At 39.1% G+C, this 72,089-nt stretch overlaps 2 protein-coding genes across 2 annotated transcripts; both read right to left on the bottom strand.

The window, feature by feature from the left end:
* Positions 1 to 499: 499 nt before the first annotated feature.
* On the bottom strand, positions 500 to 22,219 carry si:dkey-91i10.3 (cytochrome P450). The gene is made up of 9 exons (XM_041807690.1): positions 21,886 to 22,219; positions 19,794 to 19,984; positions 18,611 to 18,810; positions 12,349 to 12,546; positions 10,343 to 10,506; positions 10,055 to 10,221; positions 7,953 to 8,034; positions 6,559 to 6,765; positions 500 to 1,538 (listed from the first exon to the last, which is right to left on the bottom strand). Exons 1-9 carry the CDS (start codon positions 22,120 to 22,122, stop codon positions 1,380 to 1,382), a joined length of 1,605 nt encoding a protein of 534 aa, XP_041663624.1. The 5' UTR covers positions 22,123 to 22,219; the 3' UTR covers positions 500 to 1,379.
* Positions 22,220 to 26,109: 3,890 nt separating this feature from the next.
* Positions 26,110 to 29,951, bottom strand: eaf2 (ELL associated factor 2). The gene is made up of 6 exons (XM_041807722.1): positions 29,763 to 29,951; positions 29,264 to 29,358; positions 27,832 to 27,968; positions 27,313 to 27,488; positions 26,911 to 27,144; positions 26,110 to 26,472 (listed from the first exon to the last, which is right to left on the bottom strand). Exons 1-6 carry the CDS (start codon positions 29,863 to 29,865, stop codon positions 26,429 to 26,431), a joined length of 789 nt encoding a protein of 262 aa, XP_041663656.1. The 5' UTR covers positions 29,866 to 29,951; the 3' UTR covers positions 26,110 to 26,428.
* Between the last annotated feature and the right edge of the window lie 42,138 nt (positions 29,952 to 72,089).

Below are 72,089 nucleotides of genomic sequence, written 5' to 3' on the forward strand. Positions count from 1 at the left end.
TGTCCGCTCACTTTCTAACCTAAAGGGTTCAGATGGGAGCTTTGCAAGATGGATTTGCCAGTGAGAAATGGGCAAATCCATCTACTTTGCATGGTTAGTTAAATGCAAAATGAGGGAGAAAGGGGCTGTTTTTAAAATGTGGAATCACACACATGGACAAAGTAGTTGGCACCCTTCCATTAAAGAGAGAAAAACCCACAATGGTCACTGAAATAATTTGAAACTGACTTAAAGAAAATTAGATGTCTTTTTCTGAAAATTAACTTATGACAATCAGACACTACTTTTGAATTGTGATTCAACATAATCATAAAAAAGCCTAATAAAACTGGCCTAGATAAAAATGATAGTACTCCTTGAAAAGAAAATAATTTGACCACCATATTTTGCTTTTTCATTTCTGTTTTGCACTAAATCGTAGGACAATAAAACCAAAGGCATCACACATTTTTTGCAGTTCAGGCAAACACATATTTGATATATTTCTGCTTTTATTTGACAGAAGAAATATCAGAAGAAATATGTGATCAGACATGGATTCAAAAGAGGCATGTTCACGTAATTATTCACAAAAACTGGTTTAAAAGCTTGTCATCTTGACCAATTAAGGTAATAAATGAAATATTGATCTGTAAAATAATGAAACATGTTATAATTATAAACCAAATCACAAGTCATAAAGCTTGAAAATGCATTGCAATATGTACAAAAGAATTTAAAAAATATAGCAGTATTACTTTGCCAAACAAATTGTTCTAGATAGTCATAGTTCACTCCAATTTTGCTGGTTCTTCTGCACAGAGGGTTAGAAATAAATATGTAAAGTTGTTTTGGGGTGAGGATAAAAGATAACGAGCAATTTAATGATTGTTCAAATAGAACATTTTATATATGATATTTACATCCTACCCTTAGCAGCATCTTATAAACAAAAGGACAACCAAAGCTGAGCACTTCAATAGATGAAGATATTCTCATATTTTTTCATTTTAAACAGAAAAAAATGTGTAAGGCACAAATATCATATATCACTGTGCTTTTCGTGCAAATCAAATTACAGTTTTGTTAATTCTGACTTATTCCAGCTACAGCTGCTGAAATGAACCCTTTCCTCCTGTCCGAGTTACATTATTCAAACTAAAAACCAGATATGAGCTGTTTTAGGGAAACAACTGAGCCAGAGATGAGTAAAAATAAGGCACATCAAGTTATACATATATACACAATTACATTATTTTCTGTACAACCTTGTCCTGTTTTTTTCAGCATGCTGAGTATGCTTCAGTCTGGGTGAATTCCAGCCAGTCCTCATGATGTGAATGTGTTATAAACAAGTGCTTGGTGACAGGCTGACATCACAGTGTGAATACTAAAACAGCTCACAGGGAAACTCTGCTCACTGCTCTCGGCTCCTCCTGCTCCACTCTTCTGTCCAGAAACTGCAGGTTGATCGGTGTTGCCGGGCAAAGTAGGGTTCTGGTGATGGGCTTGACTTCAGTTCCTGCGGGATCCGGTCTCACCTCATAGGTTTTTATCAACTTCAAAAGAAAAAAGGACATTTTCGTTTAAGTAGAGAGAAAATAATTGATATTTATAGAATTTAAAAGGCACAAGAGGGCAGACAGAGTCAATATTTGAGTTAATTATCACCCACTGTTTCGTAAGCTGACAGAATTATAACTGTGTTTTTTGGCTGATGACTGTGTCCCAAATTGGAGGAATTCTTGATGGTTTGTTTGGATGTCACTGCCAAGACTAACAAAAGTGGAGCAGCCTTTGTGCTTTGGATAGAAGGTTACTGAAGGTCATGCTGGCTGTTTGACTGTAGCTAAAAAATAAGGCAGTGTAAGCAGAGGGAGGGTATTGGACTGGTAAATTGTGACAGTTTGGGAGCTGCAGAAATAAACTAGAAAAGCACTCGGAGAGCGCAGACCTGCACTATTAGCCCTATCTCCCAATAGCAAAGAATCCTTTAAAACATTCCTGAATCCAGACAGTGATCTGGATCACTCCCAAAATCTAATCAATTATTCCTTATGCCATGTCTGACATTTCCTGAAAATTTCATCAAAATCCATGCATAACTTTTTGAGTTATGTTGCTAACAAACTAACAAACAAACTAATAACAAACTAACAAACCCTGCCGATCACATAACCTCCTTGGCAGTGGTAAGAATCAGTGAGGCAATAGTGAAAAGTGATATAAGCCAAGGCCTGTAGTAACCTTGCTAGCAGATGGATTCACCCATTTCTGTGTTTCTCAGTGGCAAATTCATCTTGCAAAGCTGCCGTCTGAACCCTTTGGGCCCGGTTAGAAAGTGATAGAACCAATCAGTGTTGAGGGGCAGCACTTTCTGGCACAGCGGAGTCGTGACGTAAGCAAGTAGCAACAAGAGACCGGTGCAATTATGGCAGAAGACATTAGCATTGGTTGCTGCTAAAGTGCCAGTTTTATCAGAACTTGATAACATTTCTTCGTTAAAAGAAGAACAAAGAACAGCAGTGAGTTGTTTTCCTTACAAAAACAACAAAAGTCGTTTACTGACATGTCTACAGTTGCCATGATTCACGTTATGAAGTTCAATCCATGAATAAATAAAAATCCCTGTATTTCTCTTTACAATTTGTCATTAAAATGAAGAAAACCCTGAATCAGCTATTTCTCTTCTTCTTCTGGGCAGGTAGCTGTGATGTTAGCTCATTCAATATGGCAGAAAGGTGGCATTTGGCCATGCAAACTACCTAATTTTGTCGTCGCTCTAATCGGCCCATATTAAATGTTACAGACAGGATGCTCGTCCAATCACTTTCTGAGAAATTTTGAACAGTCCTGCCCTTCCCAAATGCTTTGTATGGGAGGAAATATATCCATGCAGTGAATGAATGAAACAGTCTACCTGGTGTGTCAGGTAAGCTACTGCTGCAATGCTATGTGAACTGGACAGCAATTCCAGTGTTTCCCTAAACATTAACAATATTTGGATGGACCATCTAGGTACGTTTGCTGATCATTTAAGATTTTTTCCATAAACTGTATATAGTTTCCATCTGCATGCAAGAGAGACATCCAATAATATTTTGTTCCTGTAAATACACTGACTGAGGTGTAATGTCTTTCTCTCAAAGCTGAAGCTTTATATGCCACTGTTTCAAAATATTTCTGGAGCTTCTTGTTGCTGATACGACCCTGTGCTCCTGAATTTAATCCATCCACCATCTCATCAACAGTAAGCCTGCACATATGCAGCCAACCTGCTCGGATTACAGAATATCAAATAAAATTTCAAAAGGTGAGTTATGTTACTTGAGCATCTTTTTACAAAGCACTGTTGAAGAACACTGCCAAAAGATTATAAACAAAATATCAAACCTACAATAGACTTGTAGTTCTCTGATAGTGAGGGAAGTCCAGGCATGCTCAGGTGGGCCACTGGAATTTGTAAAACCATGTGTTATTACCACAAATGCACGACAACAAAAGATGCTGTTACCTGTCTTACAACAGCTATTTTACATGGATAGAAAGATGGTGTGCCTGAGATTTTGGTATGATTTTAGGTGTGCAGTGGGCAAAAATAGTTTTAAGAGATAGAGGCAGCGTGGAGTGTATATCTCTGCCACAGCGCCATTCTGTGAGAAACGTTGACTTCTTTGTTAAAAGAAGGGCGAAGAACCACACTGAAACCTATCCAACGCTGATCAAATGGCAACTGGACTGGTAGTCCAGTTGCCACTTGATCAGCATTTGATAACCATGACCTGGATGACTGAAAACCTACACAGACATACTGAAACTTGGTGGAAAAATATTTTCCTATTCTTCTGCTGACGGGCAAGAGTTTAACTTACCAACTAGCTCCTCCAATAGTAAACAATGATATCGGCTTCCTGTCTTGCTCATGTTATGTAGTTTACTTTCTGGGTAGCAGTGCATGCCTGACATATGAGATAGCCTGACTGGCAATGAATGTGATGGACTGACATTCAACCAGTCCCCCTCTAGGTATGTTTTAAAGGTTCTGACCTCCCCCATCACCTTCTATGGGGTGTTGTCCTGTTTTTTGACTTAGGGGACAAAAACATTATTATGAAATTGTAATTTTAAATGCTTGTGTTTAGTTTATTGCCAGATTTTCAGCATATGAAAGGTTATAAAGGTTGTTAGTCTGCAAAGTTACAGATTACGGACCATAATCTAGGCTGTAGAAAGGCGACACATTGGCACATCCAAATGCAGATGTAGAATGGCTACATGTCTTACAAACAATCTTCACTAATGACGAGTGCAAAAATACTTCAACCTGTTAATTTTCTCAATGTGTAACACTTTTATGTACAAAAATTACTTTTAAAAGTCACGTTAGCCCACACTGTTTTAGAGTAAAACTCTTCACAGTGGATCAGGGTGTTCATCTTGCTTGGTTGGTCAAATAAACATTCCTCACCTCAATCTTCAGCTGTTCTGTATTGCTTTTTAAACCAAACATTGATATCAGTAAAAAAGTACAAAAGACACTGCCAAGGTTGAACCTGAAAAGAACATCTGGATCCATGTTGACGTTAAATCAGCACTCACGTCACTGAATATCAGCAAGTCCAACAGATTTGGTGTGACTTTTTACAATTCTTTCTGCAGTTAGAAATGATCAAGTCATACTGCACACAGGAACAAGAATGCCATAAAAAAGGCAACAAATGCAGATTGCTTGAGAGATTTCTTTTGATAGTTTGTAGTGCTTCATATTTAAAATAAAAGTGAACTTTGACCTGCAGCACACCCACTTAGAGCAATTCAAGGGGTCGCTGAAGCACCCAAGCAAGTCTGATGGTTTAGCCTGAGTATCTTTTATTGTGTATCACAGGGATTCTTTGGAGAGAGTTCAACAGAGCATGGGGAACAGGAGCTTTTACTATTAGACACTGTGTCCTAGTCAACTTGTTCCAATCTGTTCTTTTGGCAAGATGTCATGCAAAGTTTCAGTTGGTTTTGGGCTCTGTCCAAGCAGCAACCTCTGCAGCTGGAAAATGAACCAAATACAGAAATGCAAGAAAATGCAGTTCTCTGAGTGACCACTTGAGGCTGGCTGGAAAAGCCAAGGACTCCCAGTTAGGTCCCATGTTGAAATGGCCAATCTACAGCCAAAATAGACATTTTTACTGAATGGTACTCAGTTTAGTACCAATATGCCATTTCTTTATTACTGCACATTGTATGGGGGTTAATTTGATTAAAGATCAGAAGTTTTCATTTAGTTGAGTTAATTGAGTAATGTAACTAAATTTGCATAATTAATGGCATGGCTAAGTTGACTGACAGGAAGAGACTTTGTAGCAGTTTTTCAAGAGCTTTAAGGCCCTACTCATGAAAGTGAGGTTAAGATTGCTGTTCCAACACATCCCAATGTTACACAGTCTTTTGCTCTGCCAGGGTTCTTCTTTGTAACCCCATCCCTTATGACATAGATCCCAAGGCCCAACCAGGGGAGAGGTGAATCTCACTAAGAGGGAAATTTGAGAACTTCAGATTTTCAGTTCAGTTCTTTGCAGACGATGTGCTTCTATTTGTATAATCACCTGTTCACAGCTGAGTAAATAAGAGTCAGTTAAGTGTAAGGTCATGGTCTCTGCCAGAAAATGGAGCAAGACTTATTAGCTCTGCAATGCTAAAGTTGGTAGCAAGGGGTCTGATTTGGGTATATCAAAACAGCCCCTGCAGAAAATGTAGTTTTGCATGCATGGTATTGTCTGAGTCAGCACCCCCAAGTTTGAGGCCATGATCTTTGCCAGAAAATGGAGGAAAATTGGCAGGCTCATCGGTGAGCAATCAGCAGAACTGCAGGCACTGTACAGTACTACCGTAGTACAGTACGGTGAAGAAAAGGCTGAGGTAGATAGTTGCGCTTTTTCTTAACCAGATGTCATGTTCATTCCTCACATGGACTGACAGAGTCTTAATGCATGACAACATGGGATCATTGCTACAAGCACCTAAATGAGTTATTCTTGCAGGATAGAAGCTTTTATCCTTTAAAATATGAGAAGCAAAGACACAAAGAAGAGACTCAGAAGAATTACTGCGCTCTAGAAGGGGAAGAGTGGTTTGTGCTTCTTATTGAGATGCCTCCTGTTCTAAGGTCTGCATGCTTATGCTTATTTGCAGCTATTTAATACTGAAAGTATTGGTCATACTTCAGGGAGATTCCAACCTTGTGGTCAAAGTTAGAGAGGAACCTTTCCTGTTGGAGCACAACAAAGCTCTCATTCAAGAACCCAAGCTAATAGTCCTGGGTGGAAGCACTGGCCTGAACAGAGCCCTGACCGCAGTCCAATGAAATACCTTCAGGACAAACTGCATCCAGCCCTGGACACCAAACAGAAGTGTTCAGCCTCAGTGATACTCTTCACTGAATGTGAGAAAACCATTGCAGCCTGACTCTAGCAGCTTGTAGAAAACGTTTTCCAAGAAAAACAGAACATTGAAATCAGAAGACATCAGAGTTATATCTGGAAAAGCAGAACTATTCACAAGACAGTGAAGGAGAAGGGAAGTTCTTACCCTTGACAGGAGGAGATACATCTCAAGCTCAGCCAGTCGCCTGCCCAAACACGCCCGAATCCCAAAACCAAATGGTACAGATCCAAATGGGTGCTGCTTGAATTTCTCCTCCGCTCCTCTAAGCCAGCGCTCTGGTAAAAAGGTTTTTGGCTCAAGGAAAATGTTTTCATCATAGGACGCAGCGTAATGGCACAGGTGGAAAAGTGTCTGTGAAAAGATGATAAAATTCTCCTATTATAGCACAACACTGTTGTTTCAATCAAAAAAACTCGAAATGCATAGCATTAAATAAGTCATGACTGTAAGGCTGAAATATTTTTTGTGTTTGGTTAGCTTCAAATGGCAAAAGTATTCAAAATCAGAAAGTTGTAAAGTTATTTACACGTTCCTATATTTGGGGATGGGATGAAGGAATGATGATCACCTAAATCAGTTGTCACCAACCTTTACCAACAAAGATACCCTATGATATAGACAGAGAATGCTAAATCTGCCTGTCAAAACTTAAGAGAAAAATCAATTAATATTTAATTTTTAAATTGGTGTAATTTAATTTTACCCACAGTTTAAGCTAGTCAATACACTCTTTGATCAATCAAATCAGTAAAAGGGAAGGATATAAAACACATAACCGTAGGATTTTAATTCTACTCTTATTAAAGTTTTAAATCCAAATGTTGATACAAACTTAAGAATTTCTTCAAGTAAGGATTGTACAAAAACCTTTTTGAAATTTCAAAAGCAAAATTTGCTCTTGACAACTTGTGCAACTCTAAAAAATGTAAACATTTTTAAAGAAATGCCAGGATAGGACTGAAACGATGTCTTGCAGCAGTCTATCTTGCTAAACTGAGAACTAAAGGGGTTAAGGAAAATAACTTAGGAGTTGGAGCTAATGCACACTCAGTATTAAATATCTACTTGAAATGTCTCCAAGATATATCAGTAGATTGTAGTTCAAGGTTGGTGAGTCCTTGTCTTAATAAAACATAATTTAATTTAAAAATGTAATTTCACTACTATAGGTTTGGATTTGGATTTTTTTTCAGTCAGCAGCTGATGGAAGGAGCACACAAATAGGAAGGAGAGATAATCCATAACATGCTGTCTCACTAGCACTCACCAGTACAAAGGTACTACATTTTTTCCAATCATTTTTTTTTCTTTTTTAGAGTAATTGGACACATACAGCCAGACAAAGATGGAAAGGACTTCACACTCTTTACTGACTGAACAGCAAGAACAAAATCCCTTGAAATTATGTGAAATCAGGCAGTGCAAGTTTTCATATCTAATATATTTGTGTTCAGTTGGCTGAACTGACGGACGTAGATTTTCTCACTGACCAACATCTCATGATTTGTGTCTTCTTTGTTGTGTCTTCTTTGCCTCACCTTTTTAGGAAAGATATAATCTCCCACCACAACCTCATTTTCAGCAGTGACTCGGGCATTCCCTGGTACCACTGGATACAACCTGGAGAACAAAGAACACAGGGAGGAGTCATCTAAAGTTCAGTTTGAAAATTATTAAAATCAATAGGACACTAAAGACTTTTCAGCTTTCACTAGGAGTGCAGACTCGACAGATGAAAATCATGCTTCCAAAGATCAGCTAGAATTTATTTGAAAATTGTCATGATTTCAGTCAACACTAGGGCTGTCAAAGTTAACATGTTAATATCGCGTTAACTCAAATTACTTTTAATGCCACTATTTTTTTTGTCGTAGGATTAACGCATGCACGTTCTGTGTGACCCTCGACCCAACCCATAGTTTGCCAGATCAGGAGGCAGCATTGTCGTGATGCAGGTCAAGCGAGCAGAAATGGATAAAGGACAGAGACTTCTGAATGGCAGGTTCAGATTTCAGATCATGCCAGATAAGACTGAAGTTATTTTCTCCTACTGTCAACATGAACTGAGTTACCAGGAGTTCATAGTCTTAAATAGCCTGTACCACTCACTGGTCGAGCACACCACCATGCAGAGAGGCGCCCCTTTAGCCATGCTGGATTGTTTAGAACGAAGATGCTCAGACAAACTCTGCAAGTAGGGGTGGACTCGCTATCTGGCATACCGGGCATTTAAGCTGCTGAGAACAGAGGAGTTAACTTTTAGAAGTCTAAAGTTGGACACTACATTGTGCTACTTTCAGCCTGTGCCCACTGTTTGTGTTGTTTTCATATGACTTAGTATTGAGTATTTCCACCATGTGCCACTGAAATGGACACTTACTGTGTGTAAAACACAGAATATTCATTGCCTTACTAACTTGTGATGAGTTAGTGATGTTTTTCTGTTAGGGTTAGGGTTACTGGTACATTTGGTAATTAAAAAAGGTATTGTAACAACTATTTTACATGTTATACTTTATTTTAAATGCATTAAACAAACAACAGAACATGTTTGCATGATGACTGGAGGTTCTGGTGGAGTATTTTTCTGTTGGACAAAGCCAGAGTAGCAGATAATTTATGGCAATTTAAGCTAACAGATCTCTCCCAGCTGTCTCGTATTAAGAGAGCATCAATCTTTGCATCTCTTACTCTCATCAACAGTGTGCAGGACTTTTAGACATGTTTGGGCCAAAAACTGAGGCTGAAGTAAGGCTTCAGTGTGGCAAGTAAGCTGCCTGAGGGCACAGCCCTGTCATGCTCTGGATGTCCTTGCATATTACCAGGGTCATGGGAAAATAATCTGTTGAAAAATAACAAAGTCTACACCTTTAGGGTGAAGTAAGGGTTGGATGTGGTGAGTAAGTGTAGCCTAGAGCAGGGGCACCCAGGGGGATCATGAGACACTGAAGAGGGGTCAAGGGATGCTTTCCAAAAAAGAAAGAGAAATTTAATATGATATAAAGTGGTAAATTTGATCCATTCTTTCAAAAAATGTTGTTATTCAATTCAGAGTAATTATTTTAATTAATTATTAAATAAAGTTATCAAGAGGGATCAATGCTTGAATGTAAGTAAAATCTACAAAAACTGTCTAAAATGTAAATTTGGGGCATGATACTTTGTGTGACATCATATGCTTTAACGACTTCCAAGGAAGGTGGGGGTCCCCAGGCTCTGGCGCTGTTAATTTAGGAACCCTTAGCCTAGAGCACTGCCCAGGCCGGTAGTAAGGATACCACGTGTCCCTGGTAGAGCTGTGGATGTCCCAAGTGCCCGAAAACCACTGGCAGTCTCCAGGCTTAACACCAGGGGTGAAAAGGCTCAAGCAAAATAGATGCCATCGAGCTTGACCTTGGCTGCCGAGTGACAGAAGTGTTGACATGTGTCCAGCTTGACTCTGGCTGCTTGAGACACATCAGGCCTGTGATGAATCCTTAGCATCCTTCATGCCAAAAACCTATTCACATGTCTGTAGATTTGTCTAATTTTAGAAGTCAGTGCTTTAAACCTAAGGTCATACTGTGTCCTTTCCTTCCAGTCATAGCTGAAAAATCAAACATTATCTCCATCAGTGCTAGGAACCAGCTGTTGATATTACCGTAGTGTCTCTCTGATGATGGCCTTCAGGTATGGCATATGAGAAATGTCCTCACTGACTGGCACCTTGTCTCCAGGGCAAACACCTATAACCTCCTGGTATAACTTCTCTTGGATCTCTGGCTCCTTCGCCATGTGGTACAGAGTCCACGAGATGGTGTTGGAGGTCTGCAACAGACAGAAACACACTTATCCTTCCCTTTCTGAAGTGATTCTTCAGATTTGTATCCTCTCAGTTTGATTTAAGAAGCTTGATTTGGGTGAAAAGAAACCTCCAGGATGCTCTTACTGTGTCAACTCCTGCCAGCAGGAGCTCAGTGATGCTGCCCAGGATCTCAGTGACGGTCATCTTATCACTGAGCAGCAGGTGTGTGAGGTACGCTCCCTCCACATTCTGGTCCAGGTCCACTTTCTCCTCAATCTCTTTCATTTTCTTCTGCACCAGTTCTTCAGCTGGTAGACACAAGAGAAAACACATTATTCTCTTTTCTCATGGGTACGTTAGCAAAGTTAGAAAGTTAGCACTGAGAAGATTGTTAAGGAGACCAATCATCTTTATCATGACCTTAGTTGCCAATATTAATATTAGAATGATCATTCCCATTAAGATCTAAGGCCATCTAAAAAACTCTCTAAAACCAAAGTATTATTTACAAATAACCCCCAAAATCATAAGGGCTATATAAAAAAAACTGCCCAAGATTTCAACATTCACTGAAATTTAAATTTATTATTTATTTGACAACAATAACATAATTCAAATGACACAGACGTTGCATCAGATGATTGACCATAATGGACAACACTGGAATTAGGGCAGGAGGACCTGTGTAAGGACTTTGTCCTTTGACACAGTATGGTTCCTTAAAATGATGTGATTATGCAACCAGAAAATGACCATGTCTAGTAACCTTTGTGACAGCAATCGATAGTGAGGGGAGGGTTCAGAACAGGAAGATGTATCACTTTTACTACCATGGGTGGAGGCAAAGTGAACTGAGCAGCATATCAGAGCGTTCTGAAACCTGATCCAAAATGAAAAGGGTTTCTAACACTCTTACACTCAATCTTTAATTCATATTTTATGTTAAATCATTAAGTTATATTTTATATAACACAATTTTTACACAGTTAATCTCAAGCTTTATTGTTCCTTTCAGCACACTTTAGTTTAGCCACGTCAACATCCTTCTGCAGCCACAGTGGTATAAAATAAGTCCACCACTGCTCCTTATGTCTCATTTCACTTAAAACAAAAAGTTGAAGACAGCTCAGTGGATAATTAAAATTCTTCCATACTTGTGTTGCTAAATTTTTTGCTGTCCTCTTATTTCCTTTTCAGTCCATAACAAGTTCCTTTTTCTGTGGTTAAGTTCATGCCTTAAACTTTTATCTACCTATAAAAGCAGGTCTGATATGTATTAATTGATTTAACTTTTTTTTTTGACACGGATGCAAAGTAACACTTATGCTGAGACATTAATCATGCACAGGTCCCAGATGCACAGCTGCAAGTGTTTATAGCAAAGTGCTAATTTGTAACACCTGTCCATGCAAGGCTTTTAGAGATTAAAGTTAGAAATAAAGGAAGAGGAGAAAGAACAGAGAAGAGTTCATCCATATGGGAACTCAATTACCCTTAGTCAGGGTATACACAGAAAATCTGATATAAAATGTGATACTTCTTAAGACCTTTTTCAAGACTCCTTTTAGACCTTTTAAAATCCTTAAACCTTCTCATAATACTGTAAGTTATAGTAAGACATAAATGTGACAACAAATGATAGAAAAAGCTGGAAGTATTTCTTATTGTGGTAAGTGTGGTTAGCATTTTCAGTTTTGACAATCAACATAAAAACTGATACCATTAGGAATCTCAATGTAAGACTTATTTTTTACTTAAGTGGCCTAAAATTGTTAAATAACAGTCTAGAAGTACTTACTGTCTCCTAAACTCCAGGACACTGTCACACTCATTTGACTCCTTATATGTCAGGGTAAAATGATTGATACTGCACTTATTAGCACTCAAATATACTAGATTAAGAAAGACACACTACCATATACAGTAATTTAAAATTATATTTCAGTGCATTTTTTCTATTTAAGTTAGCATTTATACCGCTTTTGTGTTATTTTTTCAAAGCATCTTCAGAGATCAAACACAAGGTAATAACAAGAAGTAAATTATATCCTTCACTGATATTAAAGTCATTTGCTCCACATAACAAGGACCTTTCTTTCTTTAACAAAATGGTTAAAACACATTGAACAGTTAATGTAAACGTTACTCACCAACTTTGAAAAGATAATCCCAGGCTGCCACAAACTTTTTCCAGTAGGGCAGGTAAGGCCAGGTGTGCTTGGGGAAGAGAATGAGGATCGGGGAGAGCCGGAACATCTCTCCCACTGAGAAGATGAACTTCTGTGTCTCCTCTGGCACCACTTCATTCATGCAGCCCATACGGGTCTCGAACAGCACCGAACAGATCCCTGAATTTCAAACATAAAAATAAGATACATGATTTACAGTACTGTGCAGAATGTTCAAGCATGTTTGGGCCATGAATTGAGGCTGAATAAAGCCTGTAATGGTGAGTGAGTCCGCCTGAGTCTGAGTCCATCTAGCACAAATGAAGATTTACACAACCCAAGCTATTCTCTGGATGTTTTTGCATATGACCAGGGGCTCAGGAAAATAATATGTTAAAAAAATAACAAAGTCCACACCTGTAGTGGTGGAAGTGGGGAGTAAGCACAGCCTATAGAAGCTATTGGTGGGTAGTAGGGTTGTCTCAAGCCACTGGCTGTGCAGTGGATGATCCAAGGGCCCGAAAACCACCAGCGGTCTGGGCCTGTCACGTTGGGTGAAAAGGCCCGGACAAAAGAAATGCTGTTAGCTTGACCTTGGCTGCAGAGCAACACACTCTTGTGAGCATGTACTGATACTGACCCTGGCTGTCCTACGCCCCTTCTCCATTCTAGGTTGTGGCACACAGGGCCCAGTGATGAATCCTTACCCTACATGCCTAACACTTGTGCACATGGCCTAAATCATCTTCTTAGATTTATTTAATCAGGAGAATCTCACTGAAATTAACAGTCTTATTTACAAGACCATCCAAGCCAAGACAGGCAGCAGTACATTTAATAAAGTTACAGACATACAATAAAAATGACTAAGAACACAAAAAAACTACCAGAACAGGTGTTAACATGTTCACCAGTCTGCTATTTCCCCGTCTCTGTGCACATTCACAGCAAAAACCGGTCTTAAAGCATGTGAAACATTAAAGATACTACTAAGTGATTGATGAACATGCCACCTTAAATCTACAACTATGACAGCCTCAACTTTCTGGTTCCAGGCTTTAAACTATCCCAGTCTGTTATTCTACACATAACTGGTCTGCTTTTAAACTGAGACTCCTCCTGAAGGAAGCTACGGGCTGTACACAATCACCCAACGTTTAAACTTCAATACAATACTACTGAAACCCAAACAACATTGATACACATTTGAAAACCACAGAAACAAGAAGAAAAGTCCTATGGGTAATATAGGGTAATTCCTTGCTTCAAAAACAGAAATGGGCATTTTTTGCCATGGATCATTAAAATAAGATATTACACTGTTCTAAAACAAAAGGGACTGAAAATGTTTTGAAAGATTTGAGGGATGCATTTCACAGCCTCATTCTCTACACTTTTTGGTAATTTTTCATGTACAAAACCAGTTCCCTAGTGTCAAAATGTATTTTGTTTTAAGTTCAGGATGATACAGCTAATGCCTGGTTAGCATAGCTTTGCTCTCAGACTAGCTTCTGGCTCTGACCCAGAGATATAAACACATACATGTAAGTCTCAACCTATATTTGTCAAAAATAAAAAATTAGCACGATAAAAAAAAGAAGAACAACAAATTGACAGAGATATACTTCTGCAAGTATAGAACTGCCAGACAGTGAAAGTACAGGGGTGGGTCAAAGTGGAAAGATGGGGTGGCTTTTGTGGTATGATTGTTAAAAAATGTATTTCTTTGAAAGTGTAGATATAGTTTTGTAATAAGCTTTGGATTACAGCAAGTTATATTTTCTGGGGTCAAACTGATACATTAATTGATCTTTTAGTGTTCAGAGGCCATTTTAAATTGCTTCATTTTCTTACCCATAATTCACACAAACGGCTACGCTGCACTCTACAGCTCCACAGTTTTGCTCAAACCGAAGGCAAGCCACCTCTCATACTAGAAGAGTGTCTGCAGCGCAGTGAAGGGCAGCTCTGAGTTCACACAGGAATAGTATATTAGTACATAATTTTTGCCTTCATGGAGTTGATTTGGCATCAAAATGATTCCATTATTTTTTACCTCTATCTTGGGTGAGTACATTATATAGTTAAAATATTTTAGCGAAGAATGTGTGGTTTCATGGAAAACTGGGGTTTTCAACCTCAAAAATTAACTTTTCCTTAGCACCTTTATAGCTCTGTGACCCCGCTGACTTCTCTATAACCTGTTGCTTGTGCCACAGGATAAGATGTGATGTTGATATAGTGATGACTTACAGTCATGGACGAAAGTATTGGCACCCCTAGAATTTTTCCAGAAAAAATACACCATTTCTCCCAGAAATTGTTACAATTACATATGTTTTTGGTATACATATGTTTATTTCCTTCATGTGCATTGGAACAACACAAAAAAGCAGAAGAAAAATGACAAAATTGACATAATTTTACACAAAAAATGGGCCAGACAAAATTGTTGGCACCTTCAAATTAATATTTGCACACCTTTGGGAAAAAATAACTGAAACCAATCCTGTCCTATTGGAATTTAGGACCACTCTTCTTTTGCAAACTGCTCCAGGTCTCTCCGTTTTGAAGGGGCCTTCTTGCAACAGCAATTTTGATATCTCTCCATAGGGGTTCAATCAGGTTTAGATCCGGACTCATTGCTGGCCACTTCAGAACTCTCCAGCGCTTTGTCTCCAACCATTTCTTGGTGCTTTTTGAGGTATGTTTCAGGTCATTGTCCTGCTGGAACACCCATGACCTCTGATGAAGACCCAGCTCTCTGACACAAGGCCCAAAATCTTTTGATAGTCTCCAGATTTCATGATTCCTTGCACACAGTCAAGGCACCCAGTGCCAGAGGCAGCAAAATAACCCCAAAACATCCTTGAACCTCCACCATGTTTGACTGTAGTTACTGTGTTCCTTACTTTGTAGGCCTCATTCTGTTTTCTGTAAACAGTAGAATTACATGCTTTTCCGAAAAGCTCTACCATATTCTCATCTGTCCACAAAATGTTCTCCCAGAAGGATTGAGGCTTACTCAGGTACTTTTTTGCAAACTCCAGTCTGGCTTTTATGTGTCTCTTTGTCAGCAGTGGGATTGTCCTGGGTCTCCTGCTGGTCTCCAGGAAGATTAGCCACAGTTCCATGGGTTATAAACTTCTTGATTATTTTACGCACAGTGGACAAAGGAATTTCAAGATCTCTGGAGATGGTCTTGTAACCTTGAGACTGTTCATATTTTTCCACAATTTTGCTTAAGTCCTCAGACAATTCTCGGCTCTTCTCTCTCTTCTCCATGCTTGGTGTGACACACACAGGCACACAACACTTTGAGTCAACTTTTACACATTCTAACTGGCTTCATGTGTGATTTCGTTCCCACCCTCACCTATGGTCATGAACGGTGGGTAGTGACCGAAAGAACGAGATCGCGGATAAAGGCAGCTGAAATGAGTTTCCTCCGTAGGGTGTCTGGGCTCTCCCTTAGAGATAGGGTGAGAAGCTCGGCCATCCGGGAGAGACTCGGAGTACAGCCGCTGCTCTTCCGCGTTGAGAGGAGCCAGATGAGGTGGCTCGGGCATCTGGTCCGGATGCCTCCTGGACGCCTCCCTGGTGAGGTGTTCAGGAGTCCCACTGGGGAGGAGGCCCCAGAAGACCCAGAACACGCTGGAGAGACCATGTCGCTCGGCTGGCCTGGGAACGCCTCGGGATCCCCTGGGAAGAGCTGGATGAAGTGGCCGGAGAGAGGGAAGTCTGGGCTTCCCTGCTTAGGCTGCTGCCCCCGCAACCCGATCTCAGATAAGCGGAAGAAGATGGATGGATGGATGAATTTAGTTAACTGAAACTAAATAAAAACTAAGCTTCACCAAAAAAACGAAAACTAACTAAAACTGCACAGTGCGCTCACAAAACTAACAACAATAAAATAAAAATGGAGACAAAATATCCTTAGTTTTAGTCTCTGACACAACCATACTGACTGGCACCGACACCCAAGTCTGGGGGGTGTAACATTGCCTGATCTGATTGGTTAAGACTTCACATAGTGGTGGTTTTATGTCTGGAGTTGTATTCAAACATCATCTTTAGATAAATAAATGATAAGTGAGGATTGGCCTGTTTTAATATGTTTTTAAAAATGTATGACGCTCACTCAGCCCCGACACCAATCCGTAAAAAACTAAAACTAACACTAAAACTAATAAAAACTAAATAAAATGAAGCATTTTTGCAAAATAAAACTAAACTAACAAACCAGTAGTTAAAACTAATAAAAACTAAACTGAAATTGAACACTAAATCCAAAACTATTATAACCATGTCCCTCACCCCTAGAAAAAAAGACCACTGGAGATGCATATCTCCAATGGAGCGGAGCAGAGTGGCCCTCCTGAGATACGCCGTAGACAGAACAGAGCATGAGCGATGTGAGTGAAGCCATTTGCCCCACAGTGCGCTTTTTGAGCAGATCGCATCTTAGCTATTGTTTGTGTGAATTTTAGGCCAGTCTTTAGATAAAAATGTTAAATAGCTAAAGTCAATTTTTAGTCATTTTAAAGTTTTAAAGTTTAGTTTAATTTTGGTCAACCACAGCCTAAAAATATCTTTGCCCATCATCCAGCATCAATGAAGTGATTTTGTCAAGTGTCAATTCTCATCAGGCTTTTGTAGTTAGCCATATTCTGAAATTAATCAAAGTGTAAAACTGTCAACTCTAATCTTACTTTTCCTCAAACCTTTTATCAAAGTTCTATTTTTAGAGTTTTACATTCTTGTCTTCCTTGTGGAAAACACTCCAGAACCAGTTTACCTTGAAGTCCAAGTCTAGGTCTGTGCCATATTCGGCAAAAAAACTCAGTGCATTCTAGAATATTGCGATCCAATATTTGAAGTCACAGTGACCTTTGACCTTGTACCTCCAAAGTCTAGTCTGTTTCTGCGTGAGTCTTGGTGGACATTAGTGCAAAGTTTGAAAAAAAATCCCTCACGGTGTTCTTGACTCACTGCAGCCACAAGTAAGGGAGGAACTTGAGCCGCGATGACCTTAACCTCTGACCTTTGAAATCTGATGAGATATCATCTTCTCTGAGGTTTACTTGTTGCTACTTGAGCTATAAATGTGTAAGTAGGTTGATTTAGCAAGATAAGATGCCTGCTTTTCCCCTGTGCATGAAGATCAGATTAGCTAGAGAATACTGGTTTTATTGTCATTTAGGTAACCTGAGCATCTGGTGAAAAAGGTGAATAAACCTAAAACATCTTACATTCATTCTGTCTCACACTCTCCAAAAGCAGAACTTCCTACACCAATCCTTTTAGTTTTTTGCCTGCAATACAGCTTCTCCCACTTCTTCCATATGGTGCTGATTTTTGTCTTTTTCAGCAAAGCAAAATGGGCAGGATCAGGCATGATGATTTGGAGATGGGGCAAACAGACTGAACTGATGCAACTTCACATTCTCCAGTAATAAAGCAATCATTTTCTACAAGAAAAAAAAAGTTATAGTTAAACAGTACTATTAGACACTACTCATAAGCATGCTGGACCACAAGACTTTTAACTAATAGGATTCCTTGTGTTTTTTCTTTGTGCATTTATTTTGAGGCGGGCTTAAAAATGCACAAAATATAATTCAATGTTCAGTAAATTACAGCCTGAAGGCGTCTGTCTTTTTTGATAAGGTAGTTCACACGTTATCTAATCATTTTTCAAGGCCAAAACTCTTTGGCAGCTGTGTCGATATCTGTTAACAACTTGAATGACGACACATACTGACAGCTTTCACTTAGAAAGCATGGCCTAGCTATTTAATCCACTGAAATAAAGAGCCAAATGTTGGTGCAATAACTATAAGACTCCCTAAAATTTAAGTTGAGGTGATTTTGTGACATACTTAAGATGTCAACTGATCTCTCAGATATAAAGAAACCAAGGAAGTGAGCTCACAGGTGCTCAGGTCTGCTGTGGTGAAAGGTCAAGGACACTTAAATCAAGGCTGATAGCGTTTTCCTCTATAATCTACCAACTTCATTATCTTAAATTGTACATCTTGTTTTTCTGCTTCCTGTCTTTTTGGTTTCTCTTTAAGGCTCATGTATCTCATGTAACTCATGTACAACTTCTAAAACCAGCCACACCAAGGTTGGCATGCTTATGTCTTCTATTTTTCTCTTTGTAACAAATTCAGATTGTTTTTAAGTATCAGAAAAGGAAAAGTGCTTTTAGGAACACTTCGTTTGTTTGTTGTCCACCGACCTTCAAAAGCAAATTTGTAGAGTTCTCCAGTCAGGTTGTTGACCATCACACCCTGACCACTTGTTTCCCTCAGCCAGGCCACTCGGGCGATAAAGTCTGATACCACCTCATTGATGGTGTGGGTGTAGGAGGAGACGTGTTTGGGCTTCAGCATGCGAGGATTCAGGATGCTGCGGATACGCTGCCACTTCGCACCCATTCTGCAAACATGGAATAATGATTAATATCAGTCTCAGTCTGGCTGGGTTGATACGAGCCTTCAGAATGAATGAGATTTACTTGTTTACAGGGGACATGTCATAGTCTTAGTTCACCTATGGTCGAAGTAAGGAACTTTTAAACCAGCTCTAAACAACAGCCTTTCTCTGAATGGTCTGTTTTGATGTATCTTTGTGTGTCCATCTTACCCTGCTCCTGTCTTCCCTGGATTGTGCCTATGCAAATATAGCAGTGTGCTTCCATGGCATGGGTGGAGATATTATGGTATAATATGATGCCACAATGAGCACAGATTCATAACAGTCCATCACATTTGACTTAAGAGGACCATAGACAAAGGACTGTGTTGGCTTATTTCTTAATTTGTGGGTTAGGGGAAACTCCACACACACCAATACATGTGCAATATAACCCCCAGTTCCAAAAATAGTCCAGAATTTTTTGGATGAATTTAACTTTTTAATTACAACAGGCTTTGAATCCTCATATTTAGTTCATGGTGAAAGGAAGCCTTATTGCAATGAACCTCAAGTCATGAAATGCCTATTTATATTTATACAACCCTGGATCACATATCACAACTTGTCCTCAAATGACTCAAGTGTTAAAACCTGCACAATACAACACCTACCAGCCTGAGGCCATTAATGTTTTAGGTAATTTGATCAGGCATGAATTTATTAAGCAATGTGAGCCATGAGTGAAGTATGCTTTAGACTATGGTCAGATGTTTTTATTAGGATCTGTTACTCTATTATGAATGCAATTTTATGTTATGTAGGGAAATAAGGTCCACAAGCTTGGTACTCAGAAATATATATATATATATATATATATATATATATATATATATATATATATATATATTAGTAAAGAGTGTTTCTGTACTAAAACCAGCGTAGAGTGCAGAATGGATTAGACACCTCGGATGTGAAGTTAGAGAATGAACAGGAGTCTGACTCACTCAGTCAGGGGTCCATGGGCCTGGTTCCTGAGCTCTCTGTAGGTCCTCCAGTGGGGCATATCTGTGCGGATCGGGTGCCTCCCCTCCTGCCTCAGCACCTGCTCTATCAGGTCAGCAGTGGCCACATTCACCAGGCTAATAGGACCGTACGTTGACTTCCACATCGGACCGTAGATTTTCTTGTGCTCAATCTGTGAGAAATCATTTGAGTTAACACTGGATGTTTTCAGTCTAGAACACTTTAATCATAAATAATCAACAGCTTAGCCTTTTAAACAAAAACTGAGTAATATGGATTCACATGTGGTTATGAATTTAAGGGTCTGGTCATCCTATTCAAACAGAAACTTTTATTAATGCCTACAAGATTTAAAGTAAAGATATTCAGTTGTACTTTTTACTCTCCATGAATAATGCAATGCATTTAGAAAGAAAGAGGAACAAGCAGACCCAATCCCTGAAGTGGAACTTAATCAACTATGGGTGTAACTGAGAAAACTTATTTCAAACATCAAAGCTAAACCATATAAATTTAAAAGTCATTTAGAAAACCTGTCACCAGTCATGGGTGCATAGCTTAACCCAAATATTATAAAAAGAAAAAAACTAGGAGAAAAGGTTTGGTTAAAACATGTATAAAACAGAAACAACAAGACAACAAAATGAAAAAAGGATGTAAAATAACCGAATTGACAGACTGTAACCACAGAAACAGAGAACAGGAACTGAGAGAAAAAGCACATAGATATAAGATGACTAGCTATAACGGAAAACAGGGTAGGAGAGACTCTGCATACAACAACTGTAGTCTGGGGTTTTCACCAGTCAAAGCTTTATGGGAGAGTGGGAAAGAAAAAGCCACTGTTGAAGAAAACTCAGATTAAATCTGGACTGAAGTTCACCAAAAGGCACGTGGGAGACTCCATGGTCAAGAGGAAGAAAGTTATTTGGTCTGATGAGACCTAAATGGGTCTTTTCGGCCATCTGACAAGCTGCTATGTTTGGTGGACACCAAACACTGCACATCACCCTAAACACACCATCCCCACTGTGAAGCACGGTGGTGGCAGCATCATGCTGTGGGGATGTTTCTCAGCAGCCGGCCCTGGAAGGCTTGTAGGACAAAATGAATGCAGGTAAATATGGAGGACAATCTTATTCAGCCTGCACAAGAATTAAGGTTTTTTTGTTAAATTTCTGTGTCAAAAAAGCCAGATTATATTGACCATGATTGATTTATAAAATCAATACAAGGGTTAAATATCCAATGGGTGATGCTTTTTATAGACACTGTAGATGAAAACAACTTAGGGGCACATAAAGGAGCACAAATTGACAATAAAGAGACAAATAACCACAAGAGACAATAGACCATGAAGTAAAATTGCACAAAAACGCATGGCAACCATAAAAAATACAAGGAAAACAGTGACAAAATGACAAAAATAAGAACCATAAGAGACTATTAACTACACAAAAAATCACAACAAAGACACATAACTTTAACACAAAGATAAATAATCATAACCACATAATAAGAAAATGTGAAAAACACAGACAGCAAAAAGACAAATAAAAACCACTAATGACTTCCAAAATGAAACAAAACAAACAGAAGAAAACAGGAAATTCCTGACAATTAAAAGTCTGTCTCTAACATGCAGGGCTGCTCAGTGTCTACATTGGTCTATTGTCCTCCTCTGAGTTCAACCTGTGTCCCATTTGGCTGATATCCAAAGAAGCCTTTTCTCTATAAGAGTTGCCTACGGGTATTAAAATATTAGTAGAGATTTTTTAAAGTGAAACTCTGAGTCTTGATTTCCACTGCTGTCAGCTTTGTAAACACAGGGAAACTCCAGTCAGCTGAGGTCTATGAGTGCATTTCATATGCAGAGATTTTGCAAACAAACTCAAAACGGAGTATTGATACTAAGTAGGTTATCTTGATGAACAGTCCCTTTATGTGTTTGCTAGATTTACTCTTGCCTGCACTGAAAGTCAATGCAGAAATGTGGGTTAGAGATAAACCCCTTATGAGTTCACTGTCGGTCAAAAGAAGCACAAACAGTTCCAACAACTTGTCTGCTCTCACCTGCATTTGCTGTGAGGTTTTGAAGTATCCCTTTACAAAAAGCCAGTTTAACGTGGTCATGAAGCTCGGTCCGCCCAGGTCGTCCATAGTCTTCAGTTTGACGTTGTCACCCATCACGGCGGAGGAGGATGTATCCCGATAACAGACGTCCCCATGGGTCACTGCGGCTCTTTGGACCCCGGAGTAGCGTTGATGGTTCCTCCGCAGTCCGATAGCAATGAGGGATTTCCTGAACATGTTTGCTACAGCCCTCTGTTTTCTGCACCAGCCTCTCAGTCCTGCTCCGTGTCGGTGTAAAATGCAGGCTGATGACAATGGCTAACCACGTCTGCAGTACTGCCTATTTATAGCCTCAGATATCCCAACCTCTACGGTGGACTTCGACTTTCCTCTGTACTTACTGAGATACAAGACCCATGAACACGAGACCTATCTGCGGAAAAATGGTCAACAATTCAGCTCATCAAACCGGTTTTCTGTGTAGACGTGTCCTGTCTTGTCTCTTATCAGGAGGTAGTCATATTTACCATATCAGAGATTTTTCCTGAAAGGTTTATCATAGAAACTGAGGGTGATTTGAAGATTTCATTAAAATATGCACGAATAAAACGATCGAATAGAAAATACTGATATTTTACAGCAGTTAGCTTTGCTTTAAACCTTCAAATGAGTAAAATAAGGTTGGTATGCATGTTGTATTTTATATTGATTGTTTTTTGCACTGATATTTTACCTTTATCCACTTGTCCAACCAAACTTCGGACTTTGGCTTCAATGATTCTTTTTCTTTCTGTGATTTATTTTCACGTTGGTTGCTCTCTGAGCAGTCAAACATTAGTTTCTGCTGCTTAAAAGTTATATGTGAAGTAGAATATTGCTGCAATAATGACTAACTGTTCCAGGGCCGGGACAGTTTTATTGCTTAGACCAGCCCACTTTAATTCACTTTCACTGGAGATAAAGAATTGTAGATTTAGGATATTTATAACCCCAATTTCAACCAAAAAAAAAAGTCGGGGCACTGTCTAAAGTCTTAATAAAACGGAAGAAATTATTTGTAAATATCATGAACCAATATTTTACTCACTATATAATGTAACAGGCTTGGAAAATTAGACATTTTACCATTTCATGTATCAGTTTGCTCATTTTTAATTTGATGACAGCATCATATCTAAAAAAAAAAAAAAAACGCGGGGAAGAGGCAACAACAGGCTGGCAAAGTAAGTTGTACTAATATAAAACAGCTAGAGGAGCAAGAAATAGAAAAATTAGCAACAGGTCAGTAACATGACTGGGTATAAAAGGAACATTTTAGAGAGGCTGAGGTTCACCAATCTGCAAAAAACTGCATTTAAAAATAGTGGAACATTTTCAGACAAATGTTCCTCATGGTAAAATCATGAAGATTTTGAATATCCCACCATCAACAGTAAATAATACCATCACAAGATTCAGAGAATCTAGAGAAATCTGTGTGCAAGGACAAGATCAATGGATGCTTGTGATCTTCGGGCACTCAGGCGGCACTACATCAAAAACGTCCTGTCCTGGACATCACGGCATGACACTTCCAGAAATCCTTGTCTGTTCTAGTTCACCATGTCATCCACAAATGCAAGTTAAAGCTATATCATGCATAAGAGAAGCTTTATGTGAACACAATAAAGAAGCTGTTATTTTCTTTGGGCAAAAGCTAATTTAAAAAGGCAAAATGGAAAACTGTTCTGTGGTCAAATTAATCAAAACTGTAAACTCTTTTTGGAAGTCATGGACACAGAAAAAGACCCAGGCCTGCTGAGCAGCTAGAATCCTACATCAACAACAACATAAAAGATGTTAGTAACAGATGTTTTTTCACATGTCAGCCAATTAATAATAATGAATACAACAGTCCAAATTGCTTTTAAAATCTTTATTTTCTACAAAGAAATTACTCCCAAATAGTTTACAAATGATCCTCTCAGGCCACCATCCTTCTTAAGACTAAAAATATTATTCACTTCTCTAATTTAAAGACGTTTTGTCAAGTCTCTGCCTGTATCAGTCAGCAGGGGATCCAAAAAAAGGCTGGAAAATAAACAGCAGCTTCCTGTATGCTTAAGCAGCTCAGTAGAGATAAGGAGGAAGGGGGGGGGGGTGAACAAGCAGAGAGCCAAAAGGCACATTACTCAGTGAAGATTTAAAGCAACTGTCTTGTTCTGCAATACAGCTTTTACTAACATGCAGTACCAATTTCTCTGCTCTTAAACTCTGTATCAAATATATTAAGCAATTCAATGTTGGTCAAATATACTTTAAATATAAATAATTAATGAGATTCAAGTATTGCAGGTTTAAAGCTACAAAGCATATCCCCAAATCTGATAACTCAGAAAGCCTACAAGTGTGCAAGGTATCAAACCCACAAATGTTCACAAATATTGAAAAATTAAAGTTTAAGACTTTACTCTTAAAGCTGCAGTAACCAATATTTTGATGATAAGAATGCATAACAAGATATGATATGCTTTCTGGCAGTTTTGAAGTCTGTATTTCAGCTCATAAAGCTGCTCATCATCACTTTTTTTCCAGTCATAAAAGGCAGCTACTCTTACAAAAAAAAAAAGTAAAACAGCAGGCACCTAGGGCTTGTAAACTTTGGAAGCATCCAGCAGCTGTTAGCCTTAGAGGTTACTCTGAGGCAATACTAAAACAGAGCTGAAGTGAGAGTAGATATTTGATTTGTATTCTTTAAGTTGGAGGAAATCAACCAGGAATAAGTCAAACTGTTCAATTGTAGTACAGATGTTGAAAAATGCAACTGTTTTTTTTAAATCCATGTTTGCCAAACAATAACTCTAATGAGTTAATTCAGTGTTATATTCTTGGCTCATTTCATTATCTCCAAAGTGGGAAAAACAGAGTCAATTTTAAATACACAGCTTTGGAATAAATCCAAAGCAAAAGCTCCAATTCAACCTTTTAAATAACTGTTTAAAACAAAATATATGTAGTGAAACACGTAAGAGTGTGATGAGAATTGAATTTTCCAAGGGAAACTTGGGTTAATGAGAATGAGCTTGAGATCAGCAAACACTGTTCTGAAACAAGTCTTCACTAAGTTTACAACAGCGTGTAATGTTATGGTCATTTCAGAATGGGTGCATGGCAGCTGCGTAACAGATGCACCAAGACTTGGTATGCGTTTCAGTGTGCATGTTAACGAGTCAGGGCTTTCAGACTGCCCCATGAGCACAGTAATCCTTGATTAAACTAATCAAGATCATCAGATCTTGATCTGCCAATTGCTCCAGATGTGAACATTCCAGCTATAAATATCTGCCTATATCAGATGTAAATATTGGCTCTATTAACACATAAGTTTGTGGAGTTTAGGGCTGGACCAACAGATCTATTTCAGCTGAAGTCTTGTTCTTTGTTCATCATCACTCCTTAAACATTAAAGTGTGTTTTAAGGACTGAAATTTGACTTCTCCATCCTCAAACTTTTAATTGTGTGTTTCAAGGACTGTATCGGCTAAAATCCATTTGTAAATATTAGCACAGATATCAGCAAAAAAAACAATATCCTGCATCCATAGGTAATTTCCAGTTCAACATCAGACTGTGCCATGGTGGTTGCTGCTCTGCATCCAAGCCTCAACATGGCGAGACATTTTTACCTCAACAAGAAATGTTTTTAATGTTTTAAATTGAAAAGACCTTGTCTCATCACACCCCTACATATCTTGTTTGCACAAACTTGTTCATTGATTTGAATATGCTCCTTTTAGGAGATCCCATCATTAGTATATGCAAAATGTTGTACAGATTGGTGCAAGGTGTGTCCAAGATCATTAATTATTTTGCCTGAACTTTCTGTTTTTCTTGACTCAGTGGTCTATCTTTGTTGCTGTTTGTTTGTTTTGCGTCTGTTTTTATCCTCTGTAAAGCACATTAAGTTCACATTTGTATGAAATGTGCAATATAAATAAAATTGAACTGAATATCAGTGTGGCTCCTACAAAATAAAACTTTTCACCTGTTTCCTGTCCAAAACCAAAGCTGTTCACTGGCCATTAACGGAGGCATATTTTAACTTTTTAATTTTCTATCCCTAGGCTGAAATGCAAAACCTCCAAAGTTTCATTAGGACAAAAATCCATCCACACTAAAACACCACTTTCATCCTGGCTCTGGTATGCTTGGTCAGTTTAGAAACACATCCAGTGAGATGAATAATTACACACAGCCTGTCATATTTACTGCCACTCAAACATCACATCCACATCTCGTTACTAAGGCATCTCGTTAACATCTAGTCTTCACACACAAAACAAGAAAGAGCTTTAAGTCATACATTTGATATCAGTAAATTAGAAAGTTTGTTGGCAGAAAGGCAAAAAACATTTTATCAGAGTTTGTGGAAATGACATTAAGGCAGTCTCACATTAAAGGAAGCAAAGCATTGACATGTCTGTTGCTGTTTTTTTTTTTTTTTTTTTAAAACACCTCACTGAAAATCCTGACGGTGTTCACAGGCGGGTGCTCTTCAACAGGTTCAGTCACTCTCACTGCCTGATTCACTCAGCTGCAGGTCGTTTTCTGAAAAACAAGCAGCACACAAAATATAAAGGAGGCTTTAGTTAAACACATCTATTACGGAAAAAAACTCAGTGCTCTGTAATTATCTTTTCCTTGATTATTATGCTACTATTTTTGTTTAAGAGCATATTTTACCATGCAGAATTTCCCTTTAAGAGAACTCTGTATACACTCAAAAAGTCTTGTGTGAAAGCAGTGTTTGCCACAGAAATGCACTTTACTGGTGGGGCAGGGGGCGGTAGAGAGGTTCATCCTACCTTGCCTCTTTCCATAATTTTATTTTTGTGCATTCTGCTCTTTTGACAGCATTCATCAGCAGCATTGTATATGAAGATCTTCAAATAGCATCACTGTTTCTGAAATATTAATTTTGGGGTGCCCAATAAACAGTCTTACAGTCTCACTCAACACTTCATTTGAGCTGAAAAGTTTACTCACTGAGTGTGTTCATGAGCCCTCCGCCGCTCTCCTGGCGAATGTTTGTGGGGATGCTGGTGCTGATGATGGGCATGCTGTGGTTGGTTGGGGGTGGGAGTGGTGCAGAAGTATGTTCATCTTCTGAGTCACTGCTGCTGGAGCTGTCATCACTGCTTGAAGATGATGAGCTGTTGGAGTCTGAGGAGCTGTCGCCACTGCTCATCTGGTCCATGACCCGCGCCTCTGCCATCAACTCTGAAAACAATGACAAGGATACAAAGATGAGTACATTCATGACACCTGAACATGGGGAAGGGTGCATTTTACAGATTTCATCCAGACAAAATTCAACCACTGATTTAGTACAATTTCAATGCTGCAAATGAACTGTAGTTGAAGACTGTGCAACTGTCACCACATTACCTCTCTCAATGTCATCCATTGGGGATGCAGGGGAGGTCTTCTCTTTGGGAGGAGAGCTCTTTGAGCTAGCTGAGATCTTGCTACTGCTGCTGCTGTTACTGTTGCTCTTCATCTGTTGGCTGAGGCGGCTGGTCTGCTGCTCCAAGCGTGAATGAATCTTACTGCTGCCCTCAGCCCTGGAAATCAACATGCCAAGTACAAACAATGACAAGTGAAATGCTGGTAATTTAAGAAATTTTGACTTGATACCTTTTAAATCAACTTCCTTTACAATATCATCTTGTCAATGGTGTTACATACTAACTAATGAAATAGCTTCAGTAACACTTAGGGAGTAGGGAATTTATTAAGTCTTTCCTCAGCAAATTCACAATATATTTAATTTTCTGGGATTTTTATTCTAATTCTACCAAAAGAGAACATTTATATAACTAAGTGGATATATGTGTAAAGACACAAGTTTAAAAATCAAAGACGGTAAAACAAAATAAAATAATTTAAAAACAATTTTGAACCCACCTTGTCTTCTTCACGGCTATGTTGCTGTTGAGTTTTTCTAGTCTGTACTCTCCTGTGTCATGGTTAACGATGAGGATGCATTCTTTCATGTATGGCCTCTTGGATCCTTTAAAGACAGTTACTGGAGCACTCGAACCCTTTAAAAAAGGCAGGATTTTTTGTCAATTTTTAACTAAATAATAAATAATAATAGATAATCTTTCCTCCTTTCAAAGGACACAAGGAACCCAAAATACAATCTGAAAACTATTAACTTTGATTTTTATGTGACCATTATCAACTATTACCTGTTAAATCTTATTATAAAGGTTGTACGTTTGTTCAAAAGTTCTTTCTATACTTAAAAAATAATAATGCTAGAGGTAAAAAATATCAGATTCAACATTAACACAGGCCTTTACGCTAATTATGAACAATGTCTATATATACTTCGTATAATTAACCAAAAACAAACACTGAGCACCCCTGGGAAGATGCCAGTATTCATTTGTTTTGAGTAGAAGCCTATAAACATGGCATGTTTCAGTGTAGCAAAATATGCCCACTCTTCATTGCAAAACAAGACCTGTCAGATAATGAGGGCATTTCCTGCGCACAGGCCTCTTCAAGCCATGGCAAAGGTTCACAAAGGAATAGCTTCATTAGGGGAAGATAGAAGTTTTGGATTGGCCAAGCCAGAGCCATGGCCTGACTCCTTCTGAAAATCTACGGAGTGCCCTGAAGAGGGCTCCGACAAAAAATGCCCTAATCATCTGATAGATGTTGGGCACTTCTGAAAGGAAGAGTGGGCAAATTTTGCAAGTCAAGACATGCCACACTGATTGTGTCCTCCCAAAAAAGAATGAATGTTGTAATAAAATCAAAAGGTGTTTTAATTAAGTATTATACATTTATACCAAGGTTAGTTGTACTTTTATTTGAGTACAATAGTCTTGTAGTCTTTCCATCTCTGGTTATAAGTCACATTAAAGTTGGAAAGAGAGTTCTGCAATGATACATCTTGGCGTCATTCTTTTACACCTCACAAATGTGGCCCTTTAACAAGGGTATATAGGTGTTATATAGCCACTGTATGTACTAGGGTAGCTACTTAGGATAATTAACATTAGTGGTTATTCCCCCAACTATTCATCTCCTTGATGCCTTATTATCTGTCACACAATTTTGAAACACGGAAGTGTTTCCCATGTAAAAATTCACATCCACAACTGTTTTGACTTGGCTAAAGCCAGGTGGCATTTAGCTGTGACAGAATGTCAACAACAAAGAAAAAGTATGATATCAATTAAGCTGCTGTAGCAAACCTTTAAGCTCTGAACACTCTATAGAATGGACATTTATATCAAAGTGGAGAAAAGGCAGATGAATGTTGTAAACTGCAGCTCTGATATACAGTTACATATCTCAGGTACAGAAGTATCAAAAAACAGACCTCTAAATTGGGTAAAGTAATAGTGACTTGCTCTCCTTTGCCCACTTCAAGTTCCCCTTCACATGTTGTGTCGATTGAAGCTGGTTTAAAGTCATCTGAAACAAAAACAAAGACAAAACTTCAAATTTAGATCACCTAACTTCAGAAGAATGCCGAGTCCATTGATGATGTAGTTCTTCACTCCCGCCACTAGATGGCGGTGCCGTACAAAGTGACGTAAGGCTAATACTCGCTAACATTTTGACAGCTGGAGTATCAATGGTTTGTAAAAGTTTTAACTACATTACGTATGAAGACGACAATTAATACATACATCCGTTAATTAACTTTGGCGAGCCAACGACGGGCTAACTAAAAAAGACTGTCGAGCCGTCTAACTTTACTCAACCGTTAAAAAGCTGTCCTCAGGTTTGTAGCTAAAAAGCTAACTAGCATGCTACCGTTAGCTACAGTTAGGAACAGACATATGCTAGCTGGTGATTCAAAAATTCACACTTACATCGTACTGTGTGGTAGGCACTTTTAGGGTGTTTCTCAAAAGTCTCTCCTAATTTAAGGACGTGTTCTTGATTGTCAAAGTTGGAATAAGCCGTCCCATTCATTCTCAGAGTTTCATGAGCTGTAAACTTTCTGCTCTTCTTTATCCGTTAACCATGTATGGTAGAGCTCTGACGACTTCAACAGCTTTGTGAAGTCCCGCCTCTCCTTAGATATGATTGGACAAGAAGATTAACCCCTTAGCTTATTAGTTAAACTGCTGTCAATCAAAGACTGTAATGATAGGGAAGCTTCAGGGTAAATGGTACATGATTTGTTGGTGGATATTATTGATCTGAGTTAAATTAGAATAATTTCCTTATTTTAAACAATAATAAAATTAATAATACCCGACGATCACAATGTTAGACTGGCTCAGCTGACTTTGAACAAGTTGTTGAAATAAATGTATCGCTAATTATTTCATATAAACACGTTTGGTTCGTGCAGTCGCCACACTATCAACATAGAGCTTAATAAATATTGAAAACAGGGGCAAATAGATGTATTTCTAGATTTTTGAAGGGATTAAACACTTGATGCTTATAAAACAAACAATGTTAGAAGGCCACATCCACAGCCTTTAAGCACATTTTTTCTTTAGCAAGCCTATGGAGCCTGATTGAAAAATTAAAATAAATTTGCTTTGCTTATAAGTAAGATTTGTCTGCTTATGAGAAAGCTTTGTATGCCCACTGGAAAGTTTCTTATGTTTGCATAGAGCTTAACTTTGTAACATGAAACTGAAGGCGATGTACAGTATATGCATACATTTTTCAAGATACATACTCTCTTTATGCAAACAATGTATTTGTGAAAATGGGGGGGGGGGTTCTTTTCTTTTTTTGTAATGAAATTAACTCAAAACTTTATTAGGCCCCTGTATGCTACTTTCCCTTACAGCACACTGTGGTGAACACTGCAACGTTTCAGTGATGTAGACGACGTCCAGGCCCGCTCACAGAGTTGGGTGGGCCCCTGACAAACCCAGAGAATGGGCACTTAGTATGATTTATTGATAGTATCAATGCATGTGTGCTGGATCAGTAGCATTTGAGCTAGCACTTGTCCTGACTAACAGTTACTTCATCTTGGAGCTAAAAAGCTATTTTTTGGGTGATGATATTGACATTTAGTTCTGGCACTTTTAAACTGCATTAAACCACTTTTCACAGCCTATTTGAAAAATATGTGTTGCTTTGTTGATGTTTCTTATTTTCTTTTAAATTAAAGCAGGTCTTTACCCAAAAGGAAGCCAAACATCCTTATCTAAAACAGTATGAAAATCTAAAATGAAACAAAGGTAGTTTAAATGACTAACTAACTAGTAAATTGTAAAATACTGGAATTTCAAACTGTAACAAAAACTAGTCAGCAGCCTCACTGAGCTGAGCTGTAAACCTAATTACTGAATTAGCTCGGACAGCTCACACACAGTGGAGGTCCTGAAGGTCTGGTGTTGAGAGACTTAATGAACTGTTGCGGTAACACTTAGTGACTGCAGTCCGAGGCTCCACAGGCCTTAGGGGTCTCTGCACCAGTGAAAATAATCTCTTTTCCTTTCTTTAAACTGTTAATGATTCCTAAGCCTTAAATTCCTGCCCTGTCTGCACATTACAGAGACCATATGCTTCGCTGCCTTCAAACATTAAAGGATCAGCATCGGAGACAAGGGGAATGTCGAGATTACACAAGTGAATTATCGCTAATTGTCACAACATGGTTTCTTCCTGTGCACTTATACCACATGAGAAGATGGTGTTTGCATGTGGATGTGCTCGGTTGAAATAGGAGTGTGGAAAGAGAGGAAAATGTGGAATTAAACCCACAGACGGGGTCTTTATAAGTCAGTTCTGTAACCATTGACCTTTGACTAATAGGGTAAAAATCCCAGGCTGGAGTTCAACAAGTGCAAGACTCTAAAGTCATGGGAGTAATCTCAGAGGAAGAAAACACTGCAAAAACACAAACCCAAGCAAGTGTATTTGTCTATTTCTGCAAAAAAAAAAATCTTACTACACATTTTAAAAAACAAATACAACTCACTTGTGTTCTAATGAAAGGATAAGTTCTCAGTGAAGAGACACTTAATCCCAATTAGGCCCCTGTATGCTACTGATAAGTTACATAACCTACAGAATGCCCCTTGGCTGCCACTGCATGACCACCTTAAGAACACCCAGGCTCGGAACACGCAAGCTCCAGATAGCGACAATGCTACATTACTGCATGGCCCCTAGTGGCTCCCACATTTCTACTTTGTAGACCGAAGGGCAGCAAAAGCCAGAATACTCCCTTCATTTGTGTTTCCCCTAATTGGTCCCATAACGCCTCACCTATAGAATGCTTTATATGACCTACAACAGCATTGCCCCCTTTAGCAGTCCCAGGGTCTTTGCTTGTGAGCTCCAGGCAGTGACGAGGCCATACTACTCCAACACAGGGACCCTAACCATTCAAACAAAACACATCTATTCTAACCTGACACACCTCCCACATCCATCTGGAAAACCTTTGATATACAGGGTTTAGGAAATGGCAGAGCCTTTGAAAAAAAACTTGGTGGGTGATTGGATGAAGGTTCTGTCTGTCACATCTTTACAGGCCAATCAGAGCAACAAAACAGGTGACATTGTCGCGGCTACCAAGGTGCGCGTGCACAGCTACCATGGAAAAAACTCCATATAGAACTGCATAACGCAAACCATGGTGACTATAGACATGTCAGTGCACACCTTTTGTCGTTTTTGAAAAGGAAACAACTCACTGCTGTTCTTTTATCCTCTTTCAACAAAGAAATGTCGTTAAGTTCTGATGAAACTGTTGCTCTACCTCCCACTACTCACTGATTTTCATTAGGGAAGATAGGAGAGAAAAACAAAGGAGATGAATGGCTTAGGGATTCACAATAGACTACTGGAATTTGGAGAATAGCTAATATGCTAATATTTCCAAATTCTATAAGCTAATACCTATCCTGATCCTCATAAATACACACCTTTTTCTTAAAGGGATATTTTGGTATTTTTTAAGATGGATTGCATGAGGTACTTGGTAGTAGAGCCATTAGCCTCCAGTGATTTCATTGAGCGTTGCCGTTCATACAGGACGTGCTTGGGGAGGTCACAGACAGGTACTGCTCTGCTCTCAGCTTATTATGTAAACATATCATGCCAACTGTAGGTTGTGTAATTATTAGCAACAGCCATAAACTTACCTGGATGACTAATTTCCATCCTGCTCTTCTGGTTGGGGTGAGTTTCTTCAGAAAGTTGAAGAAGGTATGTAAGACATTGGATTTCAGTTAAGAAGGGAACTCTTGGTTGTGAGTGATGCAGGCGTCTGTGGGCTGATATTCTTGATCAGGAATGTCCTGAAGAAGTGTTGTGAAGTCCCACTCATGGCAACAGTAGCTCTCATGGGCTCACAGTTCGCACATCTACACCACCAGATAAGCTCACCAGTCTCCACTAAAGTTTGAATTCCCTCTCTATATTTCCGCTGAGTCTCCATCTGTGGCCCAGAAGTTTAAAAGTATTCCCTCGTATCCACATTAAACAGCACGTTATCGGCACTTGAGTGAAAATCGCTCATTTTAAAGTTTTCTTAGCTTAGTGGTTTGTTTCCTCTGATGAAGCCCGCAGACCCAGTTTGATATAGCATACAAAAACTTGCTAAATTGCGCAGAGCAGCTGTACACATCTGTGCTTCCCCAGGTGAGTGCTATATGAGGGGCAACATTCACTCAAATCACTGGAGGCTAATGGCACTACTATTGCAAAGTATCTCCTTCAACCTAATTCAAAAGTACAGAAATATCCCTTTAATGTTAAGAACACCAAGTGTCTCCTGTGCAAAGAGAGGCTGAGTCAAAATGAGCTGAGAGAGCAGCAGGAAAGTAGACAGTTTTGTAGTTATATGTTGGGCTTCACTCAGGATGTCCAAGGCCCACAATGGGCCTCCTTGATTGTGTAGCAACCTAGGCAATATACTCAATGGTTCTCTTGCATATTCTACCAACATTCAAGGTGATATATATGATTAACACTGCCAATACTGCTGACATATCAGTTGTAGATACCAATATTAAACTTAAGCTAATATCTGCTTTTACTAATATCATGCCAGTAATATTGTGCATCCCTAGAGGTTTTTGTCCCCCTTTTGACGTTATTCCTCCACATCCAAATCCACTGGATTTTATTGGCTTCAGTCGACATCTCCTTTTCTCTATTTAATTTTTTGCTGTTTATATCTTGAAAAAGTGGGGTCTAAACTTGCCCAGTCAATTTGGCCTTGAATAAATGTAGTAATAGGATATTTGTGGTGGGTATGATCCGCTATATAATGGACTTACTTGTTATCATTTTAGTTTTGCGATAAGCAAAACATGATTTGGTCAGATTAGGCATTGTGCCCGATTTTAATTGCATTATTATCATGTTTTATGGTTAGAATTCTTCATCAGAGATGTCAACACCATGTTAAAAAGACAGATTTCTAAAGGATAAGGCATCCTGTTTCACCAGCAGGGGTCTGTTTCCATGGCTTGAGGTAAACAGAGGCTGCCCTCTGGTGATATCAGTTACTGTGGTTGCCCTTGGACCGTGGGAGGTAAGGTTTTCAGTTTCCAGGCAACTATCCACAAGTTCACAATACTGTGTTCGAGCAACAAAGGAGAATCCCCAGGTTGTGAGCTCGTCGCAGTAATGAAAGAAACGACAGGGCTGGTCTGCAGAGAGAAAGTCTACACAGAAGTCTTTGCTCAGCAAAAGTACACAGAGCAGGGACCATTAATCTTCACTTGTTAGGGGCTGAAGCATTTAACCACACCACACTTATAGGCCTATAATGTCACAGCGAGAATAATTGGAGTCTTTATCATTGAGAAAGGCAGAAAATCTAAATTATTTAAAGCTTGTTTAAGTTTAAGTTTTCCTGCTGCCTTGAGGCCATTGTGAAGATTTTTAACTGCGTATCCACCAGACTACATTTCACAGTGATGTGTATTAAGACCTGCAAATGTAAACCAGATGATCAGTGACAAGACTGACTTTTTCTGCAATGTTAATTTTTATGCATGTAACTGCTTTCACTACTTAGATGATTTTTTTGCTTGAGAATGCTTACTGTATCTATACAGCTCAATTCTGGTGAAAGTTAAGAAATTTATTTTTCAAACTGTATGACATGGACGTGTAGTCTCAGTGATGTCACATACTGGCTTCTGAAGTGGACCTTTGATCTTGAAGCTACATTGCTAAAGCTACTTTAATCTGATGCTGTTTTTGATACAGTTCATACCAAGTATGAAGTTAAATTTAGTATGTTATGAATTAATATGATGCCATTTTTTGTAAACATGGAGTCCCTAGATAGCCAGAGTCTTTAAGCACTGAATCTCACTTGTCATACTAAACCAGCCCACAATGCATTCTGGCTCTTCAGTCTAATTAATAGTGAATAGTAGTAGATATGTTAGTATGTAGTAACCTGACATGCCAGATGGACAATTTCATGTATCCATTACGTATGTATATTTAACATTTATCTGGGAAACCTCCCATAAGAAAAGCACTTGGGAAGGGCGGGACTTTTAAAAACTTCTTTGAAGGTGATTGGATGAATGTCACATTGATGATGAGCCAATCAAATTGACAAGACAAGTTGAGGTGGTAGGCACGTGCAGCTCTGGTTGTAACCTTACCTCGGCAGACAAGCCTGCCATAATTTATGAACAATGAAACCTGTTGGTGGATAAAGCTCATGCCAGACCAGTCAGAACTCTTGTGTGGCTTTTTGTTCTCATTTTGATAAATAAATGTGGCCCAGCTCTCATAAAACTGATACCATACTACATCTGAGCGACTCACTTCACCGGCACCAGCCAGTCATTCGGGCCTCCGGTACAACAAAACCCCGCCCATAGCTATCACCTTGTTTTCCTTGTTTTTCCATTGACAGACCTGGCACAATCGTTTCAGATTGGAGCTTTACAAGGTGGATTTGCCCGAAGACAGACATGGAATCTGGTCAATCCACCTGCTTTGCAAGGATAACTATGAAGAATATGATGTTTGAGTGTGTAGTCTGCAGTGTGTAAGTACGTGTTTTCAGACTCAGCATATCTCTCAGTCAACCTTTCAGGCAAAGGATATAGCAGTATATAAGAGGACACTTAAATTTGGAGGAAAAGCATCCTTTATTTATTGAGAAAAACTAGATTTTTTGAAAATAGAAGTTCATAAATTTCCTTGAAAAAAAAACCCAAAGCTTTTGAATTTGAAAAATTGTAAATTAACAAGAAAAAAAGTTATTTTCAAATTTAAAAAGTTGTTTATTTAGAAGGGGAAAAATGAAATTTATAGTTTAAAAATGTGTTAATTCATGACAACCAAAACTTAGAATTCCACAAAAAAGCATACTGTGTGCAAGAAAATCATACCAGATCAAACTGTTTGCCTTGCACAAGTGCTGCAGCTTATTATTATTAATCAAGAGTTTGGGGGGCTTTTTACCTTAATTCAAGATTTCTAAGGCAGTGATTAGAGTTGGAAACAGGAATGAGAGAGTGGGGAAAGATATGCAATGACGGATACATAAGCAGCATACATGGAATATGAGCTAACCACTAGGCTGTCTGCTCCTTGGACATGTATTATTTTATAGATTTGATAATCTTTAGTCAAGCATTAGGTTTCAGAAGGAAAATTTTATATGTTAAATTTAAAAATTGACTTTTTAAACACAAAAATTCAATTTTTTTCTTGTAATTTTACTGCTTTATTAACTTATTAATTAATTTCTCATAAATTTGCAACTTAACAAAAAAAATCTAGTTGTTTTCTTGACAATTAACTTTTTTTCTTTGATTTTTTGAGTGAACTTTATTCAAAGAAGAGGAGCTTAGGCAGGCCTTGTGCCTCCTAACAAACAGCTGCTTAGATAGCTTACTAATCAGGGAAGCCACACCCCTAATTATTAGTTATTCAACCTTTTAAACACAAAAAGTTGAAAAAACACAGTCCTACAACATGAGTCTATTAAGAAATTAACTCTAAACCAAAGCAGTTACCTAAACAAGGCTGTGAATGTGCGTCAAGTGAACACTTTAGAAACTGCAGTGTTTTCCACCCTTGAACCGTCTCCATTTTTCAGCTGCAGAGGTTGTCACTCTGACTTTACTGAACTTCTATAATTGGTCCAGCAGGGTTTCAAACCAAGTTTTAAGGTCAGTCTAGCTGATATATGAAAACTCAAGAACCACTTTAAATACATCAAGCACATAGATTTGATTTTTTTTTTATTTCCCCGTTCCATGAAACAACATGAATGATCCCTTCTTTTAAAAATGTATTTTAAATCTTGAAGAACCAGTTCTTTGTTTAACATGACAGTTGGTGAAAATGCTGGGATAGAGACTAAATCTGATTCTCTTACTCTTTTCCTTCCACTTTACTACTGACTCCTGGCTCATACAAAGCTATACAGTTTCTCATTTTTTTTCCTGAATGAATGAATCTCTATGAAAATGGGCTAAGATTTTCTTCTTTTGACCACTAAGAATAAGGTAGAAGAGGAGCCAGTCGCTGTCAGCCACATCAGGGTCAGACTTGTCTTAAGCTGAATGACACAGAGAGAGTACCACCGTGATCCTGAGGGGGCTGAGGAGGGGGACATATGGGCTGAGTGTGACCACAGCCTGCTTTTTTTCAGCTGAGCCAATCAGGAGCAGAGTGAGAGCAATTGTCCTGTGGCTAGTGCTGCGTTCACTTTCAGCCGGGAAAAGAGAAATTACATTTAGAACATGACATAAATAGTTCAACAAAGATTATACAACATAAGAGTTAATGGACTATTTTTCAATTTTCATACACACAATGTAGCGACCTGTGACATTTTTTTGTAATAAAAAAATAATTAAGGACAACATTTAAAATAGAATCTGAATGCTTGCTGATTAATATGAGGAATATGTAGCCTATTTTGTATCCTTGAAAGAAAGTTCTGCATTTTTTAGTTTTAAATTAACACAAAATGTTTCGCTCTTTCATAACTATAGGCACAGACGACCGTCTCGGTTTGCCTTTTAATATATAGAGATATTAAATAGTCGTTAAAGATAGCCACCAAATATTACGTTTGCCATTTTGCCGCTATAATAATCGATTACGTCGGCCTGATTTTCTGTGTTTAGGACTGAATAGCACTATCGCCATCTTATTTTCAAGCTTGAATGTCACGAAGGAAAGAAACTCCATTTATCTGCATTTAAAACGGTAACTATCTGATTTACGAGCAGGCCATGAAGGCAGCGCAGTTCCCAAGGAGAACCCCAGCAAAGAAAGAGGTCGTGTATCCGGGATCCTCCAAAGAAACCCCTCAAACCAAGACGAGAGGAGGGCGGAGAGTGATAAGGTGAACCCACCAGTGTGTGGTTTTACTTCAGGGTATTAACCCTACGGTTTTTATGGATCCCGTTCTGAAACTCTCATCTGTTCCTTCAATCAGAGGAGTCTACAACCTGCGCCCTGCATGTGAACCTGATCGCAGGATCAACACTGATAGGATGGAGGTGAAAGCGCTCTGAAAGCAACTCCGACTGAGTAGTCAACACAAGAACGAAAGACATGAGGTATGCTGCAAAAGATATTCAAAATATATAGGTGCCAGACTGTTGTAGCTCGTGCTGCTTCACTTGTCAGTGTTGCACTTCTTGTAGGAATTCGTACCTTTATGGTCCTAAAGTGGTGTTTTTAACTGAAATCCATATTGTAAACTGCATTTATTAACTTGCATTGATGCAATTTTTGACCAAAATCAGTCTTTAGCTACATTGTGTATCTCCCACATTCACTGTAGCCCACTTTAAGAAGCTTCACTTTGTTTTCCACTTGGTTTGCCACTGTTTGCATCTCAACGTCGTACAGTTTTACATCAGAATAAGCGACTTATTTAAGATTCCATATTTGTTTCCCCTCTCACTGTCACATTTTGCTCCTTTTATTTATATTAATTTGGTTACTATCTCTAAGACAAATGTACAATCCATGACTGCACTGCAGCATCATTGCACAGTAGAGCATTTGCAACAAACACATTGCAAAAGTATGAATTTAAAGCAATAATAACAATAATAAAAACCACTATATAACCAGAGGAGTAGAATAGAGGAGAACAGTTTGTCACTAAGCGTGTGCACACTCTAAGTATTCAGGTATGGAAGCTCGTAATGTTCATGCTGCTACACAGGATGAAGTCAGATGAAACGACAGCTCACTATCAGCTACCCTCAGATTAACTGGTGCCAGTTAAGTGGTTAAACTGGATTTTTGGCTTCAGTTGGGACATTTTCAAGACAGTCTGGTTGCAGACTGTAGCCTACATCTCTGATGGCCACTCTCACAGACCTTTTGTCTGAGATTCTAATACAGAAACAAGTGACATATTTTTCCTGGAAAACCTTGAAGAGTTTTTTTTAAATTTTACTTTATTTATAAACAAAGTCTGGCTGTTACATTCATGAAATAACTACATTGCAAACATTGCAGACTAAGCCACATTTCATGAATAAAGCACATAGATATGCTAGCTACATAATTAATGTTTCTACTGAAGCCAATGTAGCTAAGTCAGCTTAAGCTAGTGTTTCTCAACTAGTGGGTCGGGACCCAAAAGTGGGTCATGGAGCAGTTTTCAGTGGGTCGTGAATATGTGTCTGGAAAAAAATGGTGGCAAAAGTCTATGAAGAGCATGCAACCATACTGTTTATTTTACTCTTTTTTAATAGTGATAATGAGTCAATTTAAATGTTATATTGAAATGTCAACATATTTATCTCAATTTCTTGCAATAAAAGAGCTGCTATTACTATGTTAATGAAGTAATTTCTCAAGAACTCTGGAAAATTGGCTAAAATGTACACGTTAGCATGGGGAACAGAAAGGAGTTTGTCCTGTCTCTTGTTCCTGTCATAAATTATTTTCCATCCAAGTCCTTAAGTACAATATTTTTATCTATTTAAATGTGCATTGTTCAATTTTTTTGGAAATTTGGGTCGCGATTTGTCACCAAAAATATTAAAGGGTCCTGAGGCAAGAGCAGTTGAGAACCACTGGCTTAAACAAAGGGAGGTTTAGCAATGTGAGGTTCCGCAACTTTAGCTTTAGCTAACATAGCTACCTAGAAAACGTACCTACATAGCTTACATAACTGCTTTGTGAGCTTGGCTTTGGCCACACTAGCTATGTAAGGTCAGTGGCTTAGCAGTGCTAGCATCGCTGGCCTTCAATCCTCTTTGCAGGCTACCGTCCACATTCGTGAGCTGAATATCATCACTTAATGCTTAGAATGTATTGGAGTATTACTTGACACAGCCTCTGTACAACTTCATTCCCATTTTCTAGATTATAATAGTGTTAAACCTTACTGTTCTCACAAGATGCAATCGATGTTATCAGTTTGACATTGTTTACATCAGGTTAAAGAGCACTGTGGCAGCAAAGAGGTAGACATTAAGAACAACTAAAGTGGCCACCAGTGGCAGGCAGCTCCATTTCAGTTTGGACAAAGCATTTGAGTGGGACTTTGTGCCTGAACTGATAAAAAATATGAATGATTTGTTTGAATAATTTCAATTCTAGCTTCGACTATCAAGGGATCTGATTTCAACTTGTTAGCTGGCTAACTGTGCCAAAGTTTTCTGCCTAACATCAGTAGCATTCCTGGTAAGTGAACTGGCATCTTTCACTGTAAGACGTCATGTGCTTTGTATTTGGATCTGCCATTCGTAACTAACTGATAAGAAATGTTTGGGTGGTTAGAAGACTAGAAAAACAAAGTACAAGACCAAGTCCATCAAATGTCGACATTGTTGGCTTTAAAGTGAAACTGAAGACAGGAAGGCTAAGATAGAAACCAGCCCACAGGCTTTTAAAACAAAGAGAATGCCATGGACTTGTGCAAGCTCTGCCTCAGATTCACACAATATTATGTCAATTCCAGACTTAAAGAAAGGAAAACAGCTGCCAGACTGAACCAGCCTCCCCTTTGGGAATTGTTCGGACAGCCTGGACACTTGTCAGTGTAAGTGGTAAGGACTACTGCTTTGGTATCTGTCAAAATTTATGTATTTTTTTGCTACCACATGTTTTACCAAGATACAGCCTGTATTACTTTACTGATATCAGCACCTTAAGGTACCAAAGCTGAAAAAACACATTAATTTCATTGTGTAAGTGCATAGGACAAGAATGAAGCCTTCAGAATATCCAGGGGATTTCATAACACTATCTTAGCTGCTCACAGCTCACTCAATATTCTGCAGATTGGAGACTGCCTGCAGTTTTTGATGACTGAAAACAGGATATAGCATGCCTAAGACTCCAGTTGGTGCATTTAAAAATATATCAATAATATCCAATCTAAAATATACCCAGGAAGCTGGAATTTGAACCACCAGGCAACAGAACTATTCCTCTCTATCCCTTTTCTCTTGCCATTTAGTTAATGAAATACTGAGGCAGTGCAGTTATTCCTCATTTCTCTTTGGGAGTCCCTGGAGTCCCATGCACGCTCCTGGGAGTCCTTCAGTGCAACATTTTGGGGTTGACTGGGCTTAAGCAGGCAGTTGCATCCAAGCCATGACTGGAAATGCCTCAGGGGCTGATGGGAGTTCTGGCATGCTTCCAGACTGCAATCAGTTAATGTTAATGAATACGGTAAAATTGTCTTATTTGCATCAGCAGCAGTTTCATTGTTTTCCAGGAATGGAGAATACTGTATAATGAACTTCAGGCTTGCTTCGCATAAATAGTTGATGAAAAAATGACTAGGTTGGAGGGAGTCACATGACTGGAAAACCATTTGAGTTGTCATGGGTGCTTTCACAAAGACCCCCACCCTTTAAGACGTGTTAGTGCTCTGCAAACCTGTAACCGCTTATCCTGCATAATGTTGAGCGTGTATGGTTAGAGGCAGAAATGACTGGCTCATTAAGGGGATTTAAAAACTTGACTTATGGATTAGTTTTGCCAGTAAACACTAATTATAACTTGTTTTCCATTTTTGTTTCAGTCATGTGTGAAGGAATTTTGCCGAGGCATTTTCATAATGTGTATCCTTCATTTTAAATGAGCATATATTGTTTGTCTGCTGGAATTTCAAGGATTTAAGACAAAAATATATTCAAAAATGAATAGATTAATAAATAAATACATTTTTAAAATGGTTTAAAAAGTGTAATAAAAGTATGTTTATCATTATCTTTTTCTTCTGCATTTTTTTAAGTTCCCAGGTTTTCAATCAGTCAGTTTTTATTTGTAAAGCACCAATTCATAACCAATGTTATCTCAAGACACCTTACAAAGAGGGCAGGTCTAGACCGTATTCTTGATGTATCGTCTATGAAGGAAACACCAGCCCAATAAACTCTCCTCTCCCTTCCATCAGCTGCAGGGCGAGTGGAAGTCGCACTGACTTTCAGTCTGATAGCGTGTCGTTTGTTGTGCAGTACAGGGATGTGCCACGGCCTACGATGACATGACTACGGCCTGACAAACTGCTTCGACTATGGATGTCTTACATTTTTGATATTTGGGTTGTATGACTCCAGGCACTCCCACAATGAGAGCAGAGCCATGAGCAGAATCCTCAACTTTAGGGCATTTTGTCCATTGTAAACTGCCAAACAACTCCTTAAACCATCATGACAACGGCAGGAAGGACTTTCTAATATATTTTTTGAATTTTCCAATATTTATAAATCTAACATGACACGTCAGGCTTCAATCAGTGTATCAACTGGGCCGTCTCTGTTAATTCCCCATGAAGACTGGTGATGTCATGGGCTCAGATTTTTGCCCGGCTCAAATAAAACCAAGCCAGGAACAAGGTGAAAAACTTTCCAACAGTCTAAATCAAAAATTCAGTCACACATAGATCTCAGTGTTTTCACATGTTTACAGCAACCTTATTCCATTATCTAATGTTTTAAGAAACAAAGTTTGGATTTCACTTTACAGGGACCTCTAAAATGCATCACATACGCCTGGCACTGTGAGTTCTGCCTCACTGCCACAATGCTCTTTAATCACAACCCCGAACTGCTAGAGCACTGATAGCGTGTCATACAAGCAGAGCACTGAGTGACGATATTCAATACAAGAATCAGGAGGTTAACCTGCATTCAGGATTGAAGGCCAGTGGTGCTAGCACTGCTACAGTGTGATGTTGTTCACTGTTTCAGAGTGGAGTTTGTGTACAGAACTTATTTACTTGACTTTATACTTCTCAACTAAACACAATTATAATTGCATTTGATTGGAGGGAAATTATACACAAAATTATACACCATCACTAAAAGAAGATATCTTGTAACAAGAATAAGTTAGTAAAGCATTTTTGTCTTTATATGTGCTATTAAATTTTGCTGCCATGAATTAGTATGAATGTGTTTCACATCTATTCTAAAATGCCTAGAGCATATTTACTACAAGCTCTTATTGATTATATTACTAAAAACAAAATGTTTAGAGAAGTATTTGTTGATATATTTGTGAAAACTTGAGACATTTCTTATGATTCCACACCCACATTTATATTTTTTTTCTTTAACTCTGTAATTGAACATGACACACATACTAATGAGAAACTCAGTTGGAGACCCCTCACTGTAGAGTGTTATAGATTTTCTTCCAGAGTGTTACCTTGTTGCTTCTTATCTGAGCTCTACATGGATCTAATCAGGGAGCTGATGTGATAAAAGGTCAAACGGTGGACCTGCAGACTCTTACAGCTTCCTGCAGGCTACACACTCACAGCACTAAGAGTCAATAACAGTAGATTTAATAGGACAGGTTGATCTTTCAGGCTAAGCTCACAGAAATTTGCTGCAGCTACACTGAGGGCCTTGGGGCCTCCAATGCTAATGTGTAAGCTTGCAGCGGGCATCCTGATGCACTGTTTTTGTTTTGGAGTGAGCTCAGCTCGACTGGGCTCAGTATAATTACCCTCCATTAACTTATTGGCTGAGATCAGGTGTTTTTGTAGTTCATTGACTTCCATTTACTTAAGTAATAGTCATTACCGTGATCGTTAGAGGATTTAAGGTTTGTGTTATGAGCTGTTTTAGCACAGTGGACAGAAATGGCATCACTTTAAAGGGTACAATGTAGACTATAATATAATTACTATTGTATGGATGTTCTTAGATGCTTGTTGTGCTACCAGTATTGATAATCATGTCAGGTTTTAACTTTAGTCCTTCCCTGAGTCTGTCAAACGAACCAATGGTGAAGCACATACAACTGGACACAGTAGAGTTAGATCAAAATCCTGAAATGTTAATGTATTGTCTCTTCAGCTTCGTTTTCTATTGATTTATAGAAGTTAAAGTAAAATATTCAATATGAAACTCTTTCTTCTATTTCAGGAATTTTCAGCAGTAAAAAATGATCATAATAAATCAGTTCTGCTCGGTTCTGGCTGGGCCGCTCCGGGACATTCACAGAGTCGTCCCTAAGCTACTCCTGTGTTGTCTTAGCTGTGTTCTTATGGTCATCGTTGTGTTGGAAGGGGGATCTTCGACCTGGTCTAAGGTTCTGAGTGCTGCAGAACAGGTTTACATTGAGGATATCTCTGTACATTGCTCCATTTATATTTCCTTCAACCATGACCTGTCTCCCAGTCCCTGCTGCTGAAAAGCACCCCCATAGCATGATGCTGCCACCGTGCTTCACTGTTAGGGTGATGAGCAGTGCCTAGTTTCCTCCAGACATGATGTTTTGAATTGATGCAAAAAGTTCTGATAGTTTCATCAGACCAGAAGATCTTGTTTCTCAAAGTCTGGGAGTCTTTCAGGTGCTATTTTGCAAAATCCATGTAGGCTTTTATATGCTTTGTTTTGTTTCCGCCTCGATCTCTACACTGTCTGATCTGATTGACTTTACATTGTTTTAAAGCAAAAATCAAACTGTTCACTGACAGTGCTGCATGCTGCTCTTTTCCCATTCTCTCTCATTGGCTCTCTCTCTCATTCTTTCTGTGATCACACAATAATTCACAAAAGGAGAGAATTTACCTTCATTATAGTTAAAGAACAGTCTTCTGATGATTGATTTATGTGTCTATAGGTAGCAGAATATGAACACAATCATATTTTTGGATTGGGCAGTGAGAACTGCATGCGTTGCTAGCGCCAGGTAATAAATTAAAGATGGACTCTGTCTTGGGCTTTTGTTTTTAGTAGGTTCAGGAAAAGTTGTTGTCCTGGATCTGTGCCAATGTTCGTCTTAATTTTGCTCTTCAGTGTGAGAACTCCAGCCTTGCGCTACTATCAGACCATAGTATGAGTACGTAAATCTCAAGTTTTGGGCTTGTGTGATAAATGTTTAAGTCGTACAGCGAATGCTGACATTAGACTATCACTGTAACAGAGGTATAGACAGCTGGAGCAGAGGCAGGGATAAAACATATCTCCCCGTCTCCTGTGGGCTGAAAATTTATCATGGAGGGTGTCAGTAGCAGAAGGGGTAACACCCCCCCCTCCAAAATGCTTTGACATCAGTGTGGCTCGCTTGAGGGCAGGGCTGGGTCACCTTGGCCCTGAGTGACCCAGCTCATAAACTGCTCATAAGCAGGGCCATTTGAGTGCGGCTCGGCTAAATTTGTGATGGAAAAGCAAATCGGCATGGCTTGGTTTGGCTCGGAGCGGCCAAAGGTTGTAGTGGAAAAGCCCCACAGCTCTTGGGACAGTCCTGTTGTGCCAGACTTCCATTTGAGAATTATTGAGACTATGGTGCTCTTAGGAACCTTCAGTGCAGCATCATTTTTTGCAGTCTTCCCCAGATCTGTGCCTGTCAACAATCCTGTCTCTGAGCTCTACAGACAGTTCCTTTGACCTCATGACTTGGTTTTAGCTCTGATATGCATTGTCAACTGTGAGATGCGTCCCTTTCTTTATCATGTCAGATCAATTTAATTTGCAACAGGTGGATTCCAGTCAAAGTGTAGAAACATCTCAGCAATGATGCAGAGAAATCAGAGGAAGCTGAGCTAAATTTAAAGTGTTTTTGCAAAGGGTCTGAATGCTTATGTCTATGGGATATTTTGGTTCATATTTGCAAACATTTCTAAAATTCTTTTCACATTATCACTATAGGGTGATGATTGTAGATTAGTGAGAAAACAAATAAAAGCAATTGCAGCATCAGGCTGTGTCAATACATTTCAAAAAGTGAAGGGGGTCTGAATACTTTATGAATGCTGTAAAACTGTATTGATATGATTAACAATTGGAAAATAGTCAGTAAAGATGCTGCTAGTCCATCTCCTGTTGTGTTTTCACGCATGGACAAAAATGAAAATTTCCCAAAGATTTCAGGTGAGTGCAAATGGGCACATTTTACATGTTTAATTTTTCTTCAGGCACCCTACAAACTACAACATGAAGTCAGGGTGAGCCGATGTGTGAATATATTCTGGAAATGTCACTGTGAGGGAGTAGACTGGGTTGATGGCATTCAAATCATGCAACCAGAAAGCAAATGATGCAATCTTCATGTATGTTATGAAACAGCTCATACTCATTCCTGCTCACCAGCTTTTGTTCACTGCTCATTTGTTCACACTTGGAATACATAGTAAGACACATAGCATTGGTATAAAGGCACAAACTGTCATCACTGCATCATTCTGTGCTTGTGTTTTGATCTAGTCCTGCCTCCTGAGACCCCTTTGCTCTCCTGTGTGGCAGTGAAAGTCTCCCTCTGTGTGGTGCATATTGTGAACATGGAAGTAAAGAGGATTTCAGGGGCAGCATGACCTTAGATTTTCATGAAATTTGCAGGAGTGCTTGCCTAAAAGCAGCTTTTGAGTGAGATCTTAAACATGGCTGAAATATGCATCTTAATGCCAGTGAAGCCACAGAGGAGGATGCTGTGATCTTTCCTATTTAAAGTCTCTTGTGCCTGCAAACCTTTTCATGGCTTGAATCAGCTCTGACTCAGGCTGAAGGTTTTTTTATTTAATTGCAAGACATGAACATTTCTTAAATAGCACAAAGGAGACATACATCTTTGAGAAGCCTTTACTCTGTGAGTCAAAAGGCACTCAGCCTGCTCAGCCTCGATGAGAGGAACGCCACCTTCATACAAGAGCGCTGTGATTACTGCTGTACAAAAAAATGTGGCACATTTCACAAATCTGGCCTTCATATTCCACTCCATATAACAGCTGTTATGTTAAGGTTTTTCACTGCAGCAGTTACATTTTTCATTTGGAATAAAAAAAAAAGAATACATCTACACAATGATGATGATTGGAGGGTGCTCAAAGCATACAGCGAGCACCGAACCTCAAATGTCGAACCTGCAGCCCCTTGAGATCCTCCTTTTTCTTGTATCCCAGTGCAGTGTGAACTGTAACTCATCCCCTTGTGTCCTGTTACAACATCAGTCACAGCTGCATGCACGGACTGACGGTGTCTATGTGCGTGTGCATACGTCCTCCCCCGTCTGACAGTAAACACAATCAACAAAGGCCATTGTGGGTGGATGACAGTCAGGACTCCCTATCCCAATTATGGACAAGCACTAATTACCAGAGGAGTAATTAACAATCAGGCAGCTGAGGCAACAATAAACAGCCTCTGGGCAAGCATCAGAGAACTGCTGCTGGAGGTGAAACAGTTAATTATGCCCCTTTGCACTGCATCTATACACAGACTGTAAATGTAGCTGCACAGGCATGGAGTAGATATTGTTTGCATATTCAGAGTGAGGGCGTTTATCTCAGTTTTGTTGTTGTTTCTCTGCATGAGCGAAGGCTGGAGTGGAAGAGAAAACAGTTTTTGAGATGAAGGCTCGAGAGCAGGAAGGTCACTTGATAAAATGCTAATACAAGCGCTTAGCATCAATGCTCTGTCAGTCTGACAAGGCTGCCTGGGCTGAGAGATTCCTTCAAACAAACACACGACTCCCTCTCTATCTCTGTCTCTTATTCACACATGCAGCAGCTCTAAAAACATTTACTGATGTGAAGGATGAGAAAAGTATATCTGACTTTATCTCCACAAACAAATACACGTTCTGACCATCAATCTGTCGACCTTGGGGTTGATGTGCTCCACAGGCTTGCTTGATATGCAGACAGAGTCAGCAGACCAGGGGTGTATGAGCTTTAGTAGTATGATATTTTATGGATTTATAAATTAGTTATGTATCTGACCATCCTGACAGACTGCAGGAAGAGTCATGAAATGAGTAGGCATTTTTACACCTTTAAGTTGACTTTTTTAAGGGTAATAAATCATAAATCCCCTGTCTATTCTCAGACTTTCACCGCTGCAACTCTTTTTCAAGTTCCTTGTAGAAAACTACACTAAATTCGTCCATCCATCCATCCATCCATCTTCTACCACTTATCAGGGGTTGTGTTGCAACAGGTGAAGCAAGTCAACCCAGATGTCCCTCTCCCCAGCAATGTTTTCCAATTCCTCCTGAGGGATTCCGAGAAGTTCCCAGGCTAGATGGGATATGTAATCCCTCCAGTGAGCTCTGGACCTGCCTCGGGGTCTCTTCCCAGTTGGACGTGCCTAGAAGACAGGATGGGTCCAGGAGGCATCCTGAACAAATGCCCAAACCACCTCAACAGTGGCTCCTTTAAATGTGAAGGAGCAGTGGCTCTACTTTGAGATCCTTTCAGATGTTTGCACCATCTCTGCCACTGCATCATCTCTCTGCAGCCACATTGAAGTAAAATGAGTCCACCCCTGCTCCTTAACATCTCATTTCACTTTAAAAACTCACAGTGGACAAGAAAAGTCATCTTCACTGTATGCTGTCAAACATTTACCTTTTTACTGTCCCCTTTGTTCCTTTTCAGTCTATGACAAATTCCTTTTTCCATGGTTCATGTCCTAATCTTTGATCTACTCAAAGCTATCTTCTTTCAAAATCTAATAAGGTCTGTAACCAAAGTGGAAATAATTTACCCCTAGTTTAAGACAGTACAAAAATCCAAACTGAAACTCAAACAGTTTTAAATGCTAAATATTGGAATTTCAAAATGTGACAAAAGAAAAGATACAGATGTGATTAACCACAGAAGTTCTGAGAGGATTTATGATTCTAGAAATTAAATCATTTAACAACCCTATTATTAATAATATTTGTATCGGGAGTCTATAAATAGATAGGGCTGTATTTGCATCTGATATTGTTTTCCACAAGATCTTCCATTGTGGAGGAATTCATTATAGGGATGCACAGTATTGAAGTTTTGCTGATATCTGATATGCCGATATTTACAGATTCATTTAAGCCAATACCACTATCAATACCGATATTTAAATATGTTTTACATAACTAAAAATTCAGTCCTTTGAACACAATTTAAGGTTTAAGAATGAAAAAAGAAACTTTTTTTTTTCTTAAAAAACACCTAAAAGTTTAAAGAATGAAGATGAATAAAGGAAAACACCTCAACTTACATAGGTCTGTTGGTCCAGTCTAAAACTCAACTAATTTATTTGTATATATGGCCAAGTTTTACAGTTGATATATGATGATATTCACGGCAAAAATATCAGATGTAAATACTGGCCGAAATTTTATCTGCCGATATTGATATTTGCCTTTTTTAGTTAATATCTGCCGATACCGATGTCAGGCCGGTAATATCGTGCATCCCTAGTTATTATGGAATGGACTTTCCAACATGACATAAAGTGGTGGAATAAATGCCATTATTTGTGCAGCTCTTACATTAAATAGTAGCTAAATATTTGTGCATTAGCTGTAAAAATGCATTCTGATGTAATACTCACAGGAGCTCCTCTTGAGTGATACATTTTACCATGTTGTAGTCTTGTTTTACTGAAAAAACATACCAGGTTTGACCCACATTAGTGTTAATCAAACAATCATTTCATACATGAGGGCCACATATGCAGCCGACACGTCCTCACATCACATAAAAGACAGCGTTTCATGTCTGATATGATCACATACTGTGACTTTCAATTTCAGTGACTTCTAATCCAATTTCACATGTGAAAGCATGAACTGTTCATGCTATGTCATCATAGAAACAAACATATTAAATGATACACTGAATTTATACACATAAAGACCTATGTCATATAATGCTCTCTGTTACAATAGCAACAGTCATTTCAAGTGTTCTTATAGTTTAATCATTCATTAGTATGTGTGTGTGCTCTGTGAGAGGTATGCCCTTTTACTGCAGGAGCCTTCATCCCATAATAATATTATCTGGATTAGCCTACATAATCCATTCAGGTTCATTACTCTGGTGGTATTAGCATACAGCGGTACAAAACCTGCAATTGTCTCTCTTAAATGGTGGTGTAGCTGTAAATGGAAAGGCAGCTTTAAAGTCAAGTGCGATGTAAGATCTTTAGCCATAGGTAAAGCTAATATGTTTTTGTGTGTGTTTTTTCATCATTTTGTGCAAAAGTTGAAAATGATTACAATATGTTCTTTTAAAACACCCATATTTAAGCCTTGAGAAGCTCACTGCATTTATTTAGAATAACTTCCTGTATTTGCATATTGCTATATGACAGAAAGAAAAAAATACCACAATGGTTTCTTTTTCAGTACCGTTCAGCCCATGCTAGTCTCACTAAGCTTCATTTTGCTGTTTTTAATGTTAAGTGTCTGTAAAGAAGGCTTTCAGTAAGTCAGACAAAGATGCAGGTGAGCTTTCTGAAGTAACCTCAGCCTGCTGCAGCTTCCCATCCATGCATTGGTTTTCTAAAAAGCAGAACCTTAATGATCGCCCCTGGCAGGGCAAAAGCTCCCTCAACATGTGACCTCTCCACCCATCATCTGTGTAACCATGAGAAAAGCTTCAGACAGGACTCCAGCTGTGCTCACTCTCCACCCTCATCTGACCGTTTCCCTCTCCTTCACTAACAACCTGCCTCTCCTTTCTGCACCTCGTTCCACTCTCCTTCCTCCACGCAGCATGTTCTAATGTAGCAGCTTGTACTTCCTCTGACCAGACTTCAGTTATCCCACTGCCATTCATGTTTTTTTCTTATTTCCCTTCTGAAAAGGAGAAAAAAATGACTCGACTGGAGATAAAAGGAGCAGATTTTGTATCAACACCTGTCTTAGTGAGAGGAGCAGATGTGGAAATTTCTCCCACAAATGTGCAGACCAAAATTCAAATTAAATACTTGTACTGATCAAAACAAACACCTGGTGGGTGCAAGAGCAAGGTCGTGCCATTGTTGCTGCAGTAGCAACGGCTGTTGTCTGTTCATAGACAGGTGCACTTCTATTGGCACATTAACATGGTGCAAATCGCTGAAAAGGGCTGCCACATTGCAACAAGTTTACATCTGAAATTGTTGTATTTATCTTTTTATTTAAACCTTTCCTCTTTTGAATTTCCAGAAAAACACATTATTTTAGAGTGAAGTAACATATGAAGAATTATTTTCTTTTTATGCTAGTCACAAAACCAGCAATGCATAAGATGATTTCTTCTATATAAACATGTCTTCTGTGACAGCCTGATATTAAAACTCACCTGCTCTTCTCTTATGCAAACAACAGCCTGTACATTATGTCTGTGGCTCTCTTACAGTGGCTTGGTATCCCTACATGCTGTGTACAGAAAAGCTGCTGGCAATAAGAATGAATGGGGGTGAATCAGCCATGAGTAAAGAGGCTAATGGTGCCTCTTTAGCAGCTTTTCTACCTTATTTTGACAAAATCATGCCTTTAAAAGACAGCGAAGTACTATTTTGAAGCACCAAATTTTGCATATCTTGCCTCTGTAACCATTGTTGCCACTTTTTATCCAATTTTTAATTTTTTCCTTCCCATTTTGGCCCTATTTGCTTTTCTTAGCCAAGCTTTAATCAAATTGTACCACTTGTAACCATTATTTGCTACTTTTTAACCCCTTCTCACTACTTTAGACACCAATTTTTATGACTTTTTGCCACTTTTAACCCATTTTTTTCACTTTTTTGCATATATTTGACTCTATAACCCATTGTTACTCCTCTTTAACTGTTTTTCACCAATTTTTATGACAATTTTTGCCTCTTCTAACCAATTCTTGCCACTTTAAAACAGTTTTTTGCTACTTTTGAACCCCTTCTCACTATTTTAGACCACCTTTTTTGTGACTTTTTGCATATTTTTTCCTCTGTAACCCAATGTTGCCACTTTTTTTCCACTTTTCTGTAACTCCTTCTATCAGTTTATGTGTATCCATCCACATTATTAACATTACCATAAAAATACATTCTTGTTTGATGGAAGGGGTTTTAATTTTGAAAAAAAGGCTATACAGTACTACAGCATAAATAAAGAGATACTTTTTTGTTGCTTTGATAGAAGAAAACATTATTCAGGTTGAATATAAAATATGCTTTTCAAAGCTTAACTTTTCAATGGACCATAATTTTCCTGACCTCCATGGACCCCATATTTGGCTTGGCCCCAGAAAGCTCTCCCCTTTATCCATCCCTGTGGATGGCTTTGACTACTCCTGGGACTGTCAGCTGTTGGGTGGCATGGGGCATACTAGACCACTTCTGTTACAGTCTGAGCTGTTGAGTATCAACTGTTTCTGTACATTTTCTGAGGTGCATCCCCACATCCGAATGCCCAAAACAGATATAAATCCCTGTTAAATGGGTAAATGCTGAAGTACTCATTATTTTGGCCCCTTGGTCTTAACTTTGGCAAAACATTTGCACCATTAGATCCTTTTTTTTTTTTTTTGCAATAACATACGACTCATGTTTTCATAATGACATTTTTACATATTTACAACAGGAAGACAAAAAAACCATAGCTTAATGTCATATTGCCACACTGAGACTTTAAGTATGATAAAGATCAACCATATTAAATATAATGACCAATTTGCTATATTACTTTTCCTGCAGGAATCAAGATTGGACCTACACCTGCCTGCGATAGGCTGGTGCCATCAGATCAACACAAAAGTAAGAATTTGATTCATTGAACATGTCAGTGCCTGGTACTGACATGTTGTGCATTTAGAGCTAGACACATGTCAGTAGCCTTGTAGCAAACATGTAGCCAACTCTGTGCCTCGCTTTGAATGTGTCAACTGTACCATATATCTACAGTTACGGCCCATAAAGTCTCACTCTGCAGCCTATAACTGCATAATAGACATGGTAACTTTTACAACTCTTTATTTTGCTCACCATCTAATGGCCTGGACAAAGGCATGCAGTATTACACACAGGCTGTGTGTAATACTGCATAACTCATTAAAAACACATCAAGTTTGAAAAAGTTACTAATAATGGATCAGCTGATGCTGGTGGCTCTGTCTGTTCTCAGGCCAGGCACAGTTGTTTCATTTGGAGCTTTGCTAGATCATTTTGTCTGATGACAGACGAGAATCTGGCAAATTTTCCAGCTTTGCAAGGTTAACTCTGACAACTCTGAGCAGCCAGTAATCTTCCTTTGTCTGATTAGCAAAAATATATTACTACATTGTAATTTCTATAGATGTATACATGTTTTGAATGTAATGTATTCAAAACATGTATACATGTATACATCTATAGGAATTACAATCAACCCTCTGAAATAAAGCATATTATGCTTTATTTCAGAGGGTTGATTGGGTTCACTTACACCTCAATATTGAGAAGAGAAAACAGCTAAATGCATCACAATGAATTAACAGAATAAAATTATTAGAAGATGCACAATTTGGCCAAAAATTAATACCAAAATGTGCTGTAAAATAAATATTTGCTGCTCAAAATGTCCTAAATAGCAGTTTCCTCCCATGTTCTTTGTTCTGGGGCATTTAAGATCTCACAGCGTGACAGGCTTCATCCTTCCAGTGCTGCTTCATCTGATCTGATTTTATCAAACCAAAACACAGCATGTATCTCTGATGGACGCAGCAGTTCCAGGCTGTTGCTTCTTTTATAAAATCTCCTCTGTCAACAAGAATCACTCACCAAATCCTTCCTGGTAGCAACCCTGAAGTAATTACCCATCAGAGACTGTTTCCTAAAAGAAATAAATAAATAACAAAACAAAAATAGCTTTCTGACTGAGTGGATTTTTGCCCGAGAGCATTTTTCTTAAAGAACACAAAATGAACGAGCCGCACAGTGAGCTATTGTTCTCCCCAACATTACCCTCAGCATAGTGAAGGCAGCGGCACTTTAGCAGCAGAAAACATCTCTCTCAGAGGAGATTGTGTTATGTATGTGTGTGTTTATGAGTGTGTGGTGAAGCCAGATGCAGAATGTTAATGAGACTGAAAGCCTCGGAGCTGCTCTACCTGACAGATTGAAGACGGCCTTTGCTTACGTGTTTGTGTGTGCAGATGTGCTAAAATGTCCACAGCCTTCCTGAGGACTAGCAGGTCAAAGAACACATTTAGCAGCAGGGAGGATTATCCTGAAAGCAGCTGAATCAGCATGCTTGTTCAGTTAAGAGGTGGGTTAGGTGATCAGCAGCATCCTGAGCTGACGGCATGAGTATCTGCTTTGCTTTTAGGGATTTGGTTGGAGAAATATGGATTAAACTTCAGTGTCTGTCCGTCATGAAGTGCTGGAAATATAAAAAAGCTCTTATATTAAAAAGACTGTTTTCTGATGAAGCCATTTTAAAGCCCTTTCTTTAACTTACATTTACTTATGTTTACATTTCTATGTTGTGCATTGTGTATATGCTGCACGGTAGTCAGTGCTGTTGTCTCACAGAAGGCTCCTGATCAGACAGGGCCTGTCTGTGTGGAGTTTGTGTGTTCTCTGTGCATGGGGGCTCTCTTCAGGTACTCCTGCTTCCATAGTCCAAAAACATGCTGTTAGGTTAATCAGAGACTCCAAAGAGCCTCCCTGTGGGCTCAGACAGGACACAGATTATGGACAGAGGGGGCATGGATATCCGATGTAAAATTGGATCTATAAATGATCTAAGATCAATGTTTAATTAAGGCTAAAGATTAACTTGATCTGGAAGATAATTGGTAACCTTGTTAACTTGGAAACACAGGAAGTGTTTTTAAGTAAAGCTTTCACAGAAGCAGACATGCACCCATGCATTGTATTTACTCCATGTTTCAGTGGTAGTGAGTAATTTCCAGTTGCTTTCTTCAGGGTCACACTTTTTGATCTATTTTTATCAGTTTTTCTGTGATAATGTAAAATTTCCTTTTTTCAACCGTGAGATCTATACTTGCTTGTCTTATCTTAAGATTCCCTGGAATAAATCCCTCAAGTTGTCCTTATTTTAAGAACCTGACCCATTTTCTCATTATCTTAAGATAAGAAGGTGAGTTTTCACATTATTATAGATTAATTGATCACTTAACTCAAGATACAAGCTTGTTTTCTGGAGATATCTGTTGATCTAAAAAACAACACAATAGTCTGACCATGACACATCATGCTGCCACTGACCACACAAGGAAGAAAACATTCACTCAAAACAGCTCATCAGTTGAAAACAACTGGTGAACTGTTTTGGAAAACTTAGGAAATACAATGCATGGATGCATGTCTGCTGAGGACTTTTTATATTTTGTAGCTTTACCTGCATATTGTAGCTCTAGACCAGTGGTTCCAAACCATTCTTCCCCTGAGCCCCTCCACTGTTATGTATGAAGAGCTGAGGCCCCTCCAGATCCACACAAAAAAGTGATATATTGCTGTGAAAAATACACATCAATTTGAATTGTTTTTATCCTCTAAAGTAGAATAACTTAAACCAAAACATAAGTGTTCTTACCAAAATACCTGAACATTCATAAAAAGTTTTTATCATGATTTTAGATTGCATAAGTGAACCTAATTTTGACGACCTCCATACACTCATTCCAGTTCATCCCAAAGATGCTCGATGGGGTTGAGGTCAGGCACCTGTGCAGGCCAGTCAAGTTCTTCCACACCAGATTCATCAAACCATGTCTTTATAGTCCCTGCTTTGTGCACTGGGGCACAGATATGTTGGAATAGAAAGGACCTTCTCCAAATTGTTGCCAAAAAGCTGGAAGCATAGCATTGTCCAAAATGTCTTGGTATGCTGAAGCATTAATATTGGCTTTCACTGGAGATAAGGGCCTAGCCCAAAACAGCCACCATTATCCCTCCCCCAAAACTTCACTGTCGGCGCAAGGCAGTCAGGCAGGTAACGTCCTGGCATCCGCCAAACCCAGACTTTGCCATCTGACTGCCAAACAGAGAAGCGTGATTTGTCACTCCACAGAGCACGTTTACACTGCACCATAGTCCAATAAATGGAACAGCCACTGATCGTCAGTAGGACTGCAGTAATAGATTTTTTTGTAATCGAGTACTCTATCGATGGTGGGTCCCTTAAATGAACTACTTCTATATTAAAAATTGGTATCAATAGGTTCTCTAAAGAAAATATATTTTACAAAGTGCAATGAAGTTCTGATGGCAATTTACATCTCTTAAAGTTACAAGGAAAGGAAGTTAAATAATTACATAAGATTATGCCATATTTGGGGTTTTAGGGATCCCCTCCCAGGACATTTTTTGTTGCCAACACTTTATTTCTTCTATTGTAGTTTATTTTATTCTCCAATTTTAACATCCTCTACTTTATGCATGAATTTAATATTTCACATTATAGCAAGAATAAAGTTCCATCGTTCACAAAGGTTAACCTGTAGGTTACAGGAATATGGTCTATTTTTCAAAGGGTGTTCACTTTTAATTTTTGCACATTGTTGTTTGTGAGTTCATCCACCACAATAATCTGACCTTTAAGACCATCCACTGACATGAAGAACACATTTTAAGGGTTAAAGCTGCTTTTGCAACCTGTTGAATCCTGACTGTAACCTCTTCTATTCCTGTACAACATCAGTCTCAGAGGGTTACTGAGGAAATGTTGATTCCATATTCCTTTTTGAACCAGGCTGTTAACAAGTAGAGATGAAAATATTACAGTGGGATCCAATGGAGATTCCTGGATGTTTGCAGCCAGCCTCGACTGGATGCTCAAGGAACTGCTGTTGTGTTGGCTTAATTTTTTAACACAGTAGGTCATCTTTATGGTAAAGGCACTGACACACATGCACTAAACAAATGAGGACATGCATAATGAGAGGATGACATAAACGTTTGCCTCCATTGGGGAATCAAATTTGCATCTTTAGGCCATAAAACTGTTGAGGTCATATGCTCTATCAGTGAAAAGAAGCATGTATTGAGGATCCTACCTGACTGTGCAGACTTTCAGAGAGAAAATGTAAGAATTAAGCCTCAGCAAGCAGTGATCATCTGCTTTCATGTAGGTTAGCCATTCCCTTTACACAATCTTGTTTTAATATCAGAACCCTCTCTCAGCAGTGGCACCGGCTCCCTTTTAAATGGCATGAGCTTCACTCTCAACTATGCCCTTTCATCCACTGATAGCCCAAGGTCTCCTAAAATGGCTTTTCCATGCAGCGTTAGTCAAAGCGCAGTGACCTTGTTGGCTTCTCACTCTTTCCTTGGACCTGTGGTTATATCACTGCCGTTGCATAATGTTAACGCCCTCAGCACTGTCGTATTGGATGGACCCCTGGATGAATAATTGCCTCCTACAGATTACAGCAATTGCCTGTTGCCTCCAATCTGATGAGCGAAGAGAGGCTTGATGACGGCTTTTCTGATTCTTTACTGTACTGTAATATGTGTCAGCCTGCCTCTTCTATTGATGTGTAAATGTGTTGTTTCTGAAGTAGCTCTATATAAAGATTGTCACGGTTGGGGTTTGAAGAGTGATGTGCTTTTATCTACACCCCCTACACTGAGAAGCATCTTTAAAAAAGAGGAAAAACACCAATTGCCTTTTTTCTGGAGGATAATCTCGCCTTGATGGAAGGTGATCAAGTCCCAATTTCTCCGTCTTTCTTTGAGCTTGTGCACCATCTGCAGCGCTGTTCCACAGAGGCATTGATGCATCAAAAACCCTGTGTTTACTGCATCAACTGAGGCGATTAATTTACACTGAATATTAAGAGAGTTGCCATTTTCGCAGATGGATGACGCCCAGTCATGTTTCTCCTGGCAGTGCTGCAGATTTACTGGCAATTTCCTGTTTGTCTAATACATATTCAGATGCATGCTGGTACCTTTTGGCAGTCTGTTCTGTTATGTGTCACTTTCGCTTTATGAAATAGGACGGTATAAAAAGAAGGTGCGCCTTTTTAGCGTCCCCCCTGTGGTGATGCTTCACCCACGGAGAGTTTCTCGTTGTGGAAATGATGATGAAAGCATCATAAGTAGCCAGTAGAGGTACAGCACCAGATCTGTTGTACCATCAGGAGGAGCACAATCAAGCCAGGCAGATGAGAGAGGCATGTAGATGGTTTACAAGAGATTCAGCTATTAGAGGGACTGTATAGTAGACTGTGGAGTCACTCACATTGAAAGGAAAATTGGATTTCAAGGCTTCCCATCAGGAGGGCTGGGCTCTTTCAGCGTTATGTGCAGCTGCAGGCACACTGCTGATGATAGCGGGCTCTTCTCTGCACATAGGGGTTTAAATGAGCCAATACAGGGCGCAGGAGGGGGCACACATACTGTAAGCTCGCCTCATTCATAAATACATCTCAGAATGTAGGTCAGAGAGGTTTTACTTACGTAACATCTGACATGTAAATGTTGGTGTAATTGAGTTGTCTCTCTCTCTCTCTGATGGAAAATTAAATAATAAAAATGTTAAATGGGTCATAATGGTTATGTAGATGTGGCTATGTTTTCCATTTATTCCCTCTTTCCAAAGCAGGTCACCTGTTCCAGTAAACTGCAGTGGTGCAATTAATAAAAACACACTTATAGATCTGTTTTTTTCTGCTGCTGAGCAAAGTGGAGCAAATCGTCACGGCATAGCAGCGCTGATGTGTTTTAACTCCAAAGTGGTGGGGCTGATACTCTTTTAGCTTATATCACCATATATATTTTATCGAACTATAGTTATGTTGTACAAACCCCAATTCCAAAAAAGTTGGGATATTGTGGAATATGTGAATAACAACAGATCAAAGGTATTTGCCAGTCCTTTTCAACTCAGATTCAATTTGAGTCAGTACAAAGACAAGACATTCAATGTTCAAACTGAGAAGCTTTATTTGTTATACACACGTGGACAAAATTGTTGGTACCCCTCTGTTAATGAAAGAAAAACCCACAATAGTCACAGAAATAACTTGAATCTGACAAAAATGATAATAAATAAAAATTCATTGAAAATTAACCAATGAAATCAGACATTGCTTTTGAATTGTGGTTCAACAGAATTATTTTAAAAAACAAACTCACGAAACAGGCCTGGACAAAAATGATGGTACCCTTAACTTAATATTTTGTTGCACAACCTTTTGAGGCAATCACTGCAATCAAACGATTTCTGTAACTTTCAGTGAGACTTCTGCACCTCTCAGCAGGTATTTTAGCCCACTCCTCATGAGTAAACTGCTCCAGTTATCTTAGGTTTGAAGGGTGCCTTCTCCAGACGCCGTGTTTCAGCTCCTTCCACAGATGTTCAATAGGATTTAGATCAGGGCTCATAGAAGGCCACTTCAGAATAGTCCAATGTTTTGCTCTTAGCCATTCTTGGGTGTTTTTAGCTGTGTGTTCTGGGTCATTATCCTGTTGCAAGACCCATGACCTGCGACTGAGACCAAGCTTTCTGACACTGGGCAGCACATTTCTCTCTAGAATACCTTGATAGTCTTGAGATTTCATTGTACCCTGCACAGATTCAAGACACCCTGTGCCAGATGCAGCAAAGCAGCCCCAGAACATAACAGAGCCTCCTCCATGTTTCACAGTAGGGACAGTGTTCTTTTCTTGGTATGCTTCATTTTTGCATCTGTGAACATAGAGCTGATGTGCCTTGCCAAAAAGTTCCAGTTTTGTCTCGTCTGTCCATAGGACATTCTCCCAGAAGCTTTGTGGCTTGTCAGCATGCAGTTTGGCAAATTCCAGTCTCGCTTTTTTATGATTTGTTTAATCTCAGCAAACATCTGTAATATTCCACAGGTAATAAGATTTACTGGTAACACCGTGTCCTGACTGAATCAGCGCCATGTTTTCCTTTGCCACCCCATAGCTGTTGTCCTCTGTCGCATGTGGTGAAAAAGGTGAAGAACCCATCTCATCACGAGATTGGAAAGAGGTCAGTAACAAGGAACAAGGTGTATCGGAGAGGAATATTTTCCTGATTTTCATTCTGAAGAGCTTGTTGGCTTGTGGCACTGGCTGTGTATTCATATTATCCTTATCTGTGTGTAAAATATTGCACTCTGACTTGTGTTGTCACAGAGAAAAAACAATTCCACTCAAAGCTGTTGAAGGCTGATCAATCCAAAGTGCCACACTTCCGTTTGTCTTTATTCAAAATAAAAGGGCCAGTTTTCATATTTTTTAACTAAGGAAAACTGAAATTTACAGAGCAAAGAAGTTTTTAATGATTGCAGTGTGGACAGCGAGTGCATGATATTGTGCAGTTCAACACCATGTCTGATGCTTGCATGCTGTTAGGCCACGGTGCGAGACAGTGAGTGATGATAGTATGGTGCTGGGGAATCAAAGGAGCACTCCTGAAGGCTCAGCTGTTTACAGTCAATAATAATGTGAGATTGTCCACTTTGTGAGAGAGTTGGAATCCAACAGTGTAACCAACCTGTTACCTTCAACCCCTCAGGTAGCACTGCTTTAAATAACAACATTTTTGATATTACAATGTAGGCTCAGGAACACTTGCACGGTCAGCTAAGCTAACTTAGTACATCACTGCATTTACAAATGTAAGTTCAGACTCAGCCAGGCAAAGTCAAAACCATTAACAACATCCAGAGGTGCTACTGACTTCTTTAAGCCCAAGCTCATCTAAAGCTGACCTAAAGCAAAAAAGTTTGATGTGGTCTGATGAGTTTTACATTTAACTTTTTTTTTTTAAATACTGGCCATCAAATCCTCTTGGCTAAAGAGCAAAAAGACCATCCAGATTGTTATCAACGCAGAGTTTAAAAGCCAGCAACTGTGATGGTGTTGTGGTGTAATAGTTTATTCATTAGTGCCCATTGCATGGCTCACTTGCACATTTGTGAAGGCACCATTAATACTGAGAGGTAAAAACAAGGTTTAGAGTAACATATGCTCCCACACACCTGGCATCTATCAGGGACATCCATGCTTATTCAGTCAGTGAGACATTGCCAAGCCACAGTCTGCAGTTACAACAGCATGGCTTCACAGTAAAAGAGTGAAGCTATTCGACTGGCTTGCATACAGCCAAGACCTGTCTCCCACTGAAAATGTGTGGTGTATTATGAATTGCAAAATACGATTGAAAACCCTGCATTTTGAGCAATGTAAGAAATCAAGAATTACACTTTCCATACTTTGACAAATTATGTCTTCAGTCCTCAGTCACTTACCGTGGTAACACAATGGTAAACTTGCTATTGTCCCAGTTTTTCTGGAGCATGTTTCAGGCATCACTTCAGGACTGAGAGTATCCCTCCACAAGATGTGAAGTTTGTACGGAAACAATTTTGTCTTTGTGCTGTACTTGACTGAATATTGGTTGAAAAGGGCTTGCAAATGGCTGTGTTGTTTTATTCACATTTCACACTATATCCTAACTATATTGGTACTGGGCTTTAAGCTGTGTATTGACAATGACTTATGTGTATGAACCTTAATGATATCTTAAAACAAAGGAGCACACTCTCTTAGAAATAAAGCATGGAGTAATACAAAAAAGGACTCCTTAAACTTCACTCACTACTTTAAGGCTTTAAAACCATCAGATGTGCAAAAACAACTCACTATAACCTTTTATAATAAAAGAGTGACTCTATCTCTTGATTCTTTGGCCTCAGCCATCAAAAGAAGGTAGGCATCTGTTTAGGCATCTACTAATTAAACCACATTCTGCATTCATGAAGAAAATTCAAGTCTTGCGCGTCTCTAAAGTATCAGAATATATAAATAAAACCTCAAAGACGTTGGCACGTCCACCTTACTGTATTCCAGAGGGTTTGAAGAGTGCACACTAAGACTAAGACTCGTCATGAATGAATGAAGCAGCAGTTTTTTGCTGAGGAATGTAGGACACCTCCCCTGCTGCCTCCTGTCTCTACAGCACTCTGGTTCAAAATATACAGTATAGATGTTAACATGGCTGTTTGAGAGAGTGCTCTTTAAAATACTAACAATTTATGTGTTTGATTCAAGGTTGGCTTCTGATACTTTTCTGGTATTATGTTTGGATCAGAAACTGTGTTTTGATAATAAATAACATCAAAACAGCTCTGCAATCATGTTTTAGCCCAAAGCTGCTATGAGCAAAAAGAGAGAGAGAAGAGATTGCCCATAAAAATTCACAGGCCGGCATATACTGACATTTCTCAGGTTTCTTAAAGTTATGTTTAGGTTTCTTAAAAACAGAGAGCAGAAGAGGTCATAGCGTTTAAATTGCAGAAATACATTGACTGCTTTTCTGTGCTGAAATGTTGTTAATGTGTTTCTGAAATTTAGATTTAGATTCAATTTCAGACAACTTTATTGATCCCAAGATCAATTCATTTCAATTAATTTGCAGCTCACCCAAGCCAACATCACATAACCAACATTAAACTGTATGTCAGCTCTGAAAGAAGTTGCCATACTGCATGAGTTACACAAGGTAACATACATTCATAACAAATACCAATAAAACCTTACAAGACTGAAGCCCCAGTAGATAAAGATGACATTTGGTATGACTGTCACAGTTTAGTTACCTGAGTTAAAGAAGAGTTCAGGAGTTCCCCTGCAATTATGCTGAACATAATCAAGGAATAATTCAGTATTTGGTGCCGTTGTCTCCTTTTTTTCCACTTTCATTGGCTGTTGAAAATATTATGATTATGGATGACAGCTTTTACTTGATCAGGAGCAGTTAAATACTTACTACTGACACCACACACTTGAGAATTATCTGGACCAAACATCAGTTATGACCAGCCTTGACCTCCTGACCAGTGAGGTAGACAATGCCGACCTAAACTTGGGAATAAAATTGTCTAGCATGTCATCAGCCAAACTAACCCTAACCTTAACTAATCCTATTGATATAAGAGGCCAGTGCATTGAGTTAGAAACTAGATTTAGAGAGTGGGAAATGACCTGTGGGGAATGAGTCACAGGCTGTACCCAGTCAGGACTACCTGCAGGAATGGCGCAACTGTACCGCTAGGCCATCTGCAGCCCTTTCCTCTAAAATCAACTCCAGTGTATGATGTGAGCTCAGGAATTTTAATCAGTCTCACAGAGGCCTACTTTGCTTTCATTTAGCAGGCATTAAATATTTAATACATTGGGTCAGGCTTCAGGCATCTTGAAGAAGAATATTGAGCTCTATGATACCTCTACAACCTCAGGTCAGGTATAGGAGCAAATGCTGGTTTGGCACTTTGCTGCGTCAACCTTGGCCCTGTACTGCTCTGGCCTCCTGATGGTCATCGTCAAGGCCCATGCCACATTTCTCCAGGTATCTTCCCAACGGACCCCTCCATGACATGCACGGCCACCCCAGGTGTCTGGTCCAGCCCACCAGGTCTGGGCACCTAGGTGAGCTGGACGAGGCCCAGGAGAGCAGTCCAGGTGCTGGTAGAAGCGCAGCTGTAAGAGTCACAGGTGGAATGTCACACTTGGACCCAAAGTGCGGCTTGTTTTGGTCAGTGTGAATGCAAACGAACCTGGGTACAATTCAAGTGGACTCTGGGATGGTTCAGTTGAGATGTGAATGCAACCGCGCCCTGATATGGGACAGAGGGTCACGTCAGCTATGTGACGTCATTCAAAAATTAAGCTCTTTTCCCTGGCAAGGCAGTTTGTTCACATTTTTCCTCAATAAAAGGTGGAATTATCATCAAGTCAACAAATGGTCTGTTATGACTCACCTTACGGATGAACCAAAGGTGGAGTCAGCTAGATGAGTGCAAGGCAATGAACATTTCCTGTTACCCCACCTCCTGTATCTGTGAAGTAAAAGCCCATTTAATCCTCTGAGCTGCACATGGATGTGAAGATACTAAGAGCCAGGTTGCTGGCATCTTACAAAGTGATTTTAAAATCATCCATGGTGACAGGATGAACTTTTTTACCAGGCAAGTGCATAAACAATCTTTCCTCAGGACAAACCCAAGTGGTTGCCATGGTAGCTTCTTCATCTTTCTCCTCCTTGGCAGTTTTGTAAACCAGCTACTTGCATACCGCCACCTGCTGTTTCAGACTGAGCATTTACGCAAGTGGGCCTGGGCATGGATCAATGTTGTTAGTGTGAAAGGGAGAAGAGAAGTGGGAGCAATTGTGCCCGGCTCAAATCAATCAAGCCTAATGTGAAAGCACCCATAGATCTTGTCTTGCAATGATGCAACTGTGGGTGTTAGCAAACTTTCCATGGGTTCCATTCTAGCCAGTGGTTAGCCATACAAAGACTTACAATCTGAGATGTATTTTTCGATGTGTTGCCTTTGTTTACTGTCCAAAAATGAACTTTAGGAGTGAGAATTGAGTTGTTGCTGAGGTACAAAGAGCTGCATTTGAAGAAATTTATCAAAGCTAAATCCTCTCACTGTGAGTGTGTCAAAGGGTTAACGGAGTGCATTTGGCCTCTTTGGCTCTGCACATGAAGCTACAGAAATGTGTATCCTTGTTGGTCAGAATAACCAAAACCAGAGCACTACAGACACAAAAATACAGTCCTCTGCCTTTGAATTTTGCATTATGATGCAGACTTGTTTCGAAAAACAGGAACAATAAGTGAGTAGCACGTATTTGAAAGTTCATTCGGCTCCATTTTCTCTCAGTGGACAAAAGCCCACTTCATGGTATAAATATAGTTCAGTGTGTCGTGCTCTCCTGTATGTGTGTCACTGTGTTCCTTTATGCATTGTGCCCTCCATCACACTCCACCCAGCCACCCATCACTCTATTGATTGTTTGGCATCAAAAGCATACACTGTGCCCCACAATGCCCCTGTGGTTGCCAAGCAATCACGCACCAGTTAAACTCACTGGCAGAGGATGTTTCTTTACGACGTCCTGCATTAACCCGCCCCACCCCTTCTATATGTCAACACATCCATCCATCCCAGGGGGGTCAACAGGAATGCATTGTCTGTCCGCAGGAGAGCTAACAGTAACAGCCATTGTGCAGCAGTGAGGTCTGTATTATGTGAGCACACACACCCTGTTAGCCCTCCTGTCTGTGTGTAATAATATGGACTAATGACATGACTGAAGCCGGTCGTGTCCCTACATCCCGCTGTGTTTGTTAGCTCTGGTAGTTTCACGCTTGTGGGCTCCCAGGGTTACTTACTCCACGCTAAAAGCTGGCTCACCCTCCTTCCTCTCCTCCCCTGAGTCATGGTAGCTGTGCTAAATTTAGCGGGCCTAAAAAAGTAATGGTGTGGTAAGTTCTTATTGAGTTTGCGCCCCACAAATGCATCTCTCTCTCTCTCTCTCTCTCTCTGACTGGATGTTCCTTGCTCCCTCTCGTCCCGCTCTCAGTAAAAGGCTTGTCCGTGACTCACCCACAGCAGAGCGAGGGCCAGATGAATTATTGAATCAATGGTGGAGCCCTCATGAATTATCAAACCATGTGTCGCTGAATGGAGAGGGGCAGCTCGGTGGATTCATCTCATCTCGACCCTCAGTGTCAGTACCACCAAGAACTTTGTGAGGGTCTGATAACACAGCAGAGCAAACCTGCACACTAAGAGGCACAAACACAGGCTCATGCATTAAATACTCCTTTGTAAAGGCTTCTTCTCATTGGGACCTTCAGGAACACATCTGAAAGACAAAAGTGCATCATCTGCATAATGTAGAACACAGGCAACAGGACGTTAAAATAAGATAAAACTTTATCAACCCAAGAGAAAATTCTGCTGCAAGGTTGCCCCAGCATTAAAATATAAAATAGGAGTAACACCAAAAAGCATCAAATACCAAAAAGATAGCTCATAAAATTTTAATGGATGAGGGTATACATAGGATAAATACAAGTATGGTAAGTTAAGTAACAGAGCAAGATAAGTACAACAGTCATTTTGTATATGGAGCTCTGACTGAGCTGTTTCATCAGGATGTACATTTGTAAATTGTCATCATATAGTTATATATATAAGGTTTTAAAGTGACTTGAATTGCAAAACTTCTAAACATGAGCCACAAGAAGTTTCTTTAGCTTTTCAGCCCTTCGTTTCAGCATAGTAGTTTTGGTATAAATAGATGACTGCATGCTAACACATTAGCCATTACTTATAGAAATATGCTGTGTCCTTGAGTTTCACGTGGAGTTCTTTTTTAAATAAATGCTTCAACTTCATTAAATATAAGATTAATAATTCAACTGGTGCCGTCTGAGCTTCATCTGATTTGCATTAAAAATGTGAATAAATTTTCTCCTCGGTTAACAACATCTTCAAGACAGAATGATCAGAGTGTCATCCATAAAACTGCTAGATTCACTTCTTTGCTGTAAAATCCTGCAACAGTAAGTTTTACCCTCTTGTCATCTTGCCAGCTTGTCATCAGACTGCCCTCGTCTCTGGGGTCAGCACATTTGATGGTCAAAGTTTAACAGTTGAGCTCTGTGTCCAGAATCCATCTGGAAATCAATGTGATAGCAAAGCTGTAATGGAACTTAATAGCTCTTTTGGCATGAACATTTTCACTATTGAATAACCTGTGTAGCTTCTGTAGGCATTTGGCAGTCACGGCAGTATTCAAAAAGCTATTAATGAATGTTGAAGTGGATTTAAACATGACCGGTTTGGCAGTGTATCAACGCTATATATCCAAATACTTCAACATTTATTTCTAGACCCACTTCTGTCACTGATTAATGTCCCCCTGTCGTCGCCATATTGATTGTTTAGAGCTGCTAAACATTGGAGAAACACTGAAACAGCCTTGAATGTTTTAGCATGTTTCTGTTTCTAATTGCAGGAAGGCTTGAGATGCAAAACAGCAGGTGTTTAGTGAACACACCCCCTGCAGCAAGTGGGCTGTGTTGGCCACTCATAATGACTTCACTATGATGTGATGTCTCTGTTTCTCCTCAATATCTGTCAATATTTCAAGGTGAATGGCAGAGTTGGATCATGATCAGAAAAGTGAGTAAGTCTGGTTTGTCTGGATGTTGGAAACAGAAGAAAGAGTTGGCTTTGGTCTATTTTTGGCAGTAAGAGCGTAGTAGAAGTGACCCATATTTGTCTGTGTGCTTTGTTGCTCGGTTTCACAGAAATCCCAACAAGAGCTGCCTGGCTTCTACCTGCATGGTGCCTTGTCTTTGCTGTTATTCCCACAAGATGTCGGGGTTGCAGAATGGCCCTTTAAGTCTCTCTCCATATGCCCAGCAGCAACCGCCAAGCACGCACCAGCAAGCTGTCATATAACACAATACAGCAGAGGACAAATAGCAGAGCCAGGGCTTCATTAAGTTGCACAGTGTTTGTGCACGTTGCTTGATGCATTGCTGGGTAAAAATTCACATGCATACAGCACACTTTACTCTGTGAGATTTGATTAGATTTTGAGCATCCTGCTGTGTAAATAAATGAGTATATTAATGAGGAAAAGGACAGAGAATTTGCCTTTAAACCACGCTACTGTTGTTGTGTTTACCAGTTGCTGGTGCAAAAATATCTACAAATCTGTTCACATTTATAATTTATGATGGCTGAAAAATATCACATCGATTGGATGTCGATCATTTTATTCTCCCTCTGGTGAAATTCTACATTACTTTCAAAAACAACCCACATGTTTGTAAGAATGTAGTGATGCAACGCTTGTAATAGCATCATTCAAATTTGGTTTATGAGGGCTTTATTAACAAGCCTGCTCTATTAAACAACCAAATATGTCAATTACTTAAGCCTAACTGAACAACACAAATCAAGGATTTAATACCACAATGGCAGTGCACATCAATAGGAAAAACAGCTCTGGTGAAGAAATTAAGACCTATCCCATTTAAAACAATGTAATACCATACGACATGATATAATATGACACAATACAGTTTGATGCATTACTATTTAGTACAATACAACACGACACAGTATGGTACTGAATAATACAATTAATTTGATATGATACGATACAACACAGTACAGTGCGGTATGGTATGATATGATTCAGTACAGCATGATACAATGTATGGTATGGTACAATGCACTACAGCATGGTATGATATGATATGATAAGATAAGGAACGATACGGTAAGGTACAGTACGGTACGATTTGCTACGATATGATATGATATGATACGGAACGCTATGGTACGATGCGGCACATTATGGTACAGTATGATTTGCTACAATTTGCTACAGTAAGATATGATGCTCTACGATACAATAAAATATGGTATGGTACAATACGGTACAATACGGTACAATACGGTCCGATACGGTGTGGTATGGTATGGCTCCAACGTTAGCTGTTTTATCCCGCTTGCTTAAATTCACTCTACATTCTACAACCCAATCTGATCAGCTAAATGTCAAATGAGTACCAGCCAATCAATACTTAATAAAAATGGCAGTATTAGCTTTATTTTGTACAGCATCATTAAAAACAGAGGTTTACAAACTGCTCTGACAAAAAGTGGAATCACAGTTAAGACAAAGTAACACTACACTAACATAAGAACACAACAAGAGAGACAAAACCCCAACAACAGAACAACCCATGAAAAATTCAGCCAACAATGAACCCCAACATCATAATAAAACACTATTAAAACACATGATAAAAACCTGAGAAAACATCAACTTAGAAAGACATCATAAAACCCAGAATAAAAATAAAGATCCAGAATACTTATGCCTCAGTGCCACTGACACAGTGAGTGTATGGCATCACTTTTTGTTTTCCTGTTGTTATTCTGCTGCTCTGTGCTATTCGCCATGCAAATGGAGCACGGGCTAAATTGTTTATTTTCCTTCATCTTGTATGAATGTATGAAAAACCAATATCAGTCGACCCCTAATACAATATGAAATAACTGATACCATGCAGTGCAATATGATTGATACACTGTTATGCAATGGGGTGCACTTTAATAAAATACCATGCAATGTGACACAATACCATATGATGCAATATGATACAATATAGTATGATATGATTCAATACGTCAGATACGATACACTTTATCGTCCCCTTGGTGAAATTAGCCTTGGTTTCCAGTTCTTCAAACACTGAGCCGATTCTACTTTAAAATTATAGAAAAAAAATGTATCAAAATGTTGTTGACTGCTCTTACTCAGGCCTTTTAGCTCCTCAGTTGAGCTCAATGGCTGATACAAGTAAGCATTAGCATAATCTTGGTAGAACAGATCAGTCCAGGGTTTACCCATTTTCATCTTGTCAAGGTTAATCAGTTGACAGCTTTTTTCTTTATTTTTTTGAGATTTATTTTGGGCTTTTTCTGGCTTTATTAGATAGAGGTGGACAGTGGATAGAGTCAGAAACAGGGACGAGAGACATGCAGGAGAGACAAAGGGCCACAGGCTGGATCTGAACCCAAGCCACATGGGGTGTGCCTTAAACCACTAGGCCATCTGTGCCCCAAGGTGACAACTCTCGACAGAAAAAAAAAAAAAAGAACAAGCCAATGCAGAAATGTGAACAACTGCAGTTCAACACATGTTTACTTGGGGATGTTTGCAAAAGCCAAACGATTCCCATCAACACATCTAAGTGCCTTTTCAAATAAAGCAGTGTACATATTACAATATAATCATGCTGATTTTGGGTCAGGTTCCCCTGTTCCAACCAAAATCTGCAAAGACCCACTTGTTTAATGGTTTTAAATATTATCATGCCAGATTTTCTTCTGGTATTTGGTGTGCTTACACTGGTCTTTCTTCCTGCTTGAAAGATGATCTGAGGAATTCAGACTTGAAATCATAAATAATCAATATCTTCAATCAGAAATCGTGTCAGGCAGGGGTAACGCTGAGGTCAGCTGAACATGCACTCTAAGTCACACAGAAGGAAACAACAACTAATCAGGCTGACTAGATGTTAGAAATGGAGGCCCAACATGAATAAATGCAGCAGGTAGCTAACAGCTAGCCACATTTAGTTTGTGTACTCTAAGTCGCGTTTGACCATGTAAGATTTGGAGTTTTGAGAATGAAGACTGTGGTTGTTGGTGAATGAATCTTTGTGTGTCATATTCTTCACAGTTCTGGTTATTCTTTGTTTAAGGTGAAGCATCTTAAACTGAGAGCTCTCTGCTATAGTGGATTGCTTTAATCCACTTTGAACCTGTGTATGTGATCCAGGTCATTGGCTCACAGAGCAGCTGTCACCTCCTCTGGCTGAGAATGAAACAAGGCAGAATTAGGGATTAATCAAGTGTCCAAACTTTACTATGATATGATACAGTAGGATACAACAAGACAGGATAGAATTGGATTTCACCTGACATAACATGATAGGATATTACACAACACCATATAATGCTAGAATATGATACCATACAATAAAAATGATACAATACAATGTAATACAAAAAATGTGATGTATTTAAAAAAAAAAAATACAGCGTCACATGACACAAAATGGTGAAGTACAATCCCATACAACATGACATGGTAGACACTGTGGTACAGTGTGATAAAATAGACTGTAATGTGGTGCCACACATTACCATACTATACAGTGCAATATGATTCGATACAATACCAAAACTGAATTTCCCTCTGGATTAGTATAGTATCCATTCATCCATCCAACAATCCATCAATACAATATGATGTGTAATAATACGAATGAAACTATGTGATACAAAACAATACAATACAATACAATATGATATGATAAAATACCATACCATGCTAAACCATAGTGAACTAACCAAAATGATACAAAACAATGTATGTACAGTACAGTTAGCACAATACTGTAAGACATACACCATTCTATATTATAAGAAACTGTAGGAATAGATTTGACATAATACAGTACAGTATGATCTGATCAATATAATAAGATAGGACATGATACATATAGAGACAAAATGATTCAATATGGTACGATATAATTTAAGATACATTGCAGTGTATACAATACTGTACCATACATAACCAACCTTTACAATATGATCAAGCACGATACAGTATGACACAGTACAATATGAAACCATGTGATCCAATTTGATACCTTACCACAGGATATGAAATGATACAAAAAAAACTATATTGTACAATGTGATACAGTGTGATATGATACAACACAATACAAAATGATCTAATATAAAACAAAACCATGTGACGTAAGACCCAGTGAGAGGACAGGATACTCAACCAAACAACACGATACACTTACTGTCCCCTTTCATTCCACTGCAACACATATTGAGCTACTTTTACATTTAAATCATTAAGAAAATAAAAAGAGCAATAAAAATATTTCTCACATATTTGTGACAAAAATGTTGTTCCAGTTCTGTAGTGTTTTAGGAATGGAGTCTTTTATTGTGAGTGCTCTACTATCATGGATTACATTAAACTAGGCGATGGTGTTAACTTCTGTGTGTGATCCAGGTCATCGGCTAACATGGCAGCTGTCACTTGATCTGATTGAAGGGAATCAAAGAGGCAGAATTAAGGATTAATCAAGTGTCCAAACACGACTGGGATGATGGCACAGCAGCAGCAGCAGCACCTGCCTGAGTGCGCTCTGTTTCATGTGTGTGTCTGTGCGTTTGCGTCTGGAGCACCTCACAAACTCAAAGCACCGACAGCCAGCCGCTTCCCCTGGTTTCCATGCCAACCAGAAGGGCTGTTCATGCCGGAGCATGCTCAGTTTGGCTCCCCTGCGTTGTAACAATAGCCAGTGAGAGGGCTCACACACTCACTCAGTCACTTACACACTCTACTCCAGCTCTCAGTGGGAGCGAGACGGAGAGGAGAGAGCTCCCTGCTGTGCTAACGGAGCTTAAAACACTCACACTGACCAACAAACAGACTCCTCTCTTTCAAAACAAAGGTGAGTAAACATTTGGGACATTTTAATCTGGGATTTATTTTGGCATTTTTCCCTTGTGTTTTGGAGTTTGTTGTCTTAAAATGGTTGCTTTTGTATGGCTGCTGAGTGGAGACAGTTGTTACTGCTGAAAAAACTAGATATAAAGGGGAAGCATGTGCTCTGCTTTCTTAGTGACAAAGTGCATGCATTCTCCCTTTTTTGGCATAACACTGACA

The sequence above is a fragment of the Cheilinus undulatus genome, linkage group 15, assembly GCF_018320785.1.
Source record: "Cheilinus undulatus linkage group 15, ASM1832078v1, whole genome shotgun sequence".
In the NCBI taxonomy this organism is placed as follows: Eukaryota; Metazoa; Chordata; class Actinopteri; order Labriformes; family Labridae; genus Cheilinus; species Cheilinus undulatus.

What these genes read in the sequence shown, in the direction of transcription:
- eaf2 (XM_041807722.1), bottom strand. Translation starts at nt 29,865, where the DNA reads ATGAATGGGACGGCTTATTCCAACTTTGACAATCAAGAACACGTCCTT. An exon ending in TGCCTACCACACAGTACGAT is followed by an intron (nt 29,359 to 29,762) that starts GTAAGTGTGAAT and finishes TTTTTGTTTCAG; the next exon opens with ATGACTTTAAACCAGCTTCA. An exon ending in AATGGATGACATTGAGAGAG is followed by an intron (nt 27,145 to 27,312) that starts GTAATGTGGTGA and finishes CATTGTTTTCAG; the next exon opens with AGTTGATGGCAGAGGCGCGG.
- si:dkey-91i10.3 (XM_041807690.1), bottom strand. Translation starts at nt 22,122, where the DNA reads ATGTTCAGGAAATCCCTCATTGCTATCGGACTGCGGAGGAACCATCAA. An exon ending in CTACAAATTTGCTTTTGAAG is followed by an intron (nt 12,547 to 18,610) that starts GTCGGTGGACAA and finishes TTTGAAATTCAG; the next exon opens with GGATCTGTTCGGTGCTGTTC. An exon ending in TGTATCTCCTCCTGTCAAGG is followed by an intron (nt 1,539 to 6,558) that starts GTAAGAACTTCC and finishes TTTCTTTTGAAG; the next exon opens with TTGATAAAAACCTATGAGGT.